At 37.8% G+C, this 63,725-nt stretch overlaps 8 protein-coding genes across 8 annotated transcripts; 5 read left to right on the top strand and 3 right to left on the bottom strand.

Moving 5' to 3' along the window:
* The first annotated feature begins 8,478 nt into the window (after positions 1-8,478).
* LOC126630220 (uncharacterized) lies at positions 8,479-9,006 on the top strand. The gene has a single exon (XM_050300331.1). The coding sequence runs from the start codon at positions 8,479-8,481 to the stop codon at positions 9,004-9,006; it is 528 nt and encodes a 175-aa protein (XP_050156288.1).
* A 3,548-nt stretch (positions 9,007-12,554) lies between these two features.
* LOC126629954 (MLO-like protein 6) lies at positions 12,555-17,172 on the top strand. Its single transcript, XM_050300125.1, has 15 exons — positions 12,555-12,826; positions 13,088-13,145; positions 13,259-13,470; positions 13,556-13,672; positions 13,760-13,823; positions 14,096-14,184; positions 14,569-14,643; positions 14,729-14,823; positions 14,918-14,967; positions 15,303-15,343; positions 15,502-15,675; positions 15,779-15,814; positions 15,984-16,051; positions 16,287-16,347; positions 16,446-17,172. Exons 1-15 carry the CDS (start codon positions 12,704-12,706, stop codon positions 16,902-16,904), a joined length of 1,722 nt encoding a protein of 573 aa, XP_050156082.1. The 5' UTR covers positions 12,555-12,703; the 3' UTR covers positions 16,905-17,172.
* A 2,443-nt stretch (positions 17,173-19,615) lies between these two features.
* Positions 19,616-22,140, top strand: LOC126629958 (uncharacterized). The gene is made up of 6 exons (XM_050300129.1): positions 19,616-19,940; positions 20,030-20,057; positions 20,428-20,658; positions 21,338-21,401; positions 21,480-21,539; positions 21,842-22,140. Exons 1-6 carry the CDS (start codon positions 19,804-19,806, stop codon positions 21,895-21,897), a joined length of 576 nt encoding a protein of 191 aa, XP_050156086.1. The 5' UTR covers positions 19,616-19,803; the 3' UTR covers positions 21,898-22,140.
* Positions 22,141-22,713: 573 nt separating this feature from the next.
* LOC126629956 (rhomboid-like protein 19) lies at positions 22,714-25,874 on the bottom strand. The gene is made up of 8 exons (XM_050300127.1): positions 25,609-25,874; positions 25,407-25,531; positions 24,640-24,700; positions 24,388-24,554; positions 23,901-24,006; positions 23,602-23,804; positions 23,371-23,508; positions 22,714-23,090 (listed from the first exon to the last, which is right to left on the bottom strand). The coding sequence occupies exons 1-8, from the start codon at positions 25,630-25,632 to the stop codon at positions 22,988-22,990; spliced, it is 927 nt and encodes a 308-aa protein (XP_050156084.1). The 5' UTR covers positions 25,633-25,874; the 3' UTR covers positions 22,714-22,987.
* Positions 25,875-26,601: 727 nt separating this feature from the next.
* On the bottom strand, positions 26,602-34,197 carry LOC126629953 (uncharacterized). Its single transcript, XM_050300123.1, has 16 exons — positions 33,678-34,197; positions 32,645-32,820; positions 32,253-32,418; positions 31,999-32,051; positions 31,393-31,536; positions 31,198-31,302; positions 30,975-31,100; positions 30,117-30,320; positions 29,571-29,677; positions 29,297-29,459; positions 29,054-29,119; positions 28,852-28,945; positions 28,503-28,615; positions 28,008-28,078; positions 27,649-27,802; positions 26,602-27,542 (listed from the first exon to the last, which is right to left on the bottom strand). Exons 1-16 carry the CDS (start codon positions 34,021-34,023, stop codon positions 27,111-27,113), a joined length of 2,520 nt encoding a protein of 839 aa, XP_050156080.1. The 5' UTR covers positions 34,024-34,197; the 3' UTR covers positions 26,602-27,110.
* Positions 34,198-36,734: 2,537 nt separating this feature from the next.
* Positions 36,735-38,263, top strand: LOC126629957 (chlorophyll a-b binding protein 6, chloroplastic-like). Its single transcript, XM_050300128.1, has 4 exons — positions 36,735-37,034; positions 37,330-37,432; positions 37,522-37,810; positions 37,913-38,263. The coding sequence occupies exons 1-4, from the start codon at positions 36,835-36,837 to the stop codon at positions 38,062-38,064; spliced, it is 744 nt and encodes a 247-aa protein (XP_050156085.1). The 5' UTR covers positions 36,735-36,834; the 3' UTR covers positions 38,065-38,263.
* Positions 38,264-47,415: 9,152 nt separating this feature from the next.
* On the top strand, positions 47,416-50,507 carry LOC126629955 (zinc finger CCCH domain-containing protein 40-like). Its single transcript, XM_050300126.1, has 4 exons — positions 47,416-47,641; positions 48,137-48,516; positions 48,627-48,850; positions 49,339-50,507. Exons 2-4 carry the CDS (start codon positions 48,142-48,144, stop codon positions 50,234-50,236), a joined length of 1,497 nt encoding a protein of 498 aa, XP_050156083.1. The 5' UTR covers positions 47,416-47,641; positions 48,137-48,141; the 3' UTR covers positions 50,237-50,507.
* Positions 50,508-58,222: 7,715 nt separating this feature from the next.
* Positions 58,223-58,591, bottom strand: LOC126630219 (serine/arginine-rich splicing factor SR30-like). Its single transcript, XM_050300330.1, has one exon. It carries the CDS (start codon positions 58,589-58,591, stop codon positions 58,223-58,225), a length of 369 nt encoding a protein of 122 aa, XP_050156287.1.
* Positions 58,592-63,725: the final 5,134 nt, after the last annotated feature.

Below are 63,725 nucleotides of genomic sequence, written 5' to 3'. Positions count from 1 at the left end.
CTGATGAGTTTTATTTAACACCTATGCAGCCACCACAGCTTCCCCTACAACAATTCCAATCAAATTCAAGTATGTCCACAGATAGTGATCAAAATTTTCAATTACTAACCTCTTTGGTGCAGGGGCAGCAAAATTAAAATGAAGCTATGCTAAATCAAGCTAAGGAGATGAGCGAATTGAAAAATCAACTTGGAGAGATTATGGAGTTCACGGCACAAATTGAAAAGCAAAGTGAACTCCCCAACTCAACTATTGAAAATTCGAAGGAAGATTTTGAAATCCATGATGCTATCACTTTGAGAAGTGCTATGGAGGTTGGAGCTAACCTAAAAACATCCAAACATAGCCTAGAAGTGGATGAGGAGCTGCTGATTGAGGAGGAGGAAGAAGACATACACACGGAAAAGGTAGAACAACCCTTGCCGCAGCCCATTAAACCCTCTAAACCACCCACCACAAGTAAGGACGTCCCAATTTCATTTCATTCTAATGTTATTCCTCCGAACGTCCCTTTTCCTCGTAGGTTTTTGATTCCCAAGAAAGAAGAGAGTGAAAAAGACATCGTGGAAGCCTTCCCAAAGGTGCAAAATGATATTCCAATTCTTGGTGCAACAAATCAAGTTCCAGATTATGTTGAAATGTTCAAAGGACTTTGTACACCAAGAAGAATGATTCAAGAGAAAGTAGTGGCTGGAGAAGATGTAGAATGCATCAAAGAGGATGTGCTTGAGACAACCATTCCTAAAGAAGTTGAAGTTTTTGACACGGGATAAGTCCCAACCAATCTGGCCAAGTCCAATATCCCTGAAACTTTCAAAAAAGTGGTGTTTGTCATTGAGTTCTTGTCGGACAAAGCAAGTAAGTCATATTCTCCAATTTTACATACGTTTTCCACTAACTTGCTGATTTTGATGATTCATGCACCTACACTAGAATTTAAACCATTGCCGGATCACGTCAAGTATCACCTTCCATTCAAGGATCAATTCCATGTCGTGGGTCCTATTCAAGCTTAACTGGAGGTATCGTCCGGCTGCAAGACGTTAAAGAAAGCACTTATTGGGGGGCAACCCATGTATTCAAAAAAGGAAGATCTATGAATCGCTCTACAATCAGTTTTGCGTTTCTAAAAACCTTCCATTTTCTGCATTTCTATTTTGCCATGATTGTCATTTTTTATTTTTGTTGTTTATTTAATTATTTTTGGGTGTGGGTTTATTTTTGAAACATTGACAGATATGCAAGATATTCTTACATTCATTTTCATGAAAAAAAAGGAACATTAACCAGGAAATTACAAGAGGGAGCCTTCACAAAGGCTGCTTAGGAGAAGTCTCAGTAGTCGGCAGAGCCTCAGCAGTCGGCGGAGCCCCAAAAGGAGGAGGTATCGGAGGTTGATCATTTGGAGCTTCACTACGCGGTACAGCCCTAGAAGACGAAGGCAAATGCTGTTGGAACAAACCCACAAACCTCTGATGATCAAGTAAAATCTGACTATCAGATTCCTGCATTTGGTCAATTTTCCTCTTCATGTTTGTGGCATAGTTGTGTGCGAGCTTGTGCAACTGTTTATTCTCATGCTTGAGCCCTCTAATCTCCTGTTTGAAACTCATCACTTCAGCCGCCAACGATTCAACTTGACAGGTTCTAGCAAATAGGCGTTGGGCCATGTTGGACACAGAACCCGCACACTGCACACTAAGAGCCAGAGACTCCTTAACAGCCAACTCATCAGACCGTTTGGAAAACAGTCTGTTATCTTTAGGAGTGATAAGGTTCCGGGCCACCACTGCAGCGGTCATGTCATTCTTCATCACTGAATCCCCAACGGTAAGAGGACCAGTAGGGGATATGAAGGATGAATGCCATATGTTGTCTGGAGAAGGCGGGACCGCCTCTTCACCAAGGTTCAAGTCAAAACGATGGTCGGAGGGGCCAGACATTTTCACAGGTGTTAAAGAAAGAAGAGGTCGGACAAGTCAAGATCGTAGAAGTGCAAGAAGAGAGTTTTTACAGGCAGAAATTCAAGTGTGCTTTGAACATCCTGCGTACCTTTATAAAAATCAACACTCGATAGGATTTCAGAGATCGAAGAGGCAAGCTCAGAAATCGAAGAGGCCAACAAAAAAAAAAATCAAAGAGGCGCTAGCTTTCTCAAAAGATGAGATTGCTCAGAAACCACGGCCAATCTTCTTTTCCAGATTTGGCCGCACTTGTCACATCAACTCAACGGGATTTCAGAGATCGAAGAGGCAATTCCAGATATCGGAGAGGCATCTGCTTTTGCAGACGTGTGAACATCTGTCACATGTAGAGTAAGCTTTGCGGAAATCACGGGCAGTTTGTCGAAGCGCCGATTCCAACCATCTGCTTTTCTCGACGTGTCAATATCTATCACTTGCAGAGTCAGCTTTACGAAAATTATGGGCAATCCGTCGAAGATCTCTTGTGAAGTAGAAAGCACGTGAAGTTTACTATTAAATCATCCAACGGTTGCTGACAAGAGTGAAAGAATAGTACCGGTTATTAATTCCTATAAATGTTATCCTTCACCCTCAATTGCAAGACAGACATACCTAACCCCCATTTTTCCCCGAGAATGCCTTTCCAACACACCCTCTCGAGTCATTCAGTGTTCCAAATTCCTTGGGGTACCTCTACAAACAACTCATTCAAAGCAAAAGTATTTCATATCATGAAGGTTGAAAGCAAGAGTATCTCATATCATGCTTTCTCCCTGTCCTTCTCCTTGTCTTTATTTTAGGACAAAGAGAAAGAGAGCAATCAGCCAGCACTTGGTATCAATCTTCCAATCTGGAACCCACTGCCTGGAACCCCTTCCTGATTGCTTACCTAGCATTGCTCTCGAGTACTCATCTTCATCATCTTATGTTTCCTCTTCGTCTACCACATCTGCCTTGGGAACAGATAAGGGAAGTGGAAATGATACCTCCAAGCATGTGGAGACAATTTACCAATTCATCCTCCACTAGGGACAATGAGAAAGAAAGCAAGAGGTGGGCACTTGGAAAGATTGAAGAAAGAAACAGATCAACACCTCTACCTCGTGCCTGCCCGCTGTGCAGAATAATCAAGCAGAGAAAAATGCAGATTGCACAATCAAATCAGGGAACTCTCATATTCCTCGCTCAGAATTCCAAACCAGTTCAAGATCAACGCTGTGGAAAGTCAACAAGATCATCTATCTCCAAAACCAGATTTGCGTTCTTAAACTCTACTTTGTCTGGTTTTTACTTTGCTATACTTGTCATGTTTATTTGTTGTTTGTTTGTTTGCTTGTTATTGTGTGAGTTTATGCTTAAAACATTGCGGACAATGTTTGATTTAAGTGTGGGGGGATAACCATTGTTTTGCATGAAATTCGTAGGAGTTTATCACCCATTACTTCTAGTGTTGTTCCTTGCTGTTTTAAGTGTTTTTAAGCTGTTTTGGAGTGTTTCAGTGTGTTTTGACATAAAAATCCGAAAATCTCATAAAAATTTGAAAAATTGTTTTGAAAAACCCAAAAACAGTTGTTTTTGTGTGTTTATTTGTGTCTTAGGGTACCTTCCAACATAATGATGATGATTTGGTTTTTAATAACATGACTGTTAAAGAGAGTTATAAACATGGATGAAAATTTGATTTACTCTTTGGTGTATGCTTGGTTGTGGTTATAATTTATGAATTCACATGCAATCATAAAGGAAAAATCAATTTTGTAACATGCTTGAAAGAAGGAACTCAAATGTACGCTACAACCTTGTGAGACTTGAGCCTAAACGTTTATTTGGAGAGTTAATAATCTATGCACCATTGTTTTTTAAAGTCGTTGCATGATCTCATTATTCTTTGCTTGGTTGCTACTTAGAAGGCGTTTCATCATTTAGTTCCAAATGCTAGAACTCATGCCTATTTCATTCAAAGCATGCTATTGATTTGCATAACACATATTCAAGATGAAGTTGTGTAGTGACCACCACAGCCAAATTGCCGTGCCCTATTTCATTATGTGTTTAAGTTTAACCCCGTTGAGCCTTTTGTAGCCTATGTTCTTTGTTAACCCACACTATCCTCACCTAGCCTAGATTAGGACCATCCATACCCTTGTTCTTGAAGCATAGTAAAACATAATTTAGAAGGAATTCCTTTTGTTGAACTTTTGCAGAAAAACAAGTGTGGGGGAAGTGATTCTTGTGTGTGTGTGTGTGTGCCAAAGTCCTTAATAAGGCACGGGTAGAAAAGAAAAAGAAAAAAAGAAACATTTGTGGAAAATAGAATGAAAAGAAGAAAAGTTGTGAAAAGAGTGAAAAAGAGTTGAAAAATATGTGAAAAAAGAGCTCTAAAGAAATGGTCCAAAACATTGAATTCGGCCCTAAGTGTTGCTTGAATCTTCCCTTTGTGTTTAAAAGTTAATTTCTGCATTATTAAGTGAATTCCAAGTGTCTATTTCATTACTTCGCTTGCCATTGCTTTCAGAACGTTTGTTATCCTTATCCTTTCTTTGTTAGCCATGACCCTTAAACCCCGTTACAACCCTTAACTTTATCTTTAGTGTTGTGTGTTTCAATTTGTGGAGTTTGAAATTGATATGAGCATATGGTGTCACTGGTTCTTGCATCTAAGTAGTAGCATTCCATTCATGAGATCATATATATACATGAATTAATAATTCCGGAAATTGCTTCTTTGTTGAAAAACATATGTGAGTACAGTTTTCATGTTTACATCAATCTTCTCACATATACCTAATATAGGGAGTGTAGTCAGAAATTCTTGTGTGAAAATAAGAGTGTATCTAGTAAGGAATTGAGGAAATTCTCTAAGGCATGTTACTATATTCAAAATGCTGTTTTAATTGATTAAATGTGAGCTAGTGAATGGTGACTATGATTAAGTATGCTCGAGGGTAAGGAATGCTTAAATCTATGTAAGTGGTGATCTTTAGCATGTCATGTTTTATTGAAAATCCCTGACGCAAATGTTGGAAGGTTAGGTTGTGTTTTGTTTGTTTTGTTTCTTTTGTTTTGCTCGATGACTAGCAAAAACTAAGTGTGGGGGAATTTGATAGGAACATATTTATGCGACTTAGTTAGCTTGTTCTTGTGCATTTGTGTTGTTATTTCTTAGTTAATTATGTATTTTAAGCTATTTTCGTGTGTTTGTAGGTCATAATAACAAAGTTGGCAAGAAAGTGCATTTTGGAGCATTTTAGAGCATTTTTGAGCCAAGATTGGATAGTGCAAGCATGGAGACATGAGGATGGACGTTTTTGAAGATTTGAAGGCTAGAAATCAATATGTGTGTGTGTGTGTGTGTGCAAGTGTGTTGACCTACAACTCCAAACATCCATCCACTACACTCATTACATCCACTCATTACCAAACATCCATCCACTACACCTATTACATCCACTCATTACCAAACACTCACCCACTACACCCATTACATCCACTCATTACCAAACATTCACTCATTACCAAACATTCACCCACTACACCCATTACATCCACTCATTACCAACCACTCATCCACTACACCCATTACATCCACTTACTACCAAACATTCACCCACTACACCCATTACATCCACTCATTACAACTCCATACACTCTTCTCCCTAGCCTATAAATACTTCCACCCTTCATCATAATTTGGGGGCCATCATCCAAAGACACCACATCATCTACACAACTCTCCACCCTTCACCATAACTCACCTATATCCATCCACCACCACAAGAGACCATCAATTCATCAAACCACACATTGTGCCGCAACAAAGAGAAGAAGGAGGACCCTTGGACGTGCTTGCCATTCAAGTTGGATTGTTGGAGCGTTTTTAGGTGTTTTCATTCTTTTGCTTTCAATGTCTACTTTGTTATTTTCTAATTTTGTTGCAATTATGAGTGGCTAAACCCCTATTTAGTTAGGGGGAAGTTTGAAACCATGAACATGCTTGAGATATGAATTGATTTCTTCCAATTGTGATTTGATAAGTTGTGATTGCAATTCAATTATCTATTTTATTCATAACTAATTCTTGTATGTTTATTAAGGATGCATACTTAGTTTTCATGCATGAATTAGATGCTAGAATATAAATGAGTTTCACCTAATTGTTACAAGTTTATATTCATGAGTAGTGAATGTTGTTTATCACAATCGCGTTAATTGAATTCTTGGAAAATGTATCATGCATTCATAGTTATAATTGCCTCGTCAACACTTATGATTTTCATTGAAAGTAATGATCTCTGATTGTATCTCTATTATGCATTCATATAGGGGACTTTTAGAGAATGATTTGGGTTGTTGCATGCATTCATCCAACTCAATGAGTAAAGGAAAATCTGAGGGTTAATTTGTGCATCACGGTTAATCTGGGGTGTTGAGCATCATAGTTTATTGAAAAGCAATTGGAAATCAATTCATGTACAAGTGTGTCATGTGCGAAGAACGGACCTCTAACTAATCCATCCATCATCTCATTTCTTAAATTCGCTTTACAATCTTATTACTTGCTTGTTTATTCCAAATTCATCCAAATCAAAACTCCCATTTTACTTTTTTGTTCCAAAGTGTTTAAAATCTGTTTTTTTTTTTGTGTTTTAGAGTGTTTTGATTTAAGTCAAAACACTAAATTCGTCCAAAGTTGTGTTTGAGTCAAATCTGCCCAGTTTGTGTTTTTAGGCAGTTTTGAGTGTTTTTAAGTTGTTTTGAGTCTTTAGAATCTGTTTTGAGTCCCTTGAGTCTATTCAAACGTTTTTAACTTTGTTTTTATGTTTTTGAGTAAGTTTAGAGGTTTTAGCAAGCCCTCCTAATCCCCGGTTTAAGAATGATCCCTACTTATACATATACTACAATTGTCAAAAGAGGGTTTAATTTGAGTGCTTAACTTTCATCGCATCACATCTCCACCAGTTAAAGATACCACCCCTGGATGGAGGAAGAGTACTTCCAGAGAAGATGCCACATCTACCTATGAGACAGATAAGGCAAGTCAAGACAATACCACACTCCGGTACTTAGAAGTTTCGTGATTACGAGATCATTCTCCCACAATATTTCCTAATGTCATTTGTAATAAATCATTCACTTGTACTCACTAAAGGAGAGCTTGAACCTATGTACTTGTGTAAACCCTTCACAATTAATGAGAACTCCTCTATTCCATGGACGTAGCCAATCTGGGTGAACCACGTACATCTTGTGTTTGTTTTCCTATCTCTATCTATTTATATACTTATCCACACTAATGACCGGAGCAATCTAGCGAAGATCACAAAAAGCGATCGTTTTCGCTACCTAGAATCTATCTTGCAAGAGAACGGAGAATTAGATGGATATCTCAACCATAGAATACAAGCTGGATGGATGAAGTGTAAGAGTGCATCCGGCGTGTTGTGTGACCGTCGTAGGCCACTGAAGCTCAAGGGAAAATTTTGTAGGACGGCAATAAGGCCAGCGATGTTGTATGGCACAGAATGTTGGGCGGTGAAGCATCAACACGTACACAAAATGGGTGTAGTGGAGATGAGGATGCTTCATGGGATGTGTGGGCACACGAGAAAGGATAAGATTGGGAATGAGGATATCCGAGGTAAAGTAGGAGTAGCCGAAATTGAAGGAAAGATGAGAGAAAATCGGTTACGGTGGTTTGGACATGTGCAAAGAAGGCCTACTGACGCTCCGGTTCGAAGATGTGACTACGGGACAGAGGTTTAGGGCCGAAGGGGTAGAGGAAGACCTAGGAAAACTTTGGAAGAGACCCTAAGAAAAGACTTAGAGTACTTGGATCTAACGGAGGATATGACACAAAACCGAGCGCAATGGCGTTCTAGGATTCATATAGCCGACCCCACTTAGTGGGAAAAGGCTTTGTTGTTGTTGTTGTAAAAAAAAAAGGGCCCAGCCGCAAATTTAAAAAAAAAAATAGCAAAACATATCAGGGACCACTCGGTCCCAATTAACCCTAATACTTCCAACCCTTTCCCAATTCCCCACCCCCCCTTTGTTCCCTACTTCCCCCACCACTTCCCCGTTCCCTGCTGCCGTCCCTTTTCTTTCCCTGTTGCCGTTCCTTTTCAGCACCAGCAGCCAGGTCATTCACCACCATTAGCATTGGTTGCAAGTGCATTCACTCACCACCAACCCTTTTGAGTTTTGAGGTAAACTAATTTTTAAAATTTGAATTATCAATTTATAATTTAATATAAAATTTTGCAATGCAAGTGACATAGAATTATATGATAGATTGATAATTGATGTATAGAATTGTTGTTGTTGATGAATTAAATTATTGACTAATTGAATTATTTGATTTCATTTCAAACCCAATTTTTAGGTTCAATTTTTATAATATTTTAGACTATGTGTTAGTGTTTTTATAATATATAATGTGTTGGAATGATAATTTTGATAGGAAATTTTTGTTATATCATGTGCAGGTAATTTTTGCAAACAAATTATCGAAGCCATGTCTTTTAGGAAACAACTCTCTGGTAATATGAAAAGGAAAAAAAAGGCAAAGGATAACGAAATTGCCGAAAGTTTAAGAGGATCTCTTAATAAATTTTTCTCTACAAAGAATGAGTCAGTTGAAAATTTAAGAGAAAATGATGTTGGTGAAGAGCCACAAAATTTTGTTGGGGAGTCTCATGATCATGAAAACGGTAGTGATTTAGAAGAAAATGTTGCTGATGAGTCTCAAGACCATGAAAATGATGGTGATGTGGATTTAAATGTTGATGATGATCATATTGGTGTAGAGGAAAATATTGAATCTCCTGAACCTATTTTCCATTTAAACATTTATGATCCAAGAGTTTGGGATGGTCTTAATGCAGAAATGAAAGACTTACTTGTAGAAAATTGGCCAATTCGAGAAACTAATCTCACTTATCCTAAGGACAAACTCTCTAGAAAATTTTCCTCACACTACTATAATCGAAAATTACCAACGGATGAAATTTATGATAGAAAATGGCTTGTGTACTCAAAATAGTTGGATAAAGTCTTTTGCTTTTGTTGTAAATTGTTTAAAACAATTGCCTCAAAAAGTGAGTTAGCAAAAGATGGAATTAGTGATTGGAGACATCTTGGTGTGAAGCTTGACCAACATGAAAAGAGTAAAGAGCATCTCACTAATTCGTGAACTTGGGTTGAGTTGAAAAGTAGATTGACAACAAATCAGATAATTGATAAAGAATTTCAAATGCGAATCAAGAAAGAGACAAATCATTGGAAACAAGTGATGCTTAGAATTATTGCTGTTGTGAAATGTCTTGCCATATGTAATTTAGCATTTCGTGGAACAAATGAAAGACCTTATGAAGACTCTAATGGCAACTTCTTAGGTTTACTTGAAATGATTGCGGAGTTTGATCCAATAATGTAAAAGCATTTTCGACTTATTGAGAATAAAGAGATTCATCACCATTATTTGAGCCATAAAATCCAAAAATGAGTTGATAGCTACTTTAGCTTCAAAAGTCAAAACCGCAATCATTAAAAAAGTAAAAGAAGCCAAATTTTTTTGTCATTCTTGATTGTACTCCTGATACAAGTCATGTGGAACAAATGACTTTAATTTTGAGATGTGTTGACTTGTCAAGTAGGTCAATAAATATAAGGGAGTATTTTATGGAGTTTTTAAGTGTGGAAGATATATCAGGACAAAGACTTTTTAATGAGTTGCAAGATGTCCTAAAGTCTCTTGATCTTGATATTGATAATGTGAGGGGACAAGGTTATGATAATGGATCTAACATGAGAGGGAAACACCAAGGTGTCCAGAAAAGATTGCTAGACATAAATCCCAGAGCCTTTTACATGCCATGTGGTTCTCATTGTCTTAATTTAATAGTTTGTGATATGGCAAGTTCATGTCTTAAAGCAAAATCTTTTTTTGGGGCATGTCAATGCATATATATGGTGTTTTCCAACTCTACAAAGCGTTGGAATATTTTGCTTGAACATATTGATGGTTTAACTTTGAAGTCATTGTCAACTACTCGATGGGAAAGTCACATTGAAAGTGTTAAAGCAATTAAATCCCAAGTAGCCCAAGTTAGAAATGCTTTGTTTAAGTTGGTGGAAATTACTGAGAATCCCCAATTGAGTAGGGATGCAGAATGTTTAGCATCAGGAGAACTTTTTAGTTTTGATTTTGTATTAAGTTTGGTTATTTGGTATGACATTTTGTTGAAGATTAACATGGTGAGCAAAAAATTACAATCTGAAGACATGCGTCATGATGTTGCTGTAAAGGCATTGGAAGCACTTGTTACCTTTTTTGAAAACTACAGAGAAATTGGTTTTGCTTCTGCCATGAGTGATGCTAAAGAAATTGCACTTGATTCGGAAATTGACCCTGTTTTTCAAACTAAACGTCATAGGCCCAGAAAAAGACATCATGATGAAGTTGATGGTAATGAGAGGGAACAACAGTCTGCTGAAGAATCATTTAGAACAGATTATTTTCTTGTTATAGTGGATATTGCTCTTTCTCAACTGAAACACATGTTTGAACAGTTAAAGGCTTTTGAATCTATTTTTGGCTTCTTGTTTGATGCACCGAAGTTAATTTCATTAGATGATCAACATCTGAAAGAAAATTGTATGAATCTTGAAGCACATTTGAAACATGGAAATACTATGGATGTAGATGGAGCCGACTTATGTTCCGAATTACAGGTGTTGCAAATGATGTTACCTAAAGAAGCATTTCTCTCTAATAACCCTTGGACATCCATGGAAATAGCAAACTTTGTAAAAGAAACCAACATGTGTCATAATGTCTTGATTGCTTATCGTGTACTGTTGACTGTACCTGTGACCGTGGCATCTGCAGAAAGAAGTTTTTCAAAATTGAAGTTAATAAAATCTTACTTGCGGACCACTATGACTCAAGGTAGGCTAAATGGATTAGCAATCTTATGCATTGAAAAGGATGAGATTGAAGACTTGGAGTATGATGATATAATTGATGATTTTGCTTCAAAAAATGCCAGAAGACAATTTCTTAAAGGTTGAAATTTCAAGGAGCTTTGCTAGGAATGACTGTATATGATTGTATTTTTTATTGTCGGGGTTTAGGTACTATGTCCCCCCCGTTGTATATTTTCTCAAGTAATATAATTTGGGCGTGAGGGCCTAGCCCCCCAGCTTCGACTGGGTTCCAGCCCTCGTTAATTTTTTTTTAAACATATATTTTCGTATTAAAAAAGGGCACATTTTAAGCTTTTCGCACTGGGCACCTAAAAACTCAGGACCGGCCCTGTTAATTTCAACTATGGTGTTTATATCTTTACAATGCAATAACATATGTGATATGTTTGTTGATAAGTATGATCCATTAGGTGGTGGCGGTAACCTTGATCGACATGCATAAAGCTCAGTTGATGGTTAGTTTTCTTTAATGCCAACGACCAGGCCCAGCAACTAAATTCAAGGACATTGAAAGTTCTGGGAAAGGATATTCATATATATTCTTCAAAATTATGAGCGTCCACAACATATGGCCCATGCCTCTTTACATTTGCCCCCTTAGACTTTAAGACCAAGAACCTTGTTTGGTTTGCCACAACGAGAACCACACATAAAGCCCTCTGATATTTCTCAGCTTTTAACTAATTTTATGCAGCTCAAATATTGACTGCAAATTAGGTAACCCTTTGGCCCTTAAGATTAATTTTGTCTGATATACTAAACATCATGAACCACTTGCGTGGTCACGATTGATTGCGTCGAATGAGTTTGCTCTTATCCCCTCTGGACTTCCTGGTTAATATATAGACTCTCAACGAGTTTTTTTCTTACCAAAATAACGATTGACCATAAAAAGATCACAATTTTTTTACTTGAATTTTGACGTTGTACGTAACTGAAAATACCCTTTGTATCTTTTAAGTTAATAGTTTGTAAGAGGAATAATCTGGAGCTCTCTCCCCGCCACATGTCCATCTTCTTTGTGATTGACCCGCAGTTCAAAAGTACAACAAAAATATATGATGAACACGTAATAGCCATTTTTGACCATGCCATTTTGGGATTTGGTCAATTTCTAATTCCAAAGATATGGAAATATTATATATTTAAAAAATAAAAATTCTCTAAAAAGAAAGTTGGATTTTCAACGTAATGTTAACAAGCTGTTGATAATATTAATAGATAACATGTTAATAACCAAATGAATCAACATTTTATTAATACAAAGTTAAGTTGAGATGATAAATTCCACATCGAGAAAAATGAGGAATTTGCGTGTGCTTATAAGTAATTAAATTATTCATCATATTGTCAATTAATTTTGTAATTAAACCTCAATTTTATTTTTCTTTTCAAATCCGTCATATTCCTTACACATGTTAAGTCCAGTCAATCATAATTTCTAACAAATCCGATCTTCTGAGAAATGTTTCTAAATTTGCATGCCAAGTATCTCCAAGTTAAAGTTTGCTGATTTATATTTATTTACGTAATTTTGTTAAGTACTTGGAGATAAAGCTGGCACACATTGACAGAGACTGACTAATGCTACACTCATTTGAAAAAGTCTTAAAAGAAATCTTGAATTTTTTGTCCTTGCCCTTTCCCTTCTGCAGACAAATTTTCCCTTATAAATAACAAAGACGAACTCATTATTTTGGATGCAAAAGCACTTTTTGGTAGCGAGCTTTTTTCAGTAGAATTAAGTTGTAATGGCTGAACTCGCTAAAGAGCGTACACTAGAGGAAACACCGACATGGGCTGTTGCTGTGGTCTGTTTTGTGTTGCTTGCAGTTTCAATCTTCATTGAACATACGATCCACCTCATAGGAAAGGTAATTAATATTCTCAATTCATAAATTATTTAAGATTATCTCTGGAGGAATTCAAATATACAGATTATGCATACAAATGCAACCAAATCGCATGTAGTAGGGGTGATCCCCCGCATTTGAATTACAGAATAAGTAAAATAACGTTTAAAAGTAGTGGTATTTCACTTTCGCCGTTTCCTCCTTCCACTTATACTGCAACTCTCAAGTTTCCGAATTGGGACTAATTTGCAACTGCTATTGTTCTTCTTGCATCATTTTTAGTGGTTAGCAAGGAAACACAAGAGAGCTCTAGTTGAAGCACTTGAGAAGATCAAATCTGGTATATAACCATCTAATTGTGGTCATTTATTTTCCTTTTTTTTGGGGATTTATAAAGAGTGATTTTGGTTCATGGCCTAACCATTTTCTTTGTTGTCTTTGTATTCTTTGAAGAGCTTATGCTGTTGGGATTTTTATCCTTGCTCCTAACTGTGCTGCAAGGACCAATCTCTGATATATGCATATCAAAAAGTATTGGAGCCACTTGGCATCCCTGCAAATATAATAAGTCATCAAAATCTGGAAAGAATGGTAGGAAACTTCTTGAGTTCTTCAATCCCAGGCGCAGATTAGCAGTAAAAGGATATGATTACTGCACAGAGAAGGTAAAAACTAAGGGATAGTTAGTTACTTTTATCTTTTTACCATGTGTATGTGAGTTGGATATAATTGACTGCACTTTTTCTGCAGGGAAAAGTAGCCTTTGTGTCTTCATATGGGATTCACCAACTCCATATTTTTATCTTTGTGTTAGCAGTTTTTCATGTGCTCTACTGCATCCTTACCTTGGGTTTGGGAAGATACAAGGTAAAACTGGCAAGTTTTTTACTGTCTTGGAATCTCTCTCTCTCTCTCTCTCTCTCTCATCTTTTCATTGTTGTTTTGGATTTACAGATGAGAACATGGAAGGTTTGGGAGAAAGAGACAAAATCAATTGAATACCGCCAGTTCTCTAATGGTTTGTAGTTCACTTCAATTTAATTTATTTACCAAACCCTTTTATTAACTTCAAAGCTATGTGGGCCCCATCCCAGATTATGAATGGTTTAAGCATCCAAATCATTCTTTATCATATGATTAATTTTCTAGTTCATGTTTTTTCTTTCTTAAAGAACGATTAATTGGTGCCCAGATTGACTCTCAAGTCCTCAATACATCATCTTTCTGGAATCTTTCTGTTGACCATTTTTTTTCTTTTCTTTTCTTTTTTCACAATTATTTCCATTGCAGATCCAGAAAGGTTTAGGTTTGCAAGGGATACATCATTTGGACGAAGACATTTGAACTTCTGGAGCAAGTCACCAGTCTCCCTCTGTATTGTAAGTAACATGTCACTATGAGGTTCAACCTTGTTTCTTGATCAACAAGTCAACTTTAAAACTCAGTGTTAATCTTCTTAAAAAAAAAAAACCCTCATGTATAGTGCAATAACAGCCGGACACAATAATAGTAACGTTTATGGTTTTTCTTCAAAATAGTATTTTAAGTGTTATTTAATATGAAACTGAGTTTCAAGTCTATTCATAAAAATCCTCGTTGAAATTTTCTGCAAAAGCATTATCGGTTGTGTTATATATCACTTGTCAATGAACTTGTAACATGAAGTTCAAATAATGCCTGGAATATTAGGGCTTCAGGAATCAGGACATTGGATTGGGCATGATTTAAGGGTGTTCTAATTGTTTCTCCTTTTTCTTCCTCAGGTCTCTTTCTTTAGACAATTTTTCCACTCAGTTACAAAGGTTGATTACTTAACTCTGAGGCATGGATTTATCATGGTGAGTCCAACATCTGCCCAAGTTTTTTGCATCGCGATTGATGCCGGTCGTAAAGGGATTCAATTTCTATGCGCTGTGATTTCAGGCACATTTGGCACCAGGAAGTGAGTCAACATTTGATTTTCAGAAGTACATAAACAGATCAGTTGAAGAGGATTTCAAAGTTATTGTGGGGATCAGGTTGGTGTTCTCAATTGAAGCATCTAAACTCATTAGGTTCTTCAGTCAAATACTTGTCTTATAAACCTAACTTTTATTTCATTGATTAATGCAGTCCAATTATATGGTTCTCTGCAGTGCTGTTCTTGCTGTCCAACACTTACGGTAAGTGAGATATTCTTCGGAATTAATCTGGATACGAATCTCAGTTTGATTGTAACCTAACGGAGTACTCACGATGAACCGAATCAATTAAGCTTTCTTTTGATAAATCCATTGATGGACTTTTCTGACAAGGCTCTCAATCTGCTTAACCGTGATTTAGTGCAAATTTGATTCCCATACATCTTGAGTATTTTTGAAGAAGAAAAAAAAGGTCACTTTGGTCTAATCTGTTTCTATTGTTATAAACTTATAGTGAATCTCTACGTTTTCATATTGATTCCGAAAATGTGATGAACCTTAATTTACTGACCAAGAATTGTTTCCTCTTTGGACAGGATGGTATTCTTATATTTGGCTACCAACCATCCCTTTAATTGTAAGTTCCACATAAAATATATCATTCAAGTTTCATGCATGCTACATACATTTAGGCCGCGCCTGGTGGGTAGTGAGTTATCCAATCCTAAACACCGAACGAGGCCTTAAGGTCGTGAGCAACAAAGAAGATCCTGATGGTAATTAAAAACCTTGCAGATAGTCCTAACGGTTGGAACCAAACTACAAGTGATTATAACAAAGATGGGGCTGAGGATTCAGGAGAGAGGGGATGTAGTAAAGGGTGCACCTCTTGTTCAACCCAGCGATCACCTCTTTTGGTTCGGAAGCCCCCGCTTCATGCTCTATCTCCTCCACTTTGTTCTCTTTCAGGTACATCAAAACGCATCGAAATTTCATGTGTATTGTTTCTTCAATTCACTGATATTATATGCTCACATGCTGCTTTTTTGTGATCTTTTCCTCTTCATTGCAGAATGCATTTCAAATGGCCTTCTTTGCATGGAGTACAGTAAGCACATTTCCTCTCTAATTAAGATTTTTAATTAAACATCCAGTTTTATTTGGCAAATTAAAAAGAAGTTTTATACAAAAACACTTCACGAGCAATTGGAGGAAAAACCCCCCCTCGTCTATCTGCGTCTCATATCGTAACCAATTGTTCTTTTTTTCTTCTCCAGTATGAGTTTGGGATAACTTCTTGCTTCCACAGGAGCACTGAAGACATTGTCGTCAGGCTCTCATTCGGGTGAGCACTGAGCTTTACACACTAATCAATATTTGAACTTTCACTTTCTTATATGACCTGCGATTACTTCTATCTCGGCCAAAAATCCCGAACATGTGACTGCAGCACGTAGCTTGATGATCCGGTTGTACATGACACTCTCACGTGTGTTCGGGGTTTTGGGGCGTGACAAACTTATTCAATGAGCACAAATATTTTACTAGTGCACACAATACTAAATTGGTGATCTCCACAGGGTCATTGTACAAGTTTTATGCAGTTATGTGACTCTGCCTCTCTATGCTCTAGTAACTCAGGTAAAAATGATCTCGCTTCGTTTTGATTTTCCAGGGGGTACTAGAGTGATGAAGCCTTGATTCAACTTCGATTTACTTTGTTTTGTTTGATCAAACAGATGGGTTCGACCATGAAACCTACCGTTTTCAATGAGGGAGTGGCAGCAGCACTGAAAGATTGGCACCACAAAGCCAAAAAGAACACAAAACACAGCCGCCATTCACCTTCAACCACCCCATTCTCAAGCATGCCGCCAAGTCCCACGCACGGCACGTCCCCAGTTCATCTGCTGCACAACCACAACTACCGCAGCAATGACGATGAATTTTACGTATCTCCGAGGCGATCAAACCTTGAAATGGGTCATTGGGGCACTGAAGGGTCCTCACATTCACCAAACAACAATGTTGGAGCTAGTGACGGGGATGAGATTAGGCAAATGACCAACGTTAGGGATCTGGATCAAGAGCCTGGCTCAACGGAATTGCCTCGATCTCCGCTTCCAGTTCGTCGTACCCAGTCTCAGCATGAAGTTGCCATTAGTTCATCTGATATTTCATTTGGAAAAGGCAACTGAACAAGTAGATGTAGTTGGATCATAGAACATGCTGCTAACCTCTTATTTCTCTCTTTTTTTCCTTCCTATTTTGGTACACTATATTTGGTTGAGCATTGCAGCAGTATATAGTGGCTAGGAGTAGGATGTTTCCATTCAATTGTATTGTACGTAGAAAAGTTTACTGCAGATGCATATGATGGTAATGTGAATTTTTTTGCTCTTTCAGGCATCACACATTGTACTTTACACACTTTCATTTTTACTAAAAATATACTTCTTTCAACAATTCATTTCCGTCACTTTGTTCTCGCTCATTAAGATATGTCTCCGTTATTTGAGAGTTCATCTCAAAAGTTAGGATGTAAAGCAGGGGCGAAACCAAGATTTTGATTTATCAATCACGTGTGAGTGTTATACAATATTAAAAGTTATAGTTGAATATAAGAGTGCGCAACGAACAAGATTACAAAATAATAAAAATATTATTAAACAAACTAGAATGCCGGAACGGCTACAAAACCCTAAAAGCTACATTGTGACTGACTTATTTCTCAACTGAATAACAAACATGCTATTTATAATAAACTAACCCTAGCCCTAAAAGGTAAGAAATCGAAACCCTAATGCTAACGGGCTAAGCCCAGAAAACTAAACATTCAAATAAACCAAAATACAAATATTTTCCAACACCTCCCGTCAAACTCATGGCGGTACACGACATGAGTTTGCCAACAAGCAGATGTGGATGCAAGCCTCCAAATTCCAATGCCGATGTTGATGCCGATACCAATATCAATGTCGATGCCAATACCAACTTCCAAACAAACAATAAAAAAATCCAACCAACAGACCATATATTTCTTTCTGCTCGTGTGGGCCTTCAAACAAAGAACCAACGTTTTCTTTTTTCTTATTCCTTTTTTATTTTCTCCTTCGTCCTCTTTTTTTCTTTTGTTTCCTTTTTTTTTAATTTTCTCCCTTTCCTTCTTTCCTCCTGCTGGGCCTTTTTTCAATTCATGCAGCAACCAAGTCGAGCATAAGGAAAAGGATTGCAGCAAATAAAACAACTCCAGTGCAAAGTCAAAATGCAGGACTTCATACCGGTTGCGACAGATTCGAATCGTAGAAGTCGATGAGGGTATGACCCGAGTCAAGGTGTAGATCAAGCTGTGAGATGTAGGTTCGTGAAGGATGCAGATGCTCCAGATCCAGTTTAGACTACCAACAACTAATATCGAAATCCAAAAACAAACAAACTGATACGAGCAAACATAAGCAGATTAAATCCCTAATGATCAAATCTGCTCTGATACCAAGTTGAATATCAGAGTGCGCAACGAACAAGATTACAAAATAATAAAAATATTATTAAACAAACTAGAATGCCAGAACGGCTACAAAACCCTAAAAGCTATATTGTGATTGACTTATTTCTCAACTGAATAACAAACATGGAATTTATAATAAACTAACCCTAACCCTAAAAGCTAAGAAACCGAAACCCTAATGCTAACGGACCAAGCTCAGAAAACCAAATATTCAAATAAACCAAAATACAAATATTTTCCAACAGTTATAAGTAGGTAAAGATACTTTACGCTCACAAACATGAATGAACGTAACATTTTATGGGTTTGAATTATGCTTTTACTGTTTTGGCTTTCCTACCCCAGATCATTCCACTTACTAAGATGCTTGATTGATATGATGTTTAAATTTGTAATAAGCACTTTAGTCTCAGGTTACTTTCTGTCCCTTCAGTTGGAACTGTAAAAGAAAGAGGATCCTCATAAGCAGCTCATCCGGACTGTTTAAATTTGATCCAACGACTGCAATTATTATAACTTTTAGAGAGACACATGTTGATCAAAATTCAACGATCTGGATAAGCTGCTTAGGAGGATCTCCATCCTGAGCTCATGAGAGGATCCAGTTCCCTGTATATTATCATTTAATTCACAATTATTGCTAAATGCTTCATTTTTAATTTAAAAAAAAAATCCTTTTGCATGGATATATGGCATCAAAAGATTCGTAATGATCACATCACCATATTTTTCAATCGTATTCCAACTAGGTGATTGCTATGATTGCACACCACCTCCAATCAAATTTTTGATATTATCTTCTTATTAATTAAGTCTAACTTATAAGGTTTGATGTTATATTCTTATTAATTAAGTCTAACTTTTTTTTTAACTTGTTGAATTTGTAATTAAGTACAATACATAAAAATATATGTTGAGTAAGTGAGACTGAGAACACACCTTAAACTCTCAATTGAGATCAAATTAAGCACATTTTAAACTACCTAATTAATAATCATTACGGTGTGTCTCAGTAGTTTAGGGACAAATTTAAATCTGTATTTCACATAGCAGATCCTGAATTAAATTCTTTGTGCTAATTCAGACTCGCATTTCACATGATACATCATGAATTAAATTCTTTGTGCTAATGGATCACACGATAGTGGTTAGGGATGACTAAAATGCAACTATGAGTCTTCATGATCGTTAAAAAAATGGATTGTCATGACAAAGCTACTAGCTGATACTTAAAAAAAAAAAAAAAAAAACTCTCTAATTAATAAGGCAGACTCACCCCTAATGATGTTCTAACAAATCACTTTATTAGTGTTGTCTGCATCATCAAAATTTTCTTGCTTGTTTTAGATTATAATTATATCATTTTTGTTGGATTAAACTATAAACTATTATGGGGTGTGATTATAATCTTGTCATCAACAGTTAAAGTCGTGCCTCCATTAAAATCTCAATAAAAGGAATTAAAAGAAGGATAAAGAAACGAAAATACAGAAAGACAACCTCATCGTCGCCACCACCCCTACCAGAAATCGTTAAATCAGATATTGAATAGCAACCGTCGATCAGGAGGCGATTGATCATCGTGAGCCATGGAGGTCCGACCCAATCAGACGGCCGACAACTCGTCGGCCACGCACCAGCAGCGTCAGAGCCATACAGCAGCAACTAGTCAGAAAAAGCCTCCTGCTTCTTCCATCCCCGTCGACACCACCTCCGTTTCTCAAAGGTCAGTCCTTTTTTCTTTAGTTTTCTGTTTGGATCCCGAGAAAATTCAAGTCCTAACTTCAGATGGCTTTTGCTTCAATTGTGCCGTAGGCTTCAGAAGGAGTTGATGTCTCTCATGGTATGCTCCCTCTCTCTCTCTCTCTCAATTCTTTGTTTTTTATTTTTCCTCAAATTTTCAAATTTGCGTACTTATTTTTTCGATTTGTTGCTGTCGTTGTTGATTTTTGTTGAAATCTTGAATTGGGTTCTATGTGGATTCAAATTTAAGTTCATAAGTTGAAAACTTGAAGCATAATGAAGAAAAATTTTCTCAGCCAAATATCGTCTTGAAGTTTAAGGCCTAATAGTAGTCTACTTGACACTGAAGTTTTAGTCTTTACTAGACAGATTTTAATGATGAATTCATGACCGTATTTCTTGTTATGAGACTAGTAACTATTGTATTGCTGACATTTGTTTGTTCAACATCTACTGGTTCTTGTTTTCAGATGAGTGGAGGAGATCTTGGAGTATCGGCTTTTCCTGAAGGCGAGAGCATTTTTGCATGGGTTGGCACAATCGAAGGTGGAAAAGGAACTATGTATGAGGGTTTATCGTACAAGCTTTCTTTGCGTTTTCCTCTGGACTATCCTTTCAAGCCGCCGCAAGTCAAGTTTGAGACAATGTGCTTCCATCCAAATGTTGATCAGTTTGGCAACATATGTCTTGATGTCCTGCAGGTATCTATCGTTACATTTACAATAAAGAAACTGGTATCAAGCTTTGAGATACTAAACTCCAATAGGATAAACTGCTAACTGTCTATGACTGTAATATGGAGAAGTTAAATTGACCATATGATGGTCACAGTGTTTTTTGTATGGAGGAATTTGGTCCACCATACGATTACATGAGGGACCTTATGGAAAATTAGTATCGGTGGGATAAATCTAAATGTTTGCTCACATAGTTGTGTAGAAGAGAGGCTATATAAATTAGTATCAGTTGGATAATTCATAATTCGAATTGTGATGCTTTTTCCATTCAGGGTGTTGCCCACATGTAAATGCCCTGATTCAGGAGTGCTGCTTAGATGGCAGTATGCCAGTGCCCCTTACCCAGGGGTGTTGCGGTGCCCACATGAATGTGCCAACCTTGACAACGTCACAACAGCCAGAGTAGTTCTCATGGCTGCCATGACCATCTTTATGCAGAACAATAAAAACAAAAAATTAGATCAGGATCATATGGGTAATTTGAGAACATTGATGGAAGGGTTGCGGAATACAAATTTTATTTTATTATCATGGAGTGGGGTGATAGTGTCGGTCTATGAGTCTATTGTTGATTGAGTTCCCTTTCTTTCAGTTTCATGTATTTTCAAAAAGCTTATATTGTTCTTTGCTATATGTGGCACAGGACAAGTGGTCTTCAGCATACGACTGTAGGACTATACTTCTGTCCATTCAAAGTCTGTTGGGAGGTAAGCTTGCTCTTATATGCTTGAACTTTCTCATAGATTTCATTTGTTCTTGCCTGACCATTTAGCTCTTACCTGCAGAGCCAAACCCGGAGAGTCCCCTCAACAGCTATGCTGCTGCACTGTGGAGTAATAAGGAAGGTTAGTTGCTCCCTATAATTCTTATCAAATGTTTTTTAAACTGGGATTCAAAAACTTATCGTTAGATGTCCTTCTTTGTTTCAACCACCTTCCAGTCCATCCTAATTTCAAGACTTTGTAGGTTACGAATTCACCATGAGAATAGTTACTTTCCACAATCTGTAAAATGTCGACCTGGTAAACTAAAGTTTCGTAGTTGAACATCATGAAATATGATGCCCAGTGATGAAGTGCCTATTCTTCCTGATCTGGATTGTGCAGACCTCTTATACAACTCTTGTTCTTATATTTTTCTTTTACAGATTACAAAAAAATGGTCCACCGACAGTACTTTGCTGGAGAATCATTGGAGAGCTGATTTGTACATAGAACTCACGACAGATGACAAAATTGTCATGTGGCCCCTGATTTGTGTGCAGCTCTGGTGAGTTGAAATTCTGCAACGGAAAGTATAGTTTCTTTTCTCATGGAATCCCGGGCTGATGGAAACCCTGGCCAAGTTGTTTATACTGCCTGTCCTCTCTGATATCTTTGCTATATAAAGACAATAAGAAGTTGTAAATTTGGTTGAATCATATGAAGGTGAAAACTGTTTGTCTAATGACTGGAGGCACCATTCCCGCATCTTTCTTAACTTCTCCAATTGGTTTGTTGCTGATATCTCTAATTCCTATTCATGCTGAGAAATGCGAAGGGGGCTCTCTTAAAAGTGAGACTCTCCATGAAGTCTCTATTACCTCAAGTTTTTGGCATAATGTTTTATAATTTTAGTATGATAATTAACATTAAACTGTGAGATGACAGAGAGTCTATCGAGAGTCTGTCTTTTGAGAGAGTCCCTTTAGCATTTCTCCATGTCTATTGGGTAGTGGATAGTGATGTAGTGTAGTGATTCTTTATACCTCTGGACTAAAAAATTGCCGTCTGACGACGATCCTCGTATAGACCATAACAATGCGATCATTTGTCGCGTGATAATGAACTCATGTCATGCAAGTCTTTCTGCCACAACGGAGGTTTATGTGCCGCTGGTTATGTGACAAGCCACGAGGAAGAAAAGGGTTTTCCATTTTCTGAAGAGCGATCCAGGAACAAAGGTTGGTATACTAATTGAGGAAGTTTTCTCCGGTAGAAGAGAGGGAGTGGCAAGTTGTAATTATGTGAAAGTCAAAGGTTATCAAATGAGTGTTTGTATTGAGACTAAATCAGGAATAAACAGCGTCCCATTAAACAAGCATCCTTTTAAATCCAAGATACAAATATATATATATATATATATATATGCTAGAAGATGTATTTGTACAACATGAAAAAATGGCCCCAAATGTTTCAAGAGAGATCCACATCGCGTGCCTCTTTCGAATTTCTACGGAGAGCGGGAACACAGAGAAAAAAAATAGAAAAGCCTCCTCTTCCAAAAAACAGAAACGACACGAGTTCCCAAGCAATTAAACATTCTCCGCGGCATCTCTTCCTGACTCTTCTGTTCCGTGCGCTGCAGCCAGCCTCTCAGCTGCCAATCTTTCTTCGAGAGCTCGAGCACCTCTTTCTCTGCAAGAAACAGCAACAAAAATGAATATCTTTTTCCCCAATTATTTGATTATTAATCTCCTTGGCTAATAATATGTTGGCTATCTAGTGGCATGTATTCATCCTTAAGGATCCGGAGTTCAAAGATCCCATGTTCAAGCCTGTGTAAACAGTAAGGGTGTGATTTATGAGGGGAAGGTTACCCTCCACAGTTCATCTGAACAAGGAACATATCAATTTTGTTTCGGAGATGTAACATTTAACATTCAAGCTGGATGCTGTTTGAGAACAGAAATGTTACCTTCTTCTTGATGCTTCAATGGGGTCAGATCCAGGCAATGACGTACTGCCCAGGGTGTAACCTTGGGATTCATTGGAAGCTTCAGATCTTCCACAGAGCATCCGATGGAATATAGATGCAACAGGATCGATGACTGGCCTGCAAGAAATAACAAGAAACACTTAAGAGCAATGGAAACTATGAATATTCCATATTGAATTGAAGAGTTTGAAAATAATGGTAATTATGTACCTCAAAAATTCAGGGAAGAATGTAGAAAATGCAAAATCTTCACTTGGGTCACCCTTGAGTTTTGTTTCTGGTTTACTCTGCCAGTATCTTAGGTAAATCCAACTAGTATAGGTTCCAAATATTAAGATTGGAAGATGTGTTGCTGACTTTTCTGTCCAGAAGCTTATGGCAATGGACAACAATAGCGAGATAGATGGTAACCACTGCACACGATTGAAACCAACACCAAACAGAGAGTTTTAAGAATATTCAATAGCCTGCAGAAATTTTCATAAAAGGTCATTCTCAGAAGTCCAAACCTTAGCTTTTATTTTCAACAACGGCAACTCCTGGTCAGGGATGATTTGCTTGATGCCAACTAAGAAACCTGAAAGGACTCCGTGGAAGCCAGAAACAGGCATATATCTAGCACAAATGAACCAAATAAAGTAACAATATTCAGAATGCAATAAAAGAAGCGATCAAACTAGGCTACCAAATGTACAAAAATTATTATGTACGAGATGAACAATGGAAGACACACATTGACAGTTGCAGAATGATCTGTTTAAACATTTGTTTGCAGTTAGAGTTGGATTCAAATTTACCAAGTTCATCATTCACTTCCATTTACTCAGCTTGACTTTTATATTACTAATAAACCAACATGCTACAAAATAACTTGAGGTAGACAGAAGCAATACACCTGAAAATGTAGGAAGAAATGAAAACAAGGACAAAAACATGAACCAGCATTGGAAAAACTTTTTATTTTTCTGAACGTTTAATTTATTTCTTAGTACTTACAGGTAAAATTCCGTCATTGTAATGTAGTACATAGCGATAGCAGTGACGAAAGTGCATATGGAAGTTAGGAAGTTAACAACAAAGATGAACTTCAAGAACTCCCTAGAACCCCACACAGGTTCAAGCAGCTTCCCTATAAAAAGAAGACCAAGAGTGCTGATAACAACCTGTTAAATAAGTGCGGGTCAAGAAACCTCCTCCAGTATACGAGTACATCACAGAAAAATTGTTTATCGAATCAGAAGTGCATACCCCATATATTGATTGTTCAATGTAACCGGATGTAATGAGGTTCCAGACAAAAGGAATCGTCCTACAAAGCAGAAGGTTGGATTAGAATTAAGTTAGAGGTTCCAAATTCAAAAATATGAGCTTGCTCTCACTCTTCATTAGATAGAGTGAACACACATAGGGATGCAACATCAATCATGTAAACCTCAACATAGTCTGATTATAAACCTGCTCAACTGGAATTCAGTTAAACAAATTTACGAATAAAAAATAAAGCATAGTATAATAAAGGCACAGAGATTAAGACCAATGAAGAAACCCAAACAGACCCAAAGAACAAGGAGCATAGAGTGCATACACAGAACCGGGCCTAACAATGCATCTGATTCAAAAAATTAAAGGAGGAGGCGCTAAGCTTCACTTAGAAAATCAAGTTCTAAGTTTCGGAAATACAGAATCTACACAAAAACGAAGTCTGTGATCCTATACAACCCATACACTGCATCCCTTGTAAATTGTAATACAAATATAAAAAAGAGTTAACATCATCATCCCCTGCTACAACCTCCCAACGCCACTCAAGCGGCACGAAAAACCGGAGCTGGCTTTTAGATCAAACCCATAAAACCAAACGCCTCAAAACGCTAAATTTCACAAAATTTTCACAAAACCCATTCCTGTACACAGATTTACGCAATATTTCACCATTCATTTTAGCAAATTCCCAATTCACAAGTCAACAAACCCAAAATCGAACGGTGCAGGTGCCCGAACCGAGAAAAAGATACCTGGCGGGAATGAGAGCGAGGTAATCAACGGCGTGAGGGAGAAGCTGAACCACAATGTGGCCTCCAATAAGAACCACCGCCAAGCCCTTGCATAGCCGAGTGAACCCAGAGAACGCACCCACGCTCTGCAACACCCACAGTAAAAAATTCGAATTGGAAAACGCAAATCGGAAGAAAATTGAAGAAAATTCAAAAGCTTTACCCCTGAGAGTGATGGAGTGCTCATGGGCGGCGGTCGGTTTGCCCGGTGGATTTTGGGCGGCGAAGTGAGATCGGAGAATCGGATTTTGGGTGGAGGGAAGGTTTGGGATCGTAAGGATTGCGGATCGGCCCGATCGGAGGAGGAGTGTTTGATCAGCCGGTGAATATTAAATATAAAAATGGGTTCTTTGGAGTTTACTTCCCCCAAATGTTAAAATTGGACTGACCTAATTTAGTTGGCTTGCTACTTTGGTTTTTTCATAAAGGGGGTACTTGGATTGAGGTTACAACAAGGTTGTACAAAATAGGAGAGAAACTCCCGTGTAATCAAAGAAATTACGTGGCAAGTGTGTATTGGACGGATGATATAATTTTTGAGCATATGATAAGTGTTTATTGCATAAGTGATGCACTTTAAATCATATCTTGCAAGAAAGTTTTTTTCTCAATTTGGGCAGTTTGTTTTTCTATGATTTTTTGATACGAGCTCACCAGATTTTGTGATCAAATCACATGGTTAAGAGCATTTATATCGTCGCTTATGAGATTGATCGAATCCCTATCCATCAACATAACCATCCTTAAAACAACTTTGAATTAATCTTTCACATGTGTTCCATGCAAAAATGTCACAACAACAAGAACAAGGCTTATCTCACTAAGTGAGGTCAGCTATATGAATCCTAGAATGTCACTGTGCTCAGTTTTGTGTCATGTCTTCTGTTAAATCAAAGTAGTCCAAGTCTTTTCTTAAAGTCTTTCCAAAGTTTTCCTAGGTATTCCTCTACCCTTTCAGCCTTCAGCCTCTATCTCGTAATCGCATCTTCCATGCAAAAATGTCATATTCAAATAATACACAATGCTTGAAACAACTTTGAAAAAATCTTTCCCGTGTTCCATGCAAAAAGGTCAGATTCAAATGAATATTTTCAGTCAGTTAGCATTACGGTTCAGTGGTATTAGGTGAGAAGTCTTAGGTCGTAAGCAAGAGATATTTTCTGCTCAACAGTCCTATGATTGCAAACATTCAACAAGAATACTGAGATTGGAATATCACTTCACATGTCAACTACCAACCAAAAAAAAATAGATGTATTACAACATGGAAAAGAATCCTCTGTTTTGTCTAGCTTCTAATTCCAGACGGCGTTAATGAGATGCCGAGATCTCTTACATTACATCCCATCTGATGCATTCAACCCTAAAACACGTTCCAACGTCGTACCACTTGACAGACAATGTGTATGCAGATGGCTATACGGATTAGGTTACATATGGATTGTGCACATACCTCGCCGTTTTATACCTTTCGACAGCTTGCAATGCCATCTTTGATCCACCTCCGTCCTCATTTCTGGCTTCGTTTTTGTAAATACAACGAACGCTGAGAAGACGAAGATCTAATGGACCGGTGTAATCATATTTGCTCCAAAGAATGCTGTAAGTGGAAGCCCACTCTTATCTTCTTTGAAAATGGCTCTGTGGGAGAGTTGAATATGAACATCACTGGATGGCATATTGCTTTGGAGCAAAAGATATCGGGCCTAAGTGGTCTTCGGCGAAGGATAATAAAGCACGATGACAAGCCAGAGCGAACGCTGTGGCAAACATGACGAAGGAAGTCCAATAGAGCCTCAGCATTAGAATTGGACTTTTCCTTGCAGACTTAAGCACATTCGAGACAATCACTCTGAGTCGCCGATCTCTGTAGATGGCACGATAATCATAAATGGGAGCTCTGGAAGATGGACCTCTCTCTCTGTTTTCAGGCCCGCCTGCCATTTTCAGATCGGAACTATACCGAGTTTTTGTAATGCCCCGTCCATTAGCTGCATACATCCATTGATATAGAACATCTGCAATGACCCTGCAAAACTGCTGGCGGTATACCTTTGCCTCCTTGGATACCATTGCTTGGACCAGTGAAGCTCCATCCTGCATTAGAATTTCGTCTTTATATTTAATTTTGACAAAGAGAGTCATTGACCGTTATGATATTATAAATACAAAGGAGAAAAGAGCCCAGCATAAGGGAACTCACTGCAGTCATCAAGAGTCTTCTCAGCACAACACCATCTTTGGATGGTAAAATCCTCAAGACAAAATTTGCAACATCAACTGCACCACCGTCCCTTGATGGTAAATAACTGACGGAAGTATCAACTTCCGGTGCTATGATCTCATGTAAACCTTTCCTGCAAGCAAATGTAAAAAACACGAAAATTTTATGTTTGGTAATGAAGGATAAGGTAGCTGTGCACGACGAACATCCACAACAGAAGCGTGCAAAAGTTTATCAGCTAGCCGGTCAAGATTTTAAAGTTCTTAAAGTTCCAAGACATATACAAAGATAAACTTGTACTGTAGGAAATTAACTTTAAGAGATACAAGTTAACATACCTAGTTGCACCTACTTTTAAGAAAAGAGAGAGCCTCTGCCACTGAAACTCCTTCTTCTTGTTAAAAACCACCTGAACCGAGCGAACAAAGTAAATAAACAACAAACATACTGAAAATATGACTGGAAGTTTCATTCAAGATGAAAACAATTTCAGGCATCCCATTGTGATGATGATTAGCATAATAACGTACAGTTTTGTCCTTCAAAAAGTACCCCAATGCCTTTGATCATCAAACAAGTTATCTTTTCATTAATCAGAATCATGAAAGAAATCAAATGAAGGGTCCAAAGTTTCCTGTATGTGCTATACCGATACCTACCAAGCCTAAACTAACATGTTTTACACAATAGATTTTACATTTATACGCATGCGAAGAAAGGAACAAAGTGGTCATCATTACTATGTGCATATAGATATGGATTGGAATGCCGTAGGACATGTAATAAACCACAAAAAGTAACAGCGTAGCCTATGGTTCTTGAGCACTTCATACCGAATGTAATATTTTCCTTGTCGCAGCTGAATTTTCAGTGAGAAGTTTCCGAACAACATAAGGGTATGCAGCTTCAAATGTCTTAAAATTTTTGTCTGCAGCTACAGCTAATCCTGGAAAACAGAAAAAACACATTTAAAGTGATCATACATCAAGTTCTGATAAGGCTTGGATGCACAACTATATGGAGGCATCCAGGGCATCTAGATAGCGATCATACATCAGTATCTTGATATTACAGGATAGTGATGTATGACAAATTAACACAGCCCACCGAGTGTCCAAAAGAATAAAGATACAAAAAATATGAGTAAATGAGATTTGATACCCTATGGCAAGTGAACCCTACCTTCAAATGAAGCAAGAGAACGTAGAACAAGCGAATAGTAAGGTGGCATGCGAAAATGATACTTGAAGGCCACGGACCAGATTTTACTCAGAACCTTCAGAAAAATTACAGTTACAATCAACCTCTACTAACTATTATTATAGGCACCAAGAAATATTATGTCTATCATTTGTACAGATTGAGATCAAGACATGATTCTCACCCTACTGAACTTGACATCGGGAATTCCATCTCTAAATTCTACTTCTCCAAGTTCATATTCCAGATCCTGAAACATTTTTACAGCTCAATTAGTTCCCAGTTCATATTCCAGATCCTAAACCCTATACTTATAAAGACTGTACAATCTCATTGCTTTCCATAAAAACATATTTTTCAGTAACCCAAATAACATTTAATATACCGAAACTATATATAAAACTGAAAACAGAGAGGCTGATGATACCATAGTCACACGCCTGAGATTAGTCCCTGGCCTTGAAACATCCATTTCAGTCAAAGAATTAACAAGGGATTCCCAATCTCCATTTACTATGTGCACTATGGATGCAAGCATAGCAAATTGGTGCTTCTTTTTCATCTGACAAAGCAAGCCAAAATCCAAAAACCTGGCATAGGATAGAAATCACCAGAAGTGAATAAGAGCTATAGATATATACCTAGATCTTCTGATATAGAAAGTAAAGCTTAGTTCTGCATAATGGTGACCAAAGAGGTACCCAATTTGTCCCGAGGATGTGTAACGCAAGTTTCCAGGATGTGGATCAGCATGCAATAAGCCTGTTTCGAGGAGCTGAACTAAGCATGCCTCCACTCCTTTCTTAACCTACACCATTCAAAGCACAACGATCTGTCACTCAACTAAAGCACTTAGAAGGATAATTCAACATCTTTTCAACATCTTATTTTATTGGAATCACTAATTCACTAAATTCAGAAACCACATTTATAGCGTTATTTTATTTACTCAAGAAAAGATTTGCAACTTTCAGTTTATTTAAAGTAGAAAGAACGTGTAATCTCACTGCCTCATGCTAAAGCTGTTTTCTTATTAAATAACAGTGTTCTTTTGGCCCCAAAGTTTCACCTTCCAGTGCCTTCGAGCCTGTATGTTCTCGCCAACATACATTATTTCAAATTCATTATCCTCTCAGAGTTCACGTCAGTTTTGTCAACATTGATAGCTATTATATTTGGATTGTGCAAGGAATCTGAAATTAACAAGAATTTAAGCGAAGTAGAATCTTGCAATTCAGATTGCAGACCAGATCAAGAAGACGTCTTTTGGCATCAAGTATTTGCCTCTCTGAATATGTAGAGCCACTGTCAACAGGGCTTCCAGCTGCAGACAGAGAGAGTAAATCAGTTGGACTCTCACCAACAATCCACTCCATAGTCAGAACTCTCTTTTGACTTAAATGTTGATAAACTTTTGGCACAAGCATGAACGGAAAGGAGGAATGAGCTTCCTGTACATAAAACAACAAATGGTCACTAAAAGGAAAAAAGCATCTAACCCTGAAACAAGAATTTTTATAACTATGTCTCGTCACAGAGAAGGAAAGCTTCATATGTTCCCAAATGACTTTCACTTCCATGCTAAAAGCAACACCCAAATTCATTCTTCTACCCATCTCTTTCCTGAAAAGAAACTCCAAAACAAATAAATCTTGATCCTCTAAACAATAAAGGTCTACTTCTTCAAGTTTCCTTTCTCCTTTGGTTCTTGTTCCCAAAAAATAACCTTTCACTATTGAAAAGTTTTTTTTATTTTTTTATTTTTTTTATGACAAGAAGCTACACATCACACAAATAACTAATTATTTGGAATGTAAATATATCCTCCACCTATCTAGTACTGATGTCAATTGATGGTTGGAATTTCATTCTAACCCTATCATGTTGCTTACTGGTAAAAACTGTATACAACCCAATCCCATCTGGATCAGGATTAGGATGCTAACCATTAACCTGTCCTATAACCACCCCAACTCCTGCAAACTTATTCATTAAACTGGGTATATCTAGAAGACGAGGTGGCTATAAGTGTAATTAATACTTTTATAACCTTTTTTAATTGATCAGTATATTCATTCAATTCAACTGAAGCATGCGTTCATTACCTGAAACTTGGAAGCATTTGCAGCCTCTAAAGTATAATCCAATTCCCCAACTAAACCTTTCCCGAGCTCATCAGCGTATAGACGCAGGTCACTTTTTCTATTAGCTACGTTTTGAAATAGCCCAAGCTGAAATGGTTACCACAACTGAGTACAAGCTTAATTAAAAAACATATACAGAAAGTCACAATTAAATAACACAAGATTAATTGATTCCAGTACAAACCCCTAGGCGAAGAATATATATATCGCGCACTACAGTGTGACGCAAATTAGGCCGTTGAACTTTGATAGCAACATCAAATCCATCAAGGGTACGCCCATGGTAGACCTAAAATGTGTTAAACATCAAGAAAATAAGAAATAAATTCTACATGTCTTATATGCTGCAGGATGATTCGATTAATCATATTTAAGCCACCTGACCAAATGATGCAGCAGCCTCAGGTTCCTCAGAAATGTAGCTAAATAATGACTCTGCAGGAGATCCTAATTCTTCTTTGATAATTTTCATAGCCATAGCCCTGGGAAATGGAGGAATTTGATCATGCAGCTCAGACAATGGCTGCAACCAAAGAGGAAGGATGAGCAGAAAATAGAGCAGGTTAACTTATTTCAAGGTAAAGATGACCAAACGAAAAAATATTTCTTGCATGCAAAGATATAATACGACTTTCACATCAGAGAACAAAAAACCATGAATACAACAGTATTGAAATTATAGAAGCCACTTGCATAAAGATGCAAAGCAAGCCAACATACAAACGCATATATAAAGATCAGAAGATTAAAATCTACACATATTATTGGAGGACGGGATAAAAAGTATTTGAAGATTTGTAGTAAAACATTTTTATTTGACATTGTAAATGGACATTGATGGATCACTTTTCACATGAACACAGTATGGATTCATATTAAGCTTTTTTATATGTGAAAGTGGAGCATATTAGGCTTTCACATTGGTGGCAGGTAATGTACTGATGTTCAAATTAAAAACAAAGATACAAGATCTGTACAATCTAACCTTGGCCATCTCAGCGCCAATAATGTCCGGCCTTGTGGAAAGGGACTGACCAACTGCATCAGCAAGCAAACGCATGTAACTAGAAAATTTGTAATCTTGCGACTGCTGGAGAAAATAGGAATCCCAGTATATAATTTAAAGGACAATATGCAAAACAACAATAGAGTAAACTTAGTAGTTAAGTGGAGCATAACAAAAAAGATGAGAACTAGAGCTTAAATGATCAGAAACTTCAACTAGAAAGTCTTCCTCACCTTTGATAAAAGTGGGACCCAGACTTAGCATAGTCTCTTTTAACACCATTCCAAAATTGTACTGTGATATGTTCTCATTAATATCCACGTCCGAACTTAGCCTTAAGAACTTTCTGAACCCCGCAGTCCGAATTCTGATTGCAGCAGAAGCAAAGGAGGAAAATACCTTACAGTAGACAACGTAGTGAATCTAATAAGGATCTATTCTATAAAGCAAGATAAGTAAAAGCTTTTGAACAACAATAAGATGACAGACCCTGAACTACATGTAAGGAGTTGGTAAAACCAAAGAACAAGGGTTGTCCTAGTTTTCCAATTTACAATTCCACAATCCAAGAAAATGTGGCGGATCTTTGGAAGAAAAAATAGTATTTGTAGATATTGAATCCTACCTCAAGAAGTCTCAAGGCCACTACATGGGGCCTACATCTAAAATATTCAGCAACACTTTCTGGATCATAGACTTCAGGAAGTGGCTTAGACCAAATCTTAGACAGATAATAGAAATAAAGAGCGTACGTCTCCAAAGCTTTGAGATCAGCCATGAGCAAATCCACGCCGGACAGCTCTGTCAGTGTCAGATGATGGATTTCCAACATCAGTTTCAACTAAACAAGGTACAAGCAAATTTGAAGTGCTCTGAATCTATGTCATCATTTTGCAAGAAACCATGCAAGCAAGCAATACTTTAAGCTTTGGCCGTTTACAGAATCGTTTTCTACAGATGTCAACCCCCAAAGTTTTAATTTTTTCAATCAACCCAATTGCAAGCCTCATTGCATTTTCCAAATTTGGGACAGGAGCACACAAAATGATAATTAACGAATCAAAGAATCACACGAAGAACAGTTACATATTTTTGGTTTAGTATATCAGCAACCACAAATCTGCTAGATTTGAGTTCTTTCTGTCCTTATTTATTAAAATGTCATATATAATACGTGCATGAATACTTGAGAGAAAACCTCCATTTTCCTTGAACAACAATCAAAGGAACCCTAATAAGACACAAGACCAATCTAGTCCTCACAGTAGTAAATTGATGGGAGCACTCACAGAATAATTCGACAACATCTCTAACCAAGTGATGAACTTTAGATTTTGTTAAGTGCTTTGCAATTACATGAAGGGTGAGACTTGAAAGATTCCACATTTGCGGCGGTTTATTAATAAAACCAGAACCAATTTGTCAAATTAAGCAAACTATCTTAACTTCTCGGGATATATGCGCAGATAGAACTCGTTACAAACTTTTAATAAAAATAAAATTGCGAGACACTAAACAGATAATAAATCGTATATAAATCACCGCTGCTTTAGCCCCGCATTTAAAATTTTGTAACAAGGTTTTATTTTTGCACATTTCACTAACTTCCAATAAAAAATTCTCAAAATTTACATACACATAGGAAGAAGGTACTTCACCTGGATAGGCAGGCTGAGGCCAAGAAGGAGCTGGCGATGGCGGCGCATCGGGGTCTTCGAGGTTGCGAAGCCACACGACGTCGTCTACGGCTTTGGAAACCTCAGGAATTCGAAAAGCCTTATTCGCCCACTCAATCCCTCTGCCAATCCCCCTCTTCAGAAACTCCACGTCCTTCCGAACCACCTGACCCAAGTGTCCGAAGTCCCCCACCGCTGTCCGCCCCTGCCTCTCTCGCTTGCTCTTCGGCGTCGTTTTCGCGGGCCTCGTCGATCTCAGCACGCACGCTGGCTTAAACGACAACGATATCATCAACGACGACGATGCCGGTCCCGTTATCGCCGCCATCGCTGGCCGGAGAGTGATAGCTGGCTCCTAACGGAAAATGGCGGTTAATTTTGGATTAATTAGTTGTTAATTAATCTGATTAACGCTGTCATTGGTGTTTGGGATATGTGGAGGTAGCGGAGTGGTGATGACGAAGAAGAGAAGAACGAGTGGCAGTGGAGGATGCGTTGTGTGCGCCTCGTGGCCATAGTAAAGCTGGTGGAGAGGGGGAATCCGGTGCGTCGAGGTTTACGATGAGCTCTAAGGCGCGGGAAGTGTCGGTTGGTTCCATTCTGTTTTACCGAGTAGGGTATTGAAACGTGGGGGAGTTCACGAACAGACACGTATAACTTTCTTATTTGGTGTAAACAGTTGCGAGTTTTTTACTTACAGTTGACCGTTGGTAGAGAATCTATACATGTGTACGTGCAAAAGAAAGAGTATCTAAAACATGTTCACCAAAGAAAAGAGAGGATTCGAAGTTTTAAAACATGACAATTGAGATGAATCCGGATCCTCGCCGGATCTTTATGTGAGGATTCCGAGGATTCGTGAATCATATCTGTTCATCGTACATTGTGCGATCAGAAATTATTTCAAATATTTGTATTTAAAATAAAATACAAACAGAACCTGACAAAAATTGACCGTACGATATACGATAAACATACACGATTTACGGATCCCTAGGATTCTCACCAAAAGGATTTGGAGAGAATCTTTGTTGGAATCGACATGGCTTAATTTAAGGATTACTTGTATGAAACAGATGCGTCAAGATAACGATATCTCAAACCAATCATGCGATGTTATGTAAAAATGTTAAAACGCAGGTTTTAGATGTCATGATAGCATACTTGATGTGTAAGTAAGTCTTAAACCCTAAACCTTACATACATGTATAGAATCCATATCAAAACTGTATGTGGTGACAAATGTTTGGTGTTAAGTGAAAGAGTAAAGTCCAACTTATTTGTTTGCTTTGAAAGTAAAGTCCAACTTATTTGTTTGCTTTGAGAGTAAAGTCTAACTTAAAGAATTTCCACTTTTCTATTTGGGTGTCGTTTCTTGATTTCTCTCTCTTCGTGATTGAGAATATAAATGGAAGTAAGAAAATATGTAAACAGATGAAATGTGGGTTTTGCAGTCAACATAAGAGTTGATTGATATTGTAAACTTTGAGTGAGAACTACAGCAGAGGGTTCATATAAGTGATGGGCCTTGCTTCTTTTTCCAGTGGAGTATGTTGTTCAACCGCAGAATGCAAGGCCTTTGATCTCCTTGATTAGAATGTCCCAGGAATTGGAAGTCTTTTTAGATGACAAGGGAAAAATTGATATCACGTGATCGTTATTGTCCATTTTTATCAATCAAGTCCCTTGATGTTGTAATCAAGAAGATGGTTATGAAAGTAGAAATTTTAAGCCTTTATCGAAACTCAATTTCCAATCTACATAATTTAATGTGCATCGACGACTAACCTTTGCATGTTACATGCTTAAAGAATTGCGTACGTGCATTTTTCATAATTTAAGCTGTTTCTTGATGGATAATATGCCAAGATCCAGTAAAGACTTCACACTGTAGTTTTCGCCTTCTGTTTCTTAAGCCAATGCCTTCGATATTGGCGATTCAAAAATATCTTGTCTTCTGCTAAAATATGGATAACGCTAGAGAGATTATATATTTAAATTATATAATGTAAACCATATGACGTGGTTGTTGATGATTGAATTATTGCGTAATGTTAATTAACGTGTTTATTTTTATTAGTAACCAATGTATTAAAAGTCATAGACGTGGGCGAGACGTTCCATAGATACCCTGTCTAGGAGTGAGGCGAAGCCTCACAAGACCTAAATTTTTGTATATATAAAATATAATACTTTTTAAAACAATTAATTAACAATAAAACAAGCAACCAAGACCAAATTGAGATTAGAATACTAAAAAAACTTACTTGAATTTTAAAACAATTGTGGTGTTGTGGAGAATTTTGAAAGAAATTGAAGTATGAGATTGGGGCAAAATTGAAATATGGGATTGAGATTGAGAATTTAGGGTATGAGGAATTGGGGAATTGGGGATGAGATTGGGTGAACTGTGGTTGGGAATGGGATGGGGAAGAAGGGATCTGGGGGTTATAATTTTTTTTTTTAAAAAAAAAAAAATTAGAGTTGGCCTTGTATTTTAGCGAGCAGCCGCTGCAACGTGCCAAGCCTTCGACTTCGAGGTCCCCAGCCGCTTAGGCGCGCCCCCACAACCCTAGGCAAGTTTTTCACCTACTCCCACAAAACAAAGGCGGCAAGCCACCCGTTCAGTCTTCGAGTTTGCCTAGACGATCCCGAGGCGAGTATTTTACAACATTGTTAGTAACACATTACATAATGTATAAATTTAGTCTAAAAAATTAGTCTACTTAGCATTACTTGTAAATTATTTGTGATCCATATAGCTCTAAAATCCAACCATATTTCTTCCTCAATTACAACCTAATATTTTACAATAATATGTTTTTTTATGCCTGCTGAAACTGGTAGGTTAGATTTTCCTCCCCTGACAACTCAACATGCACCACATATGTCAGATTTCACCTATCAGTTGGATATTCCTTGCCACCTAAGCCACCTATTTGGATTAACAGAATCCACGTAGCCCAATGACAGAAGACCAGCCAGATATATTAGCCAATCACAATCCACATTTGGATTCTTCTATATCCCGCTTCCTGTACTACTAGTATTCCTCGCCACTCCTTCCACCTTCCATAATCTCAGTCTCCTCCCTTCCCCTCCCTACAAACCCTAAATCTTGCAGGGATTAGTTAATCAAATGGCTTCCAACACTTTGATGAGCTGTGGCATCGCCACCACTGCCTTCCCCTCAGTCCTGTCATCCTCAAAGTCTAAATTTGCGACCAGTGCAGTCCAGCTCCCAAGTGTTGGTGCCAATGCCTCCTCAAGGTTCTCCATGTCAGCCGACTGGATGCCCGGCGAGCCCCGGCCTCCTTACCTTGATGGCTCTGCACCCGGGTAACGAAATATACTACTTTAATAATGTTACAGCCACCAAAATTATTAGTCAAATAATATGTTATTACGTACGTATCTTGTTAAAAAAAGTAAGATTAAGTGTAGACCTAAATTTGAATTAAATTTCACAGTGAGACATCATTTGGTGATCAAAATTTCGTAACCCTAAGATACTATTTAGTAAAATAGATGATTATGCGATATTAATTAGCTTCTGATGTTGATTAGTTTGGAAAAGAAATCATATTATAATTTGGTGACTTTGTGTTAAGATTTGGTGCTTGGGGATTTTCAGTGACTTTGGATTTGACCCACTTCGGCTAGGAGAAGTGCCCGAGAACTTGGAGAGGTTCAAGGAGTCTGAGCTCATTCACTGCAGATGGGCAATGCTTGCTGTAGTAAGTATCATACAATAGTAACTTAAAAATTGCATCCAGTTTATTTACTTTGCAGTGACTAAATTAACCTTGTAAACACACTTTTGCAGCCAGGGATTCTTGTACCAGAGGCTTTGGGATTGGGCAACTGGGTAAAAGCACAAGAGTGGGCTGCCGTTCCAGGAGGTCAAGCCACCTACTTAGGCAACCCAGTTCCATGGGGCACTTTGCCTACAATTTTGGTCATCGAATTCCTTTCCATTGCCTTTGTAGAACACCAACGCAGCATGGAGAAGGACACTGAAAAGAAGAAGTACCCTGGCGGGGCTTTTGACCCCTTGGGCTACTCCAAGGACCCCAAGAAGTTCGAGGAGTACAAAGTCAAAGAGATAAAAAATGGTGAGTACAAAGACGTTACGTTCTTATGTCACATTTTATACAAAACCATGTTATCGGACTATAAACTACAGATGATCTAATTATTGATTGATGAGTGTGTAGGCCGGCTCGCGTTGTTGGCTTTCGTTGGGTTTGTTGTTCAACAATCGGCGTACCCTGGCACAGGACCATTGGAGAACCTGGCTACTCACTTGGCTGACCCATGGCACAACAACATCGGGGATGTCCTCATCCCCAAAGGGATTTTGCCTTGATTATTACGTGCAGTATTGATTTTACACCCACTGTAAAAATTAAAATTCCATGTAACCATCTTCAATGAATCCGAAGTTCTGGCCATGTTGTGTGAGTGAGTTTAGAAGCAAACTTTACCATCGCCTTCATATTTTAGTATTGATAAAGAACTGTACTTAAACATCAATACTGAATATATCAGTTAGTTCTTGTCAAGTATATATATTTCAGTTCCTATAATGATGATTTTCTAGTTAGTCAACTATGTACCACATTTGGGTTGGGGGGTTGTGACTGAAGTGATGCCGAGGATTCACCTCTGCACCTGATGATCGAGGCCTGGCCGCAAGTTCGATTCCCGCATGCTCAGCATTGTTGGTATAAAAAAAAAAACTTGGATGCTTAAAATACATGACAAAGAAAGCAGGTATAGCCAAATGGTGTAGGATGATTTCTTTTGTGGGGGCAATAAACCGAGGGTTGTAATTTTGGAACATCAGATTATCACATAATTGATATGAAAAATTGAATAACTAAGGGTCCATTTTAAGTTAGCGTTTTCCTTGTGTCGTGAAGTTTTTTTCGCATGAGGCTACACTAACGTGTTTATTTTGTTACCGTATTTATATCGTCTCGTATCCAAAACAAACAAAGTTTCACCCCCAACAAAATGTGCTTAGAAATAGATCACAAAACAATGTGAAGATGTTATTTTATTTATCCATCTTGCATTATATTAGTGGATTAATTAGATCAGCTCTTATAGTTGTAATTAATCTTTGGTAAAACACACACAAACGACTCCTTGATCAACCTCCACACATTGAGAACCCGAGTATTCACCCTTGAGCTCATCAATAGAGTCTGCTTTACAATCAGCGTCGCTGCAGATGGACACATCAGGAGAAGGGCCTGGAGTGAACACTGTAAGGACACCACCACCACCACCACGACCCGCGCTGCCTGGGCTTGGAGCTGTGCGGGCGTCAGCACCAATATAGTGTTGCTTGGAAGCCAAGAATGTAAAGAAGCACAAAGCTAATACCAATGTCATACGCATTGCAGCTCTTCCTTCCATTGCAAATACAATGTTATATATGTATATGACAGAATATTGGGAGACTTCCTTGATGAATTTTCAGTTGCTATGTGAGTGGACTTATGCGAAAGGATATGTATAGGATTTGATATAGGTGCTAATATGGAAAGCTATGTAATATTTGGTGGAATTAAATCTGGAATTACCAAATTTGTACTAACATTATTAATTGGTAAGTGTCATTGTAAACACGAAAAATTCCTGAAACGAAAGAGACAAGAACAACGTGCACAAAATAATATTTGTATTTGATGATTTTGGGTTACAATCTCTCTCAAATTTGATCATTTGATTCGATCTCCGTAAGGTGTTGATTTGTGGATGTGCGATTGATCCAAAGGGCCGTTGGGGCTTGATCTTAGGATGAACGAATGATGAACGATGAACGCTTTCTTCAAGGCTTTTTGGGCTTGATTTTGAAGAACTGTTGATGAACGGATCTTCAAGGGCCTTTTGGGCTTGATCTTAATGAACAGTTGATGAATGGATCTTCAAGGACTTTTGGGCTTGATCTTGAAGAACAGTGATGAACGGATCTTCAAGGGTTTTTGGGCTTGATTTTGAAGGACGGTTGGATGTGTGGATTTGTCGACGTTGTTAATCCAAAGGGCCGTTGGGGCTTGATCTTAGGATGAACGGATGATGAACGATGAACGATGAACACTTTCTTCAAGGGCCGTCGGGGCTTGATCTTGAATTGGTGGAAGTTATTCAAGGGGCCGTCGGGGCTTAAGCTTGAAGGCAGATTTGGCGAAGAACGAAGAGAGTTTTCTCGATCCTTCAGAATTTGCTTGAGAGGTTTAGAGTTTCAAAGCTTCAAGGTTTTGGTGTAATATCAATTGGTTATCAAAAAATCCCCCTAAAATGAATGAAATGGCTTTTATTTATAGAATTTTCTAAGGCCTAATTTTGAATATAATATGCAGATGAGATAAATCGTTTTTGCCAGGTGTTGACATGTGTCCTATTTGATGACTTTTCCGATTTATTTTGATTTTTCATTTAGTCACACGCTACGTGTAAAATTTATGTGATACATGAGCGTTGAAATTGTAACTATTGGTCAACATTTATTTCACCAAAATTTCGATGTCTACAGTCATTTTTTAGCCCTTGTAGCACCGAGAGAGAGAGAGAGAGTACTAAGATTAGAATTTAGGTTTTTTTTTTAATTTTTAACAAATGATATTATATAAGAAAAACTAATGAAAATGGCTTCAAAATTTTGAGTTTTAACCAAGGTATAAAATATCGATGATATTGGAAATATCGGTAGTTCAAAAACATGGAAATTTCGATGGAAATATCGAGATATTATCGATATCGATAAAAAATGAATAAAAACCACGGAAATTGTAAGAAAAACTTGGAAATTTTTATTGAAACTTTGCAGAATGTTTATTTAGTCAATGATCTATTAGTTTATCACAAAAAATTGGAAGGAAATGCATTGTATGATGAATTTAACTGATTTAAGTTGATTATATAGCGAGCTGACAAACATTGCGAGTGTATAAAATATGTAGTAATTAATGAAAGAAGTTTAAACACACCATAATCATTTATATAAAATGAATTAGTACAATATAAGAAAGACATGAAAAATATGTTTTTTTTTTACAAAAAAATAGTATATGTGACGTTAGAGTTTCAAGTATATAGCATGATCTGATCTTCAAAGAGACTTTCAAGGTCTCAAAGATTCCCAAATAAAACAATTTAATTTAAAAAAATAAAAAAATAAATATAAGATATTTTGAATGAAATTAGTGTTTAACATTTTCTTTAAACCACATGGTGACCCCTCCACCTCACCTCCCTTACATAACCCAAGGTCCCAAATTGAGACTCCCAATCCTATATCTGACATTTTCATTTTCGTATCCTGTTCCTCGTCTCTCACTTCTTCTTCCTCTACTTTATTTTCTTCTTTTTCGTATCCCATAAGTCTCTCTCTCTCTCTCTCTCTCTCTCTCTCTCTCTCTCTCTCTCTCTTATTTCCTATCAGCCCGTAAAACTAAAAATCCTAGAAATCTTTCTCCCTCTCACTCTCTCTCTCTCTCTCTCTCTCTCTCTCTCTCTCTCTCTCTCTCTTTTTTCCAGAAACCTCTAGCAAAGCAACCATGGCTATCTCTCTGCAACTATCCTTCCCGGAGCACAAACCACCACGCCCACATCCACCGAGCACCACAGTGGCGCACACTCTGGTGAGCACCATCACCACCTGTGGACTGTTCCTCCTCCCTTTCTCACCTCTCGGCAATCACCATCAGGCAAGGGGATCCATCAAACGGTTTGATTCAAACCTGAGCGGGTTTTGGGATCCGGAGAAAATGGATTTTTCATTTTTTTACGACGGAGGCTCAGATCTTGGGTCTGAGCCTGGATTGCAGAGAGATATTTGGGCAGCTGCGATGACGCAGCCTCGGCTGCCTTTCCGACGACGGAGCCACGACGATTGTTTCGATAATATCGTGATATTTTGACGACAATTAGGGGGATACGTGGGAAAATATCGGTCTCTCTGAAAAATGATAATATCGACGATATTTCGTCGATATTATCGATATTTTAGTCATTGGTTTTAACCAAAAACCATCATATAACTTTATTTAATGATAAAGACAAGAGAAAGAAAACAAAAAACAAAAAACAAAAAAATCTAACTAAAGGCGTGTGCAAAGAGCACCCTAACCTATCCTTCAGTTGCATAACCTATTGACATAATCCAAGCATATTTTGTTCCTATAAAATTAAAATTTTAAATTGAAGTGGGTTCCGTTCGATTCAAAACCACATATGGGATGGTATGGTTGGGACGGAGTCGGTCAGGTGTGGGTTGGGATGGTTGGGGGTAGGGGTGGGGCAACATCATTGGACTCATTACCCATTTTTCAAGTAATGGTATTGAGCTATTAGCCATGCATAACTTTAACGGCGTAGACGTTGATCTTTGTCTTTTTTTTTTTTTAAATCTTTTTATTGCATTCTGGTGAAAGATTTTGAAAATCTAAGATGAGCATCTACCGTTAAGTTTCATAAACAGTATTGTACCGTTAAATTTCATAAACAGTTAGTACCATTAAGTTTCATAAAAAGTGTAGTACCATTAAGTTTCATAAACAGTTTGTGTGAGGGGAGCGCGGGTTCGTGCGTCAATTTTTTTTTAAAATATTAAAATTATGTCTTTTTCATTAAAATTTAAGTTTTTTTTTGTCATCATTTTTATTAAAATTAAGAGTTTTTCACTAAAATTTAAGTCTTTTTCATTAAATGATATTATAGCATGGTTTTTTTTATTAAGATAAACTTAGTCCAAGCCATTTTCATGGCAGTTCCTTATTATCTATACTAAGGGGAGGGGTAGGCTTAGCCTCACAATGGGCTAGCAATAATATAATTGAAATTTACCTTTGGCGAGAATTGAATATAAGACATCTCACTTGCAAGTGAAGAGGAATACCACTAGACTGTAACAATAACGTGTCTACATCTTTAGAAGTTGATGTGCCTATCACATTAGGAGAGATTTTTTGGGGGGGGGGGGGGAATGGGGAAAGGTGTGCAAAAGGTCCAATGGCACATGACCCTAAATTTTTGACGGGCACTAACAATTTTTTTTTTTAACAAACGATATTATTTACACTAAGGAGGAGAGAGTGTGCTTTACCTCATAATGAGCTAGCAATAATGTGATTCAAATCATATGAGTATAAATTTTTTAATAAAAATGTTTTTCCACTTTTCTCTAGCAATAAAAAAAAATTGTGTATATATCATTTCTTCCACTTTTCTTTAGCAATAAAAAATTAATTTGTGTATTACTTTCTTCCACAAGCACAAATGTATTTCCCTATTTCTCTTTTAGTCATCCTCCATTTTTTCCATGGATGAACCCAAAATCATGACCTTGGCAATCAAAGATTATTTAATTAATAAGAGTGATTTCGACAATTTTTATTTTGTTTTAATAAGAGTGAGATGCTGATTTCAATTAAGTTTGAATATTAATTGTTGACTTCTATACAAATACATTGTCTGAATTTTTTTTTTTTTTAAAACAATGAGGGCCTTTTTATTAAGGGATGTGCTATCCACACATCCCATTTTACTTCTCACACACCCCTTGATAATTTCTGTTAGTTGATCTTCTTCAATTCATTCGATCTGTCGGCCGAAAATTAAAAAGGTGTGTGAGAAGTAAAATAGGGTGTGTGGATATCACACCCCTTTATTAAAATCGAACAATGCTCCTAAAATGTTAGAGCCCCTTAACGTCCTTGATATGAAAACATTCATAAAAAATATTAAACGATACAATACCGTAACAATGATATGAAATATGTTGGTTTATTAACGCATGCATTGTTATTGTAATTAGAGGCGTACATATTACACAGCCACATTTGGTGTAGGGCTAATTATAGCGTCTTTGATAAAACACACACAAACACTTACATCTCCAGTTGGCATGCATTGGAAGCTTATGTATTCCTCGCCGAGATCAGCCCTGCAAGAAGCTTCACATTCTTGCTCTGTTGGACGCTGAACGATGGAGGACGGGAACCCTCGACAACAAGAGGGTGTTGGTTTGCAACCAAGAATGTCAGAACCACCAAAGCAAACACCAGTGACAAACCCATTGCAGCTCGTCCTTCCATTGAGCTCAATAATGTGATTGTATTGAGAGCTTTTTCTCTAATTTTCTTGATGGTTTTTAGGTAATGCTGTGTTTGTCGTGTGATTCAATGTATTGGGTTTATTTAATTATTATACAAATGTATTTTGTTGTTCCATGTACCTGTTGTATCTAATGTATTCGATATACAATATCGTTATATATTAATGTAAGTACGTTTCCCTTGTTTACTCTTTCATGGTATTATAAATTTATAGTAATCCGACTCCTTTTTTACGCTTTGTAAGTGCATGCATACATATTTGAATGAGAGTCAACTTATGTACGTGTGATCTAGCATTCGATATTTTATGTTCGAATCTCTTTTAATAGTTTAGATAAATTTAATGTAGCTTATTCTATATATAGTTCGTAAAAGAAAAAAAAAACTCAAACACGTGTGATCTAGCATTTTTATTTATTTATTGTGATATATTCAGCATTTACTTTGATAATGGTCGGTTGTATTAACTACATTGTAAAGATGAAGAAATGGTACAGTGGAAGAGGAAGATGATAGAGAGAAAACCAGAAAGATTGTATTGATTAAATGGAGAAAATGTATACAAAAGAACTTAAAGAAATGATAGCTATACAATCCCTTATATAGCCATATAACCTAATTACAATAATACCCTTCTAACTATACTAACCAATCTTATCCTTATGACAACCTACCAACACATTTCAACTAACTATATTCTTCATTACTAAGTAATCATGTCATCACTAATGACTATGGTTAATACTCCCCCCTCAAACTGAACTTGGTGTAGCCAAGTGAAGGTTGAACTTGGAATTCCTGCGAGTCAGCAACAACTTCACAAAAAAATCAACCCATAAATCCGAGTCGTTCGAGGGAGGATCTGAGAACCCAATCGAATGACATCGCAGGAGCAGGGAGCGATGGACACTGCCAGGCTCGACGACATAATCAGGCGGCTCACGGAGGTCCGATTGGCCAAGCCGGGGAAATCTTTCTTCAGCAGCCCAATTTGTCCAAGCTCGAAGCCCCAATCAAAATTTGCGGTGAAACCCAGATGAAAAATTGAGGTTCTTGATTCCTGTTCTCCATGGAAATGCTTGGATCTTTTCACAACAGATTCCAGAAAACCCAGAAGAAAAGGACCATTGAGCAGCCAGAGAAGGTAATAAAGAAAAAAAAATCCAGAGACCAAACAAAAAATAAGAACTATGAATACGCGGAAATGAAAGAAAGCAACGAAGAAAGATAGAAGAGAAATCAACCACCAAGATCCATGGCGTGAGCCTTGGTGGCTTTGATACCATATTAACTACATTGTAAAGATGAAGAAATGGTACAGTGGAAGAGGAAGATGATAGAGAGAAAACCAGAAAGATTGTATTGATTAAATGGAGAAAATGTATACAAAAGAACTTAAAGAAATGATAGCTATACAATCCCTTATATAGCCATATAACCTAATTACAATAATACCCTTCTAACTATACTAACCAATCTTATCCTTATGACAACCTACCAACACATTTCAACTAACTATATTCTTCATTACTAAGTAACCATGTCATCACTAATGACTATGGTTAATAGGTTGGTCATCTTTGACATATTTAGGCAGACTGATTGTGAGAACGAAGTGAAGCCTAACTCACTGGTTTCAAAATTTCTGAAAAGAAGGTGGAACACATATTTGAAACCAGTGCTTTGTGAGGTCAATGCTTGCAGCTTTTGTCAATTTTATGTTAATTGTTGTAAAAGCAAACTAATCATGCGTTCTTATAGACCTCTCATATACCTGTATAGACACACCAGTTTTCTCATATAGACTCATCGTATTTTAAATTAGTTAGTTGATCGCTTGAATTTTATAGAATCATTAAACCAGTCAATTTCTTAATAAATTTTGAATAATTTCATGCATATCAACAGTGTAAATTGTGGCAATGGTTTGGATTTTCTCAGAAGGAGGTGGCCTTTGAAACCAGTGCTCGCGGAGGCAGCTCTATTAAGGTCACGTTTAACCTGTAAAATCGATCTGGTGCAAGGAAATTAATCACTTGGACGCAATCTTTGGTGACGTTTTTCTGTTGCCTTAATGATTTGGTTTTGTGGTTCTCGGTGTTGGTACTTATTGTTTGCCAATTTTCGTAACTTTTGTCTTTAATCATAGCCGAAAAGATATAATGTTGGCTACAATTATGTTGTTAAGTGTATTAAATAAATAAAGAAAACTAACTAGATTGATTTAGTGATATTTCTCTGCGATAGAAAAGGTTATTACAAATTGTGATCTAATATTTTTATTTTTATTTCTTTGAACAAAAATTGGGATCTAATGTTAAATTGAAATGTTTCTTTTTATATTTCTTGTTATGGAAAAACCAATGTTAAAGTGATGAAGAGGCACATATGTTTGTCCATAGAAACCAAAGATCACCAACTTAAATATGATTTTTGTTTCTTTATTTATGCATGCATGCATTATTATTAGAGGCTAATTACGATACCACATTATTAGGCGCAGGGCTAATTACAGTATCTTTGAAAAAAACACACACAAACAGTTCCGTCGCCAATAGGCATGCATTGGAAGCCTATGTAATCCCCCAGCAGTTCAGGCCTGCATGAAGCTTCACATTCTTGTGGAGGGCAGTCGGATGAACCAGGAGAAGGGCTCGGGCTTTGTTGGACGTTGAACGACAATGGAGAGCGCGAACCCTCAACGACAACAGTATGTTGGTTTGCCGCCATGAATGTCAGCACCACCAAAGCAAACACGAGTGTCGAACGCATTGCAGCTCTTCCTTCCATCTGGAAAAATGAAATCGAATTGTTGATTGAGCCTCTTTCTCGTGGTGGATTTCAGTTTGCTGCAATACTTCAAGTGTGAAATTTTCTTCACTCTAAGGACCCTTTTTGTAGGAGTTAGATAGGATGTAATATGGAAGGTAATCCTATATAGTGGATTTAAATATGAGATTAATTACCAAATATATATGTCTACCTTCAGTTACAAAATCATTAAAAAAATTCTACAATGTTGATTATTATTTTCACAACTCTCTCACATAGTATATATGGTTAAACTATCAACTTCTTTTTGTAATAAGCACCCTGTGGCCCAATTTTTTTCTACGTTGGACGGTAGATTGAAGTCACATATGCAATATTTCATCTCCTAGACGTGTCATCAATCTGGCGTCTATGTATTAAAATATTGAGTTATCTGAATATTTTGTAAAAATAATAATAATAATTGGACAATTAAGCTAAATGAATGGCGTAAAGATTTGTAAATAATGGTTATATTTTTAGGAAAACTAATGAAAAGAGTTTGAAAATTTTGAGTTTTAATGATAAGGACAAAATAAAGGGTAAAGTGAATAGTACCATGATTGACTTTTTAATGTAAAAATATGATTTTTCGTTAAAATAAACAGTACCAGAATCTTTTCGTTAAAGTTCTCTATTTTTATTGCGGTTAACCCAGGAAAAAGAATAAAAAAGGTTACAACTTTTAATGGGCCTCTAAAGGGCGTAAAAAGAAGTTACAAGAAATTGGGCCGTTAAGCCTCCGGGAGTCCAGCTAAAAGAGCCTGTTATCTGAAAGCAACGAATTTGTGGGAACCAAAGCGCGAAACAGCGAGAGGAAGAGAGGAATTAGGTTTTGGTCTGTGAATCCATATGATCTCCTTGCTCGCACCTGTAAAATTGTGTATCCCTTGCGCTTCAGCTTGCACCTTTCAACCCAAAACCTAGCCGCTGAACATCAGCTGCAACCGCCGGCCATCTCCGGCCGTTTCGTCGCCGACAGCAGTTAGCCAATCTCATCTCCAGGTAGATTTCTCGTTCTCTTTTGCTTCTCATTGGTTATTTATCGAGTTAGATAAACACGGTAGCTCTGTTGATTTTTGTTTATTTGATTTGAATTTATACCAAATTTACTTAATATTTAGTACAATTATTTGTTTTCTGGTATTTCGAATCTTTTAGTCGACAAAGGATTGTAATTTTTCAACTTTAGGCTCGAGGGATGATTGAAATTTTCAAACTTGAGGCGATGGGGAAACATTTGATTTCAGTTTCCGCATCTGATTTAGTACATAGTATAGGTGACTGATTATGTTTTTGGTCAAGGATTAGGGATTTTGAGGTGATTAGGTTTTAGTTTGTAGCTTTTGGGTATTGGGTATATTTTTTGTCTGTGTGAGAAAGAGAGAGAGAGAGAGAGAGAGTGAGAGAGAGGAAGAAAAACATGGTTCTGTTTAAATGCAGCTGACTTTGAGGCCAATTATATCATGAAATTTTAAGCGGTAAATTTTGGTTGGTTAGGTAATATGGCACACAGGTTGCTTAGGAATGTGGAGGCGGATGGTTGGGAACGATCAGATTTTCCCATCATCTGTGAGTCATGCTTAGGCGACAATCCCTACGTACGGATGACACGAGCTGATTATGACAAGGAGTGCAAGATTTGCACGCGTCCGTTCACAGTTTTCAGGTGGAGGCCTGGTCGTGATGCGCGATTTAAGAAGTCGGAGATTTGCCAGACGTGCAGTAAGTTGAAAAACGTTTGTCAAGTTTGCCTCTTGGATCTGGAATACGGTTTGCCAGTTCAGGTTCGAGATACTGCTCTAGCCATCAGTTCTGATGATGCCATTCCAAAGAGTGATGTAAATAGGGAGTTTTTCGCCGAGGAGCACGACCGTAAGGTAACTTTTCTATCATTTCCTTGAAGAATCAGTCTGAGTTATGGCACCAGTTTACGTAAATGTTATGGAATACTTTAGCATCTAATTTTAATTTTGATTGGTGAGTTCAGGCTAGAGCTGGTATAGATTACGAATCTTCATATGGAAAGGCACGGCCCAGTGACACTATTCTGAAGCTTCAAAGAACAACGCCCTATTACAAAAGGAACAGAGCACATGTCTGCAGTTTTTACATTCGTGGTGAGTGCACAAGAGGTGCTGAGTGCCCTTACAGACACGAGATGCCCATAACTGGGGAGTTGTCGCAGCAAAACATCAAAGATCGTTACTATGGGTACGCCCAATGCTTATACTTTACTCTTCTCAAGGTGATATGGAAGCATGGCATGGGTTTGTGGTTGCATGTTATATGCTTATAGTTAACTGACAACTGTTGGCTAGTTATAACTTGTGAATTTGTTTGTGCATGAGCATTTTTTCTGATGTGTGATGGTTTCACTAAATTTTTTGGTTGGATTGAAAGTCTACCTAATTTCAGTTGAGAAAATTCTTGTATAAGAAAGTGGTAGATTAAACAAGTAGATGAAGTCTCTCCGTTTTGGTTATCTTGTGTAATATATTTGTTCGTATTCCTCATTTAGTAATTCAGAGTTGGTTATTTTGTGTAATAACTTCAGCTCCTTGCTAGCATTTCAACCAACATTATTGCTTTCAAAAAACTATATCCCAATTTTGCCGTCACATCTTTGCACATGCCTGTCTTGTAATCCTATGGATTTCTTAAGTTTGTGGTGCTCATGTTTCATCTCTAAATATATGCAGAGTCAATGATCCAGTGGCAATGAAGCTTCTTAACAAGGCCGGAGAGATGCCCTCCTTGGAACCTCCTGAGGATGGAAGCATAAGAACCTTATACGTGGGTGGGCTTGATGCGAGAATTTCTGAGCAGGATTTGAGGGATCAGTTTTATGCTCATGGTGAAATAGAATCTGTTAGGATGGTACTTCAACGAGCATGTGCGTTTGTAACCTACACAACAAGAGAAGGTGCAGAAAAGGCTGCAGAAGAACTCTCTAACAAACTGGTAGTAAAGGGTTTGAGGTTAAAGTTAATGTGGGGTAGGCCCCAAGCACCAAAACAGGAATCAGAGGGCATGGTTGAAGCGAGGCAGCAGGCGGTGGCTCATAGTGGTTTGTTGCCTCGAGCAGTCATATCTCAACAACAGAACCAATCACAAGACCCAGCTGCGCCTGTGCACTACTACAACATGCCGCCTCCACCTTCACAGGAGAGATCATTCTATCCATCCATGGATCCTCAAAGAATGGGTGCCCTTATTCCATCCAAGGAAGGGGCTCCTAGTGGGGCCACAGGGTCAGGAGAGCGCAGTTCTGCTTCAGAGAGGCAGCAACATGGTCAGCATTATGCTTTTCAGAACATGGCTCAACCACATAACCAATATCGTCAGCAGTTTTATCCTCCTCCATATGGGTATATGCCTCCACCAGCACCACAGTACCAGCAACACCCTCCGCAATATAATTCTGCAGTGCCGCCGCCACCATCCTTGCCAATGAACCAACAGTATCAGAATTCTGCAACACCAGGGCCAGCACCCTCAGGTTCTACGTCCTCGGGATCTGCACCTTCAAGTTCTGGACCTTCGGAATCTACTCCATCTGGATCTGGGTCTGCACCAACGGGTTCTTCAGCGCAGTAACAGGACCCTCCTATTATTGTCTTAATACTTTCTATGAGCTTTTGGTTGTTCAAATCAAAACTGGGCTTTGCATTCTGGGTTTCGGAAAATAATCTGCATCTTCCCAGGGTTTGCCCTTTTGTAAGCTAAAATTGTGCACCTTCTGTGGATAAATCCTTTCCTTTTTCTGTTTTCCGAGTTAATGATCATTCCTATCATCTGTAGAACAGTTGAATACTGTTTCCTTCTGTTTAATCTGCGCATTACATTCTATGCATTGATTATACACACACTTGCCTGCGTTATTATCTTGAAATTGTTTTTCCAACCATTTATTCTGAATGTGATATTAAAACTGGTGAAGGATGTCACCAACACGCATACGTGTGCTTAAGCAAATTGGCTACATTAGTGTGTTATACACCATGCATTCAAAAGTTTGAATCCTCTTTTCTGTAATTTAGATGAATTTAATGTAAGGATTGCCTTATCGTATGTCAAAAAAGGTAAACGCAGCAACAATGAGAGGCATTTGGACTTGCTAGACATGTTTGCTCGATCAATTTATGTTGCGAAGATTGATATTTGATGTGATTTTACGTAGTAAGTTTCATACGATTGTATCATAGAGCAATTGCTGCATTGACTGTTGGAGAGAAAATGAGAGAGAAAAAGTCCTCCAGCTCTTACGCTTCGTCTTGGGCTAATGGGATGGCCTGCCCCCTCGTGGTCACCAATCTCGTTCCTTCAAATTTGGGCTCTCATATACAAAACTATTTAGAAAAAATTAATAATAGCAGTTACAGCGCTATTGTGATATGCGGATAACATATTTTTATTATATATATATATATATATTTCATACTTGAACTATTTATTTTCTTAATCTTCATTTGAAGATCATTTCGACAAAACGTCATTCAAATTGAGGATCGTTTAGTTATCCAAACATATAAAATAAGATGAGATTTTGGATGCGGTCCCTAGCTATCAATATTCTTTGACTGAAGCCTTATTGGTTTTCTATTTTTTATCGAAGTCCCTGAAATTAATATGATAATTTATTTCTATGTATGCTACTATATTTTTTAAATTAAAAATTAAAAATTATATTTGTTTATGTTAATGAGATTTTCAATAAAAACCTATAATTTGTGGGATTAAAAATATTAAAATATAAATTATACTATTGTGTGTGTGTGTGTGTAAACATGGGTACAATCATCAAAATTAACAAAAAAGTATTGTACTAAAACATGGGTACATTCTTCAAAACCACACAAAAAAAAGTAATAGATATTAGGCTTAATAACATTAGTAAATATCTTCAATTAAACTTGACATGGATACATTCTCAAATCAAAAGAAAAAATGAACCCATATAAGTTTTAAAATGGATTAGAGAAAAATTGAATAGATATTATATTAAAAAAAAGGGTACATTTTACATATAACAAATTGGTATATTTAAGAATGGGTACATTTTAAGATTAAAAATTTGAAATTTTTTTTACATGAATGGGTGCATAAAAGATTAAAAATTTGAAAACAGTTTATTAAAAAGCTTACGGTACAAACTTTTCTAATTTTTTTATTTATTTTAGAAATGTTTTGAATTGAAAATTAGTTAGGAGTTTAATAAAGGTGTGAGTGTTAAAATTCTAAATCAATTATTAATTTTTATTTTAAAAAATTATGTAATTGACATGTAAATTCATCATTACATTAATGCTAAGGACTTAGATCAAAATTTAAAAACTAATAAGGTTCCAGTTAATGAACATTAGTAACTAGGAACCGGATATTAATTTTTCCTAAAATAAATGGATCACATCGTTAATTTGTTCCATACATATTAAATTTGGAGTGCATGAGATATTTTCAAAGTTTTAATTTTAATTGAAAAATATATAAAATTAGTATAATGAGAGGGAGAATTAGCTAGGGTTTTCAGACACGCAGAGAGAGAGAGAGAGAGAGAGAGAGAGAGAGGGGCGGACAAACAAAGGCGTGCTGATTAAAAGGAGGCGCGGCGGGAAGAATATCTATAGTACAACAACAACAATATGTCAACAACATCATGTGTGGTAGCAGTAGTAATTGTTCTATGTGTGTTAAATTCGAGAACAAAAAATATATAATATTTTCTTAACCTGTTTATTATTATTTTCATATATGAAGAGGGAGAGAGAGAGAAGAAGCACGTGACATTCTGCAGCGGCAGCAGCTATAGCTCAGGAGGAAGCAGCAGACTCATGAATTATGAGTCTAAAATATTGATATTATCCTGATATTTTCATTGAAATTTTCGTGTTTTTGAACTACCGATATTTCCGATATCATCGATATTTTAGACCTTGATAGGAACTCTATATGGTACTAAGTCACTCATGTATCTTATCATGCAATGTATAAAGTGTAAAATATTGTATTAATTCATTATATATAAATGATTATGGTGTGTTTAAACTTCTTTCATTAATTACTATAAATTTTTTACACTCACAATGTTTCCTAGCTCGCTATATAATTAACTTAAATTAGTTAAATCCATCATGCAATGCATTTCCTTCTATTTTTGTGTGTGATAAACTAATAGATAATTGACTAGATAAACATCTTGCAAAGGTTCAATAAAAATTTCCAAGTTTTTCTTACAATTTTCGTAGTTTTTATTCAATTTTTATCGATATCGATAATATCCCGATATTTCCATCGAAATTTCCGTGTTTTTGGACCACCGATATTTCTGATATCATCGATATTTTAGATCTTGTCATGATGGAAGATAGTGATCCCTCAAGTAGAAACCCTACGGTGCAGTGTTTCGGAGTGCAAAATATTCTACGAATTTCAAGCGTTAAATCTTGATTTTTATGTTTTTAAATAAACATCTAACAGTTAAAACGTCTTAGATCATCTTGAAAGAAGATATCAAATTTAAAATATAAAATATAAAATTTGACAGTTTATGTGGCACTTTGACATTTTTTAAAGTTGTGTTCTCCAATCAATATGTCAAATTAAATTAATATTTTATTATTTTATAAAATAAATTATTAAACTAATAAAAGTTTAATAAAGGACATTTAAAGTTTAATTAATAATCTATTCACCTTCCTTGATTGAAAAGAAAAAAAAAGTATGAATATTGGTCATCTAAACATTAATTATAATAAATGATTAAACTAATTAAAAATTAATAAAATAAATTTAATAATTAATAAAAAAATATTTGAAGCTGCTGTCAAATTTGACAGCAACCTCTTTTGTTGCCAATTCATGTCATCACCACATAAGATTTGACACTTCAGTTGGAGAATATTAATGTGATTTTTTTTTAGTGTTATAGCTGTTGTGTACATTTTGGAGGAGATGCTCTTAAGAGTTTATACTTTGGGCACCGCAGAAGGTCTCAACCCCAATAGCTGCTGCTGCTGCGTGCGTGAATGTGTATGTGTGTAAGTGTGCGTGTAGTTCGAGGCGTATGGAAGCACTGATCAATGATCCTCACAAGCTTACAAATTAATCCCACCCACTCAACTCCATGCCACCACTAATTACTTTAATTAATTACTTGAGCTAATATCAATGTCAAGGGCGGTTCCAGTTTATTTTTAGTTTTTTGAATGTGTAAGTTTGGTCGGTCGATCGTGCGACTACAACTGTGTTTACTTACAGTACAAATTCTATAGTGCAAAAGTAATGAACTGTGTATTCGGTATCCAACAATTAAAAACGCATTCACAAACAATATTAATTATATAATGCCAAAGTATTATGATAAATTATGACCGATTCATATATCCTAATACGGAATTATGAAAACGCAATCTAATTGCTATAATTAAAGGAAGAAGTAAATAATTCATGTGATAGAGTTTCATTTAGAAAAATACGTACGTTTATTCGCTAAAATGTTTGATCTTAAGAAAAAGTGACATTAGTTTATAGTAAAGAACTACAATGAAGAACCACATCAGTTTATAGATTGGTTTGCTGTAAAACCTATTTCTTTCATTCCAATTCAATTATTTGAGAGAATTTATGAGAAATATCTTCTTGTGTGATCCGGAAAGTAATAAGTCGACACAAGAGATCCTACTTAATTACTTTACAATCGTACATAACAAGTTGTATAACCCAAAAGTAATACAAAGTAAGGATGATTAATCAGTCAATCAAACAGCTATAATCACGCTTGGATAAGATACAAAATCTATAAATTATAGAAAAATCTCAATATTATTATGATCAAATGTCTGTGTTTGTGCAATAGAACAGAGTACAGAGCGAGACCAAGTACTAGTACCGTGCATGTAAATTAGTATAAAGAACACAAGGGTTGGAGTAGAATCTATCAATCTAACCGTGAGACACAAAGAAACATACAAACAGGAAGGGGCAAGCAAATTAAACCACAAGAAGGCACAGGAGGAAGGGACTGAGGCCTCTGATCACTGCACAAAACAAAAGGCTCAATATTTCTGACAATAGGATTCCCACACTTGTTGCTTCCAACACTCTACACGATAAAGGTTCCATTATTTTTTCCACTTTTAATGTATGGTTTTTCTCTCCTTTTTTTTTTTTTTTTCTTCGTTTACCAACTTATCCATACAAGGAAAGTGAAGCCTTTGTTTACCAAAAAAGGAAAGTGAAGGCTTAGAAGGAAGAAAGTTCTTGCAGCCTTTCCTAGACGTAGAAAAATAGATCGCTAGCTCTCCTTCTTTCATCACCCCCAACCCCGTTGAGAGACTCTTCGGTGCGGGAGCCAGAGTAGGGTGTTTGTGAGAGAGAGAGAAGGGGGGGGGTGGTGAGACCAGGTGGGGATAGCGGTGGGCTTCAATAGCAGGGGGTGGGATATGAGGTTGTTTTTTAGTCTATAGCTGTTGGAAACATGTGGTCCGGTTCCGAACCACAGAATCTCTCCACCCCAACCCTCCCCTCCCCCCACCCACTCACTTCTGCTTTTTGACTAGCATATCTCTCTCAATAATACATGCATTTTTGTTGCATTCGAAGAGGGCAAATAGGTGAGTTCAAAGTTCTAACTAGCTAACAACATTTGAATATTAATTTTTCCCATCCCTAGGCTAGCTAGCTAGCATTCGTTTTGGTTGTGTCTTTTACAATAATTGCATATTCTTAGTCTTGTTTTTACCTATATTTAGTATGTTGTTGTTTAATGTTCACAGTGGCATGTTCTAGGCATTAACCGTTGTCCTTATATGGTTTAACTTTTGTTATGGTCTTGTATACTGAAGAAGCATATATATGTAGAAGAGGAAGAGTAGGGTTTCTGCTTTCTGTGCCCTATTTTAAGTATCACGCTGGCTTGCTAATTTTGAATTCTAGTATATTGTTTAGACAGAGCGACAATTGGTCAGATTGCAGGATTATTAAGTTCATGAGCACAACTTTTGTATGTAATGCGGATTTCAAACAAAAAAACACACCAATTTTGTGTTTATTTGTTGGTACCGTCTAACATGCATAAATACGAAGTACTACGCAGAATGACGGTGAATTATTATGTATTTTGTTGATGCACAAAATCGGAGGTCTTGGAACAACGTAAATCCGACCGTGAATCTGCAAGTAAAGTAAATAAAACAAGATGTATCGTGGTTCACCCCAAGGTTTGGGCTACGTCCATATTGATATTGTATTTCTGAGAGGGAGAGAGAGTTTGTGAGGTGAGAGTGAAGCCTCTGGGGTGAGGAGGCTTCTTCTGAATATGAGAGACCTCAGGCCTAGGAAATGGCCTCCCCTAATTGTGAGGGTGAGGGGTTCTTTTATAGAATAAGGGCTCCTCACTTATTACATATTTGCCCATTCCTTTATTACATAATTACATTTAAGTCCACCGAGTATTTGTATGAGATCTAAATATTTAGAGGCCTTAAGTATGGTATAAACAGTAGTCGCCCAAGTCTTCAGTCAAGAGAGTCTTTTGGTTGAAGACTTGAAATTCAGTCCATGTGTGGGCCGAAGTAACTAGATGTCGTCTTGAACTGATGTTCGATATGAGGCGGTGCTCAATCTGAAATGATGCTCAACTAGAAGTAGCACATGCTGCGAGGCTGCTCGGCTCGTGGCTTATGTTGCCTTGGTTGGCTCGGCTTGTGGCATTTGAAGGTGAGGGAGTCCCTTTTATAGAATAAAGGCTCGGTTCCTCAATACATGAATGATGGGCTAGAGTTGATACTCTCTAATGATGGTGAGGGAGTCCCTTTTATAGAATAAGGGCTCGCTTCTCAATATATAAGTGATGGGGTAGGAGTGATGCTCGCAGCGAGGCGGTTGCTCAGCTGGCGGCGTTGCTCTCTAATGAAGGTGAGGGAGTCCATTTTATAGAATAAGGGCTCGCTCCTCAATACATAAGTGATGGGCTAGGAGTGATGCTCGCGGCGAGACGGTTGCTCAGCTGGCGGCATTGCTCTCTAATGAAGGTGAGGGAGTCCCTTTTATAAAATAAGGGCTCGCTCCTCAGTACATGAATATTGGGTGCTCTCTAATGAAAGTGAGGGAGTCTATTTTATAGAATAAGGGCTCGCTCCTTAATACATAAATAATGGCTAAGTCCCCCAAGTATTTTTCATGAGGCTCAGTTGAAGCCCAATATATGGTACATAATGTAGTCCCCCAAGTCTTCGGTCAATAGAGTCTGTTGGCTGGAGACTTTAAATTGAATCCATGTATGGGCCGAGGTGGCGGTTGTTCGGAGGCGGTATTTGTATGCCCTGCACTGAAGCTTTGTAGGTGAAGCTTTGCAAGTGAAGCTTTGAAGCTAGAGCTCTGTAAATGAAGCTTTCGAAGCTGGAGCTTTTGTAAATGAAGCTTTTGAAGCTGATTGACATGAGTGATGCTCATGAATGTTTATGTTGATTGACATGAGTGATGCTCATGGATGTTGTCATGAGTGATGCTCATGAATGTTAACATGAGTGATGCTCATGAATGTTTATGTATGATTGTCATGAGTGATGCTTATGAATGTTTATGTATGAATGACATGAGTAATGCTCATGTATAATTTGGAGTACTGGGCGTACTTTTGGTCACCTGGTTGGTGACATGAAGGAGAGTACGGGTTGTACATTTCATCACTTGGTTGGTGGCATGAATGGCTAGTTGCTAAATGATATTAGAGTACGGGTTGTACATTTCATCACCTGGTTGGTGGTAATAGCGGCGGGTTGCCGAATAATTTTAGAGTACTGGGCGTACTTTTGATCACCTGGTTGGTGCTAATAGCGGCAGGTTGCCGAATAATTTTGGAGTACTAGGCGTACTTTTGGTCACCTGGTTGGTGATAATAGAGGGCCTGGCTCTTTTGGGCATATGGGCATTCACTCTCCACACAACATTCCAGCCCATTTATTTTGGGCTTTGCCCTTTTTTTTTTTTTTAATATTTTTAATTTTTTTATTACCTTCTGATGGGGTTTATACAGATGTCTCCGAAAGATAAGAAAAATAAATCACATTATACAAAAACAAGAAAAGCAAATCACATCATTCTGGTGGGGTGTTTATTCATTGCTTTTGCTTTCTCTTTTGCTTTCTGCTTTTGATTTCTCTTTTGCTTTCTCTTTTCCCTTAACATCATGGTGTCGTCTGTGAAGAGTAGGAACATGCGCTCCTTTATGATGAGAGTCTTTATCTTTTTCAGAACTTAATGCCTTTCTGAATGGCTCCAGTTATCACGTTCGAGAGCATCTTCTGTAGCAGCATCAAGCATCTTAATCATTGAGGGGTGAACAAATGTAGTAACCAAAGGTATGCCTTCTGGATATCTGGATGGGTGGTTGAGAGACCACGTAGGCTGCCTTGCCAAAATAGCACATGCCGACCCCACGTGCCTTCTTCTGGTAGGCGTATGATGCGTGGGCCTCGAGGGTGTTAAGATCGTAACACACAGACCTCAGCTTGATCTGATGGCAGTCTGCAGCGCCCTCACCGCAAACGTAGTCTATACCTGCCTGCAGCTTCTTCTCTAGGCTTATTCTTGATAAAAAAATAGAAGACTCCAAGCAATCAGAGCTCTTCCCTTCAGATCCTGCCACGAAGCAGTAGGAGGCAATCTAGTGACCAGCCCACGATAGTCAAAGCGCCAAGAAGCACCATGGCTGCTGCTACTACGACTGTAACTGCTGGAACGATGTGACGAGGAGTGCCGTCCGCCATGTGCTAGTTTAACCCGTAAACGAAACCCATCAAAGTCGTACCCATCTCGGCCATAAATTGCATCATCAGCATCACGAGGATCTTCATACTCAACAGAAGCATAACCTGGCGGTCTTGGAGGGATTTTGAGATCACTGTCAACAATAGACCCATAATTCAAGAACAAATTTTCAACTTCTCTCATACGAATATCTCCAGGTAGATTATCGACGTAGATAAGTGTGACTCGATCGACTACTCATCTTTTACTCCCCTTTAATTCATAGAGATTGCAGGAGAGAGAGAATGAAATGGGTTATAGAGACTGGAGAGGGTGTCCTAGCCTGAGATTGTTTAGACGGCGACATCTTCGATGAGGTTCTGACGGGTTGGAGAGGGTCGCAATCCGAGGGTCCAACTCTGTTAGACTCGGCGGTAACTCGACCGAGTCGAGGTTGTGGAGTTGGAAGCTAGCGAGGCAGAGGTGGAGTTGTTGTGAGCATCCATGACGGAGGATGATTGATCTTCTTCCGTAGTGAGGTGTCGTACCAGAGCATTTAGCCTCCAATCACTACTTGTAGAAACAAAACTGTGGGCATGAGGTGATGTTAATTGTGGGCACATGACAGGCAGTTTTATTTGTACCTGGGCTTAAAATACGCATTTTTTGAGTTTTGGTGCGCTCTCTGTGAGAGAATGAGAGATTTGGATATGAGAGAAAGTATTGTGTTTGAGTATTTTTTTTCTTTTTCTCTGTAAATTGAATGGGTGTGTCTTTGAGTGTGGGTGTTGGGTTGTTTGGTTCCTGGGTTTTCTTTGCAGATTCACGACGGAGGTGAAAAAAATGAAAGAGAACCGACACAACTTTTTGTATCGATTTCCCACAGATGGTGCCAAATGTTGATGCACAAAACCGGAGGTCTTGGAACAACGTAAATCCGACAGTGAATCTGCATGAAATGTAAATAACATAAGATGTATCGTGGTTCACCCCAAGGTTTGGGCTACGTCCACACTGATTATGTATTTATCTGAGATGTGAGGGGAGTGAGGGAGAGAGATTCAGAGCCTCTGAGGGAGAGAGTGAGGTCTCTGATGGCCTAGGAATTGGCCTTCCCTAATTATGAGGGTGAGGGGTCCTTTTATAGAATAAGGGCTCCTCACTTATTACATATTTGCCCCTTCCTTTATTACATAATTACATTTAAGTCCCCCAAGTATTTGTACGATATCTAAATATGGAGGCCCTAAGTATGGTATAAACATATTTATTTAGCGTAATATTCAATTATCATCCTTATTAAACAAGAAACCTATATATCCATAACCAATTGAAAATCTTGTTCCAGCTCGGTCACGTTCATTTCAAAGGATTTTTAACTTGAAAAACATCCATGCAAGACCTTAATTATTAGAAGCATGAATGCAAACAAGATAGATGGAACAGTAGTATAAGAAATGAAATTACTCCTTTTGTCACTTGCTTTTGCATAACGGAATCACTATAGTAGAATATAGGGTTCTTTAGATATAGACCCTTGCAACTCTTATTTCTTAGACAAAAACCCACCTAGTTATAAACATCCAAATAAAACCCAAATTTATAAATGACTGCCAAGTATAGAAGTAATTGATCTATTATTACAAAATATTTACAATTTGTACCACAATATTCAAAATAAAATCAATAAATGTTATTACTCACATATTATTACCCCTAACACACACATATATACGTTCAAATGTATATTGTTGATGCACAAAACTGGAGGTCTTGGAACAACGTAAATCCGACCGTGAATCTGCAAGAAATGTAAATAACACAAAATGTATTGTGGTTCACTCCAATGTTTGGGCTACGTCCACACTGATTATTGTATTTCTCTGAGGAGATTGTGAGGGAGAGAGCCTCTGTAATGTGAGAATGAGGCTATCTGAATGTGAGGGAGTTTGGGGATCTCTGGCCTAAGAATTGGTCTTCCCTAATGAGGAGAGTGATGAGTCATTTTATAGAATAAGGGCTCCTCACTTATTACATATTTGCCTATTCCTTTATTACATAATTACATTTGAGTCCTCCCGAGTATTTATACGAGATCTAAATACGGAGGCCCTAAGTATGGTACAAACAGTAGTCCACCAAGTTTTCAGTCAAGAGAGTCTTTTGGCTGGAGACTTGAAATTCAGTCCATGTGTGGGCTGAAGTAACTCGATGTCGTCTAGAATTGATGCTCGATATGAGGCGGTGCCCAATCTGAAATGATGCTCAACTAGAAGTAGCACATGTTGCGAGGCTGCTTTGCTTGTGTTGCCTTGGTTGGCTCGGCTTGTGGCGTTGAAGGTGAGGGTGTCCATTTTATAGAATAAGGGCTTGCTCATCATTACAAAAATGATGGGTTAGAGTTGGTGCTCGCGACGAGGCGGTTGCTCAGCTGGCGGTGATGCAGTTGCTCAGCTGGCGGCGATGCTCTCTAATGAAGGTGAGGGAGTCCCTTTTATAAAATAAGGGCTCGCTCCTTAATATATAAATGATGGGCTAGAGTTGATGCTCTCTAATGATGGTGAAGGAGTCCCTTTTATAGAATAAGGGCTCGCTCCTCAATATATAAATGATGGGCTAGAGTTGATGCTCTCTAATGATGGTGAGGGAGTCCCTTTTATAGAATAAAGGCTTGCTCCCTTTTATAGAATAAAGGCTCGTTCCTCAATACATAAATGATGGGTTAGAGTTGATGCTCTCTAATGATGGTGAGGGAGTCCCTTTTATAAAATAAGGGCTCGCTCCTCAATACATAAATGATGGGCTAGAGTTGATGCTCGCTGCGAGGTGGTTGCTCAGCAGGCGACGATACTTTCTAATGATGGTGAGGGAGTCCCTTTTATAGAATAAGGGCTCGCTCCTCAATACATAAATGATGGGCTGGGAGTGATGCTCGCGGTGAGGTGGTTGCTCAGCTGACGGCGATGCTCTCTAATGAAGAAGAGGGAGTCCCTTTTATAAAATAAGGGCTCGCTCCTCAGTACATAAGCGATGGGTGCTTTCTAATGAAAGTGAGGGAGTCTCTTTTGCTCGCTCCTCAGTACATAAATAATGGGCTAAGTCCCCCAAGTATTTTTCATGAGGCCCAATATATGGTACATAGTGTAGTCCCCCAAGTCTTCGGTCAATAGAGTCTGTTGGCTGGAGACTTCAAATTGAATCCATGTATGGGCCGAAATGGCGGTTGTTCGGAGACGATCTTTGTAGACCATGCACTGAAACTTTGTAGGTGAAGTTTTGCAAGTTGAAGCTTTGAAGTTAGAGCTCTGTAAATGAAGCTTTTGAAGCTAGAACTCTGTAAATGAAGCTTTCGAAGCTGGAGCTTTTGTAAATGAAGCTTTTGAAGCTAGAGCTCTGTAAATGAAGCTTTTGAAGCTGGAGCTATCGAAGATGGAGCTCTGTAAATGAAGCTTTTGAAGCTGATTGACATGAGTGATGCTCATGAATGTTTATGTTGATTGACATGAGTGATGCTCATGGATGTTGACATGAGTGATGCTCATGAATGTTGACATGAATGATGGTCATGAATGTTTATGTATGATTGATATGAGTGATGCTCATGAATGTTTATGTATGATTGACATGAGTGATGTTCATGTATAATTTTGGAGTACTGTGCGTACTTTTAATCGCCTGATTGGTGATAATAGCGGCAGGCTGTCAAATAATTTTGGAGTATTGTGCGTACTTTTGATCACCTGGTTGGTGATAATATCGGCAGGCTGCCGAATAAGTTTTTGGAGTACTAGACGTACTTTTGATCACCTGGTTGGTGATAATAACAGCAGGCTGCCGAATAATTTTGGAGTACTGGACGTACTTTTGATCACCTGGTTGGTGATAATAGAGGACCTGACTCTTTTGGGCATATGGGCCTTCGCCCTCCACATAACATTCCAGCCCATTATTTTGGGCTTTGCCGTTTTTTTTTGTGACTACCCTCTGATGGGGGTTTATACAGATGTCTCCGAAAGATAAGAAAAATAAATTACATCATTCAAAAAAGCTGTTGCAGATATGGTTGGATAGTGGGATAACATATGCAGCTGTTGGAGGAAAACTTCACATGAAGGCAGGTTTGGTCAGCAGGCATGGTCTCTCATACTTTGATACTTTTGCATGTTCTCCGGATGGGTTTTTCAAAATGGGAATATGCATGATGAAAGGTCAGTATACTTATCCAAGTGCTTTCCTCTTTCCTTTTTTTCCTTTATTCCACTTTTGCTTTCTCAGAGCTGGTTGATTTTCTTGCTTATGTGCATTGAAGGTAATGATTAAAGGAGACGGGAACCTTGGTAGGCATCTTCTTATCTTATTCATGAGTGCTTCTCATGCTTATCGTGGGTCTTGGAATTGTAGAACTCATCGGCTACCTTCACCGGCTTCTTCCATTTTATTGAATTGTAGAACTCATCGGTTACCTTAAGTTGAACATCGATAAAATCCGCTCCTAATTCCATGGCTACACGCAGTGCATCTTGTCGCTGTTTGTCGTCGCCCTTATACTGTCCACCTTCCCATGATGGCCTGTAAGTGACAAGGGTAGGCAAAGGACTTTGGTTAATCAATACGTCGAGATCTTGTCTTGGACTGAAGTTCTTCAAGAAATCCACCCAAATTTCAACGAGATTAGCGCCAACTTCATTTGCCTTTCCCATTTGGACCAACATCTGATCAACTGATTCCACCATCACCGGCGCACATATTAGTGTCAAATTTCTTCGACTTCTGTCCATGATATGAAGATCCGAAGCAGCTAATGGAAGGGTGTCGAGCGTCATTGTCCGTCGATTGCGTGAAGGTAAATCATCGTCGTCGCTGAAAGGCTTTGTGTCGGCAATATTATCAACAGGCACAGTGAAGCTGGTGAAAGGGAACGAAAATCCTAAGTTAGCGCTAGAGGCGCGGCTTAAGGTAGCGCCACTGCTCATCTCATCCATGTCCAGCTTCATTTGGGTACTCCTGGACTTCCTGATGTGTGTGTTTTTGCTAACACTGCCACTACCACGCCCGGGTGACACCCTCATCATGCGCCGGCTTGACTTCCTCGACAGTGTTGATTCGCCTTCAACCGTCGAAGTGGCTTCACCCGGCGGAGGTGATTTCAACTTCGCGGCTACAGTTTCCACCAATTGTTTAGACTTAGTCCTTGCCAACCCAGATGAGTTTGGCTTCTCTATCTTGTTCTTAATTATTTGACAGAAGAGGAATGAGCTGAGAGACCATCGCCATCTTTGTCAAAGAGGCAAAAAGCTTTCTTGAACTCGGCGATCTGCTCCTCTGTTAGTTGCTCCGC

Source organism: Malus sylvestris, chromosome 7 (assembly GCF_916048215.2).
Source record: "Malus sylvestris chromosome 7, drMalSylv7.2, whole genome shotgun sequence".
NCBI lineage: Eukaryota > Viridiplantae > Streptophyta > Magnoliopsida > Rosales > Rosaceae > Malus > Malus sylvestris.
The sequence above is the reverse complement of the archived record's forward strand: the minus strand, read 5'-3'. Positions and strand labels throughout refer to the sequence as shown.

What these genes read in the sequence shown, in the direction of transcription:
- LOC126630220 (XM_050300331.1), top strand. Translation starts at nt 8,479, where the DNA reads ATGTCTTTTAGGAAACAACTCTCTGGTAATATGAAAAGGAAAAAAAAG.
- LOC126629954 (XM_050300125.1), top strand. Translation starts at nt 12,704, where the DNA reads ATGGCTGAACTCGCTAAAGAGCGTACACTAGAGGAAACACCGACATGG. An exon ending in ATGATTACTGCACAGAGAAG is followed by an intron (nt 13,471 to 13,555) that starts GTAAAAACTAAG and finishes CTTTTTCTGCAG; the next exon opens with GGAAAAGTAGCCTTTGTGTC. An exon ending in TGAGGCATGGATTTATCATG is followed by an intron (nt 14,644 to 14,728) that starts GTGAGTCCAACA and finishes CTGTGATTTCAG; the next exon opens with GCACATTTGGCACCAGGAAG.
- LOC126629958 (XM_050300129.1), top strand. Translation starts at nt 19,804, where the DNA reads ATGGAGGTCCGACCCAATCAGACGGCCGACAACTCGTCGGCCACGCAC. An exon ending in CATTCAAAGTCTGTTGGGAG is followed by an intron (nt 21,402 to 21,479) that starts GTAAGCTTGCTC and finishes TCTTACCTGCAG; the next exon opens with AGCCAAACCCGGAGAGTCCC. An exon ending in ACTGTGGAGTAATAAGGAAG is followed by an intron (nt 21,540 to 21,841) that starts GTTAGTTGCTCC and finishes TTTCTTTTACAG; the next exon opens with ATTACAAAAAAATGGTCCAC.
- LOC126629956 (XM_050300127.1), bottom strand. Translation starts at nt 25,632, where the DNA reads ATGAGCACTCCATCACTCTCAGGG. An exon ending in TTGAACAATCAATATATGGG is followed by an intron (nt 24,555 to 24,639) that starts GTATGCACTTCT and finishes CTTATTTAACAG; the next exon opens with GTTGTTATCAGCACTCTTGG. An exon ending in ATTGAAGCATCAAGAAGAAG is followed by an intron (nt 23,091 to 23,370) that starts GTAACATTTCTG and finishes TGTTTCTTGCAG; the next exon opens with AGAAAGAGGTGCTCGAGCTC.
- LOC126629953 (XM_050300123.1), bottom strand. Translation starts at nt 34,023, where the DNA reads ATGGCGGCGATAACGGGACCGGCATCGTCGTCGTTGATGATATCGTTG. An exon ending in AAAGACGTCTTCTTGATCTG is followed by an intron (nt 29,678 to 30,116) that starts GTCTGCAATCTG and finishes TGAATGGTGTAG; the next exon opens with GTTAAGAAAGGAGTGGAGGC. An exon ending in CCGATGTCAAGTTCAGTAGG is followed by an intron (nt 28,946 to 29,053) that starts GTGAGAATCATG and finishes ATTTTTCTGAAG; the next exon opens with GTTCTGAGTAAAATCTGGTC.
- LOC126629957 (XM_050300128.1), top strand. Translation starts at nt 36,835, where the DNA reads ATGGCTTCCAACACTTTGATGAGCTGTGGCATCGCCACCACTGCCTTC. An exon ending in CTTGATGGCTCTGCACCCGG is followed by an intron (nt 37,035 to 37,329) that starts GTAACGAAATAT and finishes GGGGATTTTCAG; the next exon opens with TGACTTTGGATTTGACCCAC. An exon ending in AGTCAAAGAGATAAAAAATG is followed by an intron (nt 37,811 to 37,912) that starts GTGAGTACAAAG and finishes ATGAGTGTGTAG; the next exon opens with GCCGGCTCGCGTTGTTGGCT.
- LOC126629955 (XM_050300126.1), top strand. Translation starts at nt 48,142, where the DNA reads ATGGCACACAGGTTGCTTAGGAATGTGGAGGCGGATGGTTGGGAACGA. An exon ending in CCGAGGAGCACGACCGTAAG is followed by an intron (nt 48,517 to 48,626) that starts GTAACTTTTCTA and finishes TGGTGAGTTCAG; the next exon opens with GCTAGAGCTGGTATAGATTA. An exon ending in ATCAAAGATCGTTACTATGG is followed by an intron (nt 48,851 to 49,338) that starts GTACGCCCAATG and finishes AAATATATGCAG; the next exon opens with AGTCAATGATCCAGTGGCAA.
- LOC126630219 (XM_050300330.1), bottom strand. Translation starts at nt 58,591, where the DNA reads ATGAGAGAAGTTGAAAATTTGTTCTTGAATTATGGGTCTATTGTTGAC.